The 72,089-nt window shown below is 37.7% G+C and overlaps 1 protein-coding gene across 1 annotated transcript; it reads left to right on the top strand.

Moving 5' to 3' along the window:
- Positions 1–25,513: 25,513 nt before the first annotated feature.
- BMP5 (bone morphogenetic protein 5) lies at positions 25,514–71,121 on the top strand (the record flags this gene model as incomplete). Its single annotated transcript, XM_081327189.1, has 7 exons — positions 25,514–26,000; positions 47,060–47,252; positions 51,834–51,982; positions 60,810–61,007; positions 64,533–64,609; positions 69,621–69,731; positions 70,938–71,121. 7 exons carry the CDS (start codon positions 25,514–25,516, stop codon positions 71,085–71,087), a joined length of 1,365 nt encoding a protein of 454 aa, XP_081183315.1. The 3' UTR covers positions 71,088–71,121.
- Positions 71,122–72,089: the final 968 nt, after the last annotated feature.

The raw sequence follows: 72,089 nt of genomic DNA, 5'->3' as shown, positions 1-72,089 counted from the left end.
TTGGCTGTTTTAACAAAAAACTTAGGCTTTACATGAGCCGATTACCCTCAAAATCCTATTTTATTTAGTTTCAGGTTGAGAATTTACCTTCATAGTTCTTAATACATAACACAGCCTTACCAAATCTTCTTCCATCTGGGTGAGTCTGACTTCAAGCTCCATGATTTCCAATTATGTCATACTGACTGCAGGCTACATCCAGTATTTATGGTGACATACAAGCTATATTTAGTGATATTCAGAATTCATGCAGAAACTCACTCTAACTTTGATTATGTGCCCAACAAATGGGAAACTTCTTATCCTGAGATTTTCCTCTCAGTGTATTTAATAAATTCATCAAGGCAAGGATTAGGACATCACCCATGGTTCACATATTGACAAGGCATATGTCAACTCATGTGGCTCAACAGAATGTATATAAGGGACATTGTACTGGTAAAGTTGCATAGGTATGGAGGATTTGAAATAACATGAGAATCCATATTACTGAGGAAATAATCAGATCCAAAAATCAGTTTTCACTCCAGTTTGAAGGTATGAAATGTGCTTTCAGTCTTATAGTAATGCTATTTATCCATTGTGAATTATCTTTTTTATAGCCTTTGATATGTATATCATCACTGACTCTTGTATCTTGGATTACCTACGGCAACACCTGCGGCCGGCGTCAACTTCCCTCCGTCCAGTGCGCTCCCACAGAGAGGGCCTCCTCAGGGTGCCTCCAATCAAAGAATGTCGATTGGTGGCCCCCAGGGGGAGGGCGTTCTCTGTGGGTGCGCCAGACCTGTGGAACCACTTGCCGGTTGAGCTCCGGATGGCCCCCGACCTTCGCTCCTTCCGGCGCGATCTAAAAATGTATTTATTTGAGCAATCTGACCTGGTTTGATGGGTTAGGGTTGGGGTTTTAATATGTTTTTAATTACTGTTTTAAACTTGGGCATTATATTTAATCGTTTTTTAACTTTTGTATTCTGTTTTTATATTTATTGCCCTGTACACCGCCCTGAGTCCTTCGGGAGAAGGGCGGTATAAAAATATAATAAATAAAATAAATAAATAAATATCTGAAGCATATTGGTCCCCTCCCCATCACTACCATAAATTAAAAAGCCATACTAGCCATTATGTTATGATATTTAACTGTTATGCTTGCAGAATAATAGGTGGTATGTCTTTCATTTCTGCTTTCAAAGTAAATAACTGAATCTCTAAAACAGGGGGTCTTCAAACTCCGCCCTTTTATGACTCATGGACTTCAACTCCCAGAATTCTGCAGCCAGTGTGCCTGACTGAGGAATTCTGGCAGTTGAAGTCCATGAGTCATAAAAGGGCCAAGTTTGAAGACCCCTGCTCTAGAACAACACAAACAATTAAAACAAAAAAGAATGATTAAATTTACAACAAAGTTTTCACTAATAGCTCAAGAGAATATAGCTTAGAGTTGAACTGTGACATCCTTGGTGCTCTCTGAGTTTGATTGTTTGCAAGCAAGCAAATGTCTGCAAGCAACAACCAAGCGCAGAAAGCACCAAAGCTAGCACTAGATGGCAGAAAATGCTTATGACTAGAATTAGAGCTTGATTTATGTTTTTTTTTTAAATTCCAGTCATTCACATGGATTAAAAGTAAAATCCTATAAACTTAACTGGAAGTAAATCCAGTTGAACTCAGTGGAATTGACTTTTGAGAAGACCTAAAATTTATTCTAAGATATAGCAAGCAGTTTTTATCAATTCTAATCATGTACTTTAGGTATCTAAACAATACACTATTATATTTAATACAGTAGTCTTTATTATCATTTCATGTTGTGTAGTACAGATATACTAGTATCTTGAACTATTGCTATTTTCAGTGCTGGCAAAACAGCATTCATGCATGTATTACTGATAATAGCTTAAATGTTTAATTTTGTAACATGCCATCTCTACTGGACTTTTCTGATCTTGATTTTTTGAAATAATTAACATTACTGGATTTAAATATATTTTGGCCACCACATTCCTTCCTCCCCAAAGGAAAAGAGAAAAAGGGAAACTTAGCAGCTCCCCTCCATTCATTTCTCCGGTTTAATCCAATACTCCAAGCACCTCAGTGTGTTGGTGTTACCTCTGGAAAAAGCCAAGCTGAATACCAAATTGCCAATGAAAAAAATGACATGACTTTGTACTTAAAAAAAGATTTTTTAAAAAGTAAATAATTAAAAACCCAGAAGGATGTGTAAAACTTCCAAAAAGGAACTGCACAAATTGATGGCTGGTGGGAAAAATAAAATTCAGCCTATTCTACTTCTACCGTGTCAAAGAGGCAAAATGCCAAAATGGACTGAAACACCATGTTACACGCATGGAGGGATAATTTCCCCTCTCTGTAGCAATGATACTAACAGACTCAAGAATACGGGCCAATTTTGCTTGATGCAAATCTAAAATCATACCAAGAGAAAATCAGAGCATCTGAATTGCTAACGTATGTCAAGATTCTTATATTTCATGTCACCACCTGTCGGAGCTCCTGAACTGAAATGTCATTCCTCAGTGGTGATTTATTTAGGGAATTGTTTAAAAAGAGTACAAAAGACCGTTGGGAAAAATACATTGCCTTGATTTTGTTATCTACTAGCAGTGATTGAAGCCCGGGAACAATTCCATGACATCTCCATCAAGTAAAATTAATCCCCTTTTAGATGCGTGTCAACACTGAATGCATGTACAAATGGGCAGGGCTTGGACTGCGCTGTCAAAACAATCATCTTGACTTCTTTTTTAATTTCCTCCTCCCAAACATTGTTGCCACAAGGAGATTTTTTTAAAAGAACAGTATTCTATTTATTCAATCTTGATTACTTTGTTTTAATAAGTAAACCAGAATATTCTCAAATCAATACAACTTGGATTCCTATCAAATTCCATTTAAGTATAAAATACCTACACATGAGATATTAATAGCAAATTCAAACAATATCTTATTTTATATTGGCTACCTTTGGAAATTGGTTTGACACTTGAAATTTGAGGGTATTTATAGCAGTGGTTACATTAAGCATATTATCTGTTCTCTCTCTCTCTCTCTCTCTCTCTCTCTCAACTCCCCCCACCCTCTCTGCAAATTAGTGAGCTGCTTATTTATTCAGCATGTTCTACCCAGCCCACTCAACAACCCACCATATTTATTTAGCACACACTTCCAAACAAAGCATTGTTTGCATTTCCTATGACCGTTTATAGGACATATATAAGGCTGAGAGGCATTCTTGGAAATAAAGATGATCCTATAGGTTGCCACTTTGTTTTGTTGCACACCAACTTCCTTGTTTTGTTTTTGCTTAGTTCAGCCAACTAAAAATATTAAAGCTAGGAGGACCAGAAACGCTGCTCTCTAGGAGCAACAGATTATTTTTATCTGGATTGGATGAAAGTAAAATTGCATAGTGAAGTATTGCAATAGTATCGGCATGAGGCAAACAATTGTCCCTCTTTTAAATAAACAAAAATTATTTGTGCCAAGGTTCCGATCAATAAGACCAAATAATTCAGAAATCTGAGGCAGGAAAGTTCTTCAAAGAACATGTTTATTCGATACATAATATTGGCATGTTCAAAAGTGAAACCATATTTAAACTTTCCCTTCAAGAATCAAAGTAATATAGTGTAACAATTCCCACCCCTCTATTCAGGCTACCCAATAGAACACCTTGGTGGCCTTTCTGACTTAACGATCCTCCTTCTTCCCTCTGGCAGGGGAACAACCTTGGTTCTCACAAGCGGTGTTCATGTTTAGACTACTAGAAATACCATCTCCCCCCCCTTCTTGTGGCAACCTAGAATGAAAAAAAATGGCTGCAGCCAGGTTCGTTGTAGAGGTAACAATTTGTACATTTGGCACTGATTAGTAATTTTCCCATTTAATTGTTTACCTATAGCTGGTATATAAAACCAATAAGCTAGCACAAACTTTCTGAAGCCTAGAATAAAAACATGACTAGAAATATAAAAACGGAGAAAAATCCCTTCCTTAATCCTTTATGAATAATACTTTAGATCTGAGTTTGATTACTTGTAACATTCTAGTATTTAATAATTCTACAACATATTTAACATTCCTAGTAGCATTTTCTTCCATGACATTGCCATTTAGGAAACCATAGTATCAGGTGGGGCTAGTGATGGAGGACTGGTTGCATGGAATCGCCTTCTGATTTTCTTCTGGATACTAGCAAGAAATGCAACTCTCTCCTGGGAGGCTAAAACAGAAGTAGCTTAACAAACTGTTTTCTTAAAAGCTGATCCAATAAATCAAGTGCATGCTTACTGGTTTAACTTAAAAGGAGAACAAAGGAAACCAAAACTGTATCTCTCTTTTGTTAATGACTTCTGATATTGCTGGGAATAAGTTCAGAACTTTATTCAATTCCCCACGGTCTCCTCCCTAATAAGTAATCAACCTCTGGAGAAAATATAAAAACTAAAATGGAGACACCATCATATCTGCCAAGTTAGTAGATTTAATTGTCTCAGGCGATAGTATCCATAGACATTTAGACTTAATTAGAGGAACTGAAAAGCTTAGAGTGGTTTCCAGGAATAGCGCACAAGTTAGCTGGCTAAATTAAAAAAAAAAACTAATCTGTTTTCCCAAAGTGCTTGAGCAAGCAAAGATAAATTTATTATGACTTATGTAGACCAAAAAACCCCCAGCAAAAACAAAAAAACCCCCAAACTGAATCCAGTCTTTGTTTAGCCTTCCCTAAAGTGAAAATCCAAGGGAAAAACAATTTTGGAATACAATTCTGTGTTCCAGATACCAAGATGTTTCAATCTAGTGTCTGAATATGTTCTTTCCTACAGTTTAGATTCAAGACAAGAATTGTAGGACTTTGCTTTATGGATTCCAAAGTTTCAGTGTCCTTTTTTTTAGTGGAACAAGGAAATATGTTTACAAATTGAGAGAAATTGTTCTGGTTTTCATTCTGCCTCTTGTATTGTTGTTCTTCAATTTTTTGCACTCTTAGGCTTCTGCAGTACAAGACAATAAAACAAAACAAGTAGAAAAACGTGAGTGAAATTTGCCTACAAATTTACTACTCCCCTTGCGAGACTCCATATTCTACTCCAGGGGCCTCCAAACTCGGCCATCTTAAGATTTGTGGACTTCAACTTCCCGAATTTCCCAACTAGCATGGTTGACTGAGGAATTCTGAGAGTTGAAATCCACAAGTCTTAAAGTAGCCAAGTTTGCAGACCCCCTATTCTAGTCCAAATGGAGCTTGACTGTCAGTTGGCAGTAGCTATGTACCTGCACAAACCTGTACAGAAACAGAGTAAAAAAATTAAACAGCTAAACTTGTTGGTTTAACCACCTGTCAAAACTTGCCTCTTCCCTGGCAGTCCCATCACACTTAATGAGAGTGATTACTGGATTATAACATTAGTGAGAGGTGATGAAAATGAAGCCAGGGGAATCCACAAATCCCTGCCCGTAATATGCCTTACGCCCTGTAAATAAGAACAACGGCATCATTCTTGAGGGAAGGTGAAGATCATTAGTGGAGTATAAAAGTTTTATGTTTCTAAAGTTTTTAACAACTGGTGAACATGTTTGATACAAGGAATCAGCCTAGGCTGGGTAATAAGTGGAAAGGCAGCAACTTACATAATTTCAAAAGACAAATATAAAAAAAATAGGAAAAATAATTCAATAGGAGATGAGGTCTGGATTTTATGAAAGCATTTTGAGAAAGCAATTCTGTGGAATGGGATGAATACATCTATATAATACAAGTAAAAAAAGAAAGAAAATCTTAATCCAAACTCAAATTGTTTGTAAATTATGGATGTAAGAGAGAGGTCTAGCAAAACTGGAAAACCCTGAAGTGTTTTTAACATGTTATTCTAAAATTACTCAGGGAAACACTGATTGGCGAGTCCTAGAAAAGGACTCATTGGAAGTTAGAGATGTCCATTGCAACATGAATTTCTGTATTGCATCTCCTTTGGGAAAATGTATCAAGTGTAGGTTTGCAAAAATTAAAAAAAAAAACAATTAGCAGTCAAGCAAATCTGAAGCAGCCTACTGTTTTGGGATCAGTTTACTTCCCTTTAGATCTTTTTGAAAAAGACCCAAGTACTCTTGGAAAGAGTCTTCTCCTCCAAAATAGGCAGTTTCGGTGTGTTTTTCGGATTTTGTCCAAAATGGATGCTCACTGCAACTCTTAAGGCATGGGAAGAGCAATCCCACTGTTACGAGAAACAGTCTCTTGCAGAAGTTATTTTTCTTCATCCTTGCCAGGAGAAGTTAAATTAGTTTTAGGAATCCTAATCTAGAATAGAGCTGCAAGGGACCTTGGAGGACTTCTAGTCCAGCCCTCTGCTTGAGGAAGAGAACCTATACTATTTCAGACAAGTGACTGTCTAGTCTCTTCTTAAAAACCTTCAGTGATGTAGCGTCCACAATTTCTGAAGACAAGCTGTTCCAACAGTTAATTGCCCTCACTGTTAGGAACTTTCTCCTTAATTCCAGGTTGCTTCTCTCTTTGGTCAATTTCCAACCATTGTTTCTTGTCTTGCCCTCTGGTGCTTCGGAGAATAGTTTGACGCCCTCTTCTTTGTGGCAGCCCCTCAAATACTGGAATACTGCTATCATGTCGCCCTGTTTCTTTAGACTAGCCAAACCCAAGTCCTGCAGCTGTTCTTCATATGTTTTAGTCTCCAGACCTTTGATGATTTTAGTTGCTCTCCTCTGAACTTTTTCCAAGGTCTCAGCATCTTTTTTGTAGTATGGTGACCAAAATTGGTTGCAGTATTCCAGGTGTGGTCTTACTAGGGTTTTATAAAGCGGTACTAATACTTCACATGATCTTGATTCTATGCTTCTGTTTATACAACTCGGGATTGCATTAGCTTTTTTTGGCAGCTCCTGCACAATGGTGGCTAATAGTCAAGTGATCATCCACTAGTACTCAAAGGTCCCTCTCACAGTTACTTTTTTTCCAACCAGGTCTCACCTAATCTGTGTACCTTTGATTTTTCCTGCCCAAATGTAAAACTTTGGTTTTCTCCGCATTAAAATTCATTTTATTATTTTAAAATTCATTAATTTGTTTTTAACTCTTCAAAACAAATTTCTGGTTTAATTAAACAACAAGAAAATGCAGGACAATATATTTACAAGGATAATAAAAATTGTAGACCAGCTTTTAAATTTGTGGACCTTTTTTTAGATTAGATGCAAGCCAAGTTTTGCCCGAGGGTAAACTAGTGAAACCTTACATTTCTACACTGTACCAGTGTGAATATTCATGGCAGAAAATCTTTTGATTTCTAGTGACTTTGTGGAGATTGTATATACTTGTATTGGCAATAGTACCATAAGGTTTGCTTTTGTCATTGTCTTGGGTTTTTAAAAATGTTCCCAGTTCAGCCCACAGTTTGAGATTTTCCTATTTTCTTTTTGAGATTAACCCAGGCAGCTAGGTTCTGCTATCTATCTGAATAGAAATGAGATTTTGACACAAATTGATTGCATGATGTGGAACATTAGGAAATATTTTTTTGGGGGGTCCCCTATTCTCAAAATAGAAAAAGAAAAAACCTAGATGTGACTGAGGAACAATCAAATTCTTTATCTCTTATGGAGAGCAAAGAGTATCAATTAAAACTGGACAATATTCTTGATTAAATTATTCTTTTAAAAGAATAATCATCAACTTTCTACAGATCATTATTATAATAACAATATAGTAATGTAGATCATTACAGATCTATAGGTCATTACTATAATAATCTAAAGCATTTGGAGACTGTCACATAAAAAATGTGTGGCAATGAGTGTGACTAGACCCATTTTTAAAAATAAAATAAAATAAACTTAAAAGTGCCAAAAGAGTGCCAAAAGCTTATATTATTTAGTTATCTCTCAAGGTTGGCTGTATTTGGGGGTGTTCCCTACAATAGGCCCTTCCCTAAAGGATCACCAGTGATTTTCAGAGCACAGGTTGCAAATCATTATTTTAGAAATCATTATTTAGCATTTTAACTTAACTTTTAACTAGATGGGATGAGCAGCACATATGTAAATTTAATAAATAAATAAACAAAAATAAAATCAAGTCACTAAATGTTAACAGCCACATCAAACTACACAAATCACTAAACTGCCAGTTATCTGCAGTCTATTTCCATAAATGGTACTTTATGCTTCGTTCATAAATTTCTTGGATTTAACATACATTGCAACTAGACAAATTCATTGGGAAAAAATGTTTATTTTATTGTGCTTTCCTCAGCATTCTAGACACAAAAAGGTTCCAAGCATGTAATTGTAGCCATCTGTTATATTTAAATCCAATCTGTCTAAATAGTCAAGCTGTCGTGGCAGCAGCTCTCAAAACAATGGCAATCATGCAGGTTTCCTGTATCTTTATTTGGGGACTAAACAAAGTTGATTTGGGGATATATCTAAATCTCTTTCCTGGAGGCATCTCTTCTGAATTTGCCTATCAAATGCAACTCAGGTATCTTGTGACAAGTATGGAATCTTTCCAGAAATCTTTTCACGTGCAAAAGGACCACCTGATATTCAGCCTGCCACAAGTGAATCTTGATTTAGATTCAGATATGTGATTTTTTTTTAAAATGGCCATAGCTATGAACAAATGGACTACAACTGGATCTAGCTAAAGCCATGGAGAGCCATAATCTCTGCAGATTAGCCACTCTGTCTGTGGAGATAGATGCCAAGCAGGATAGATAGGTTCTCCTCTCTCTTGCCGGTTTATGTTTGGAATGAACGATCCTAGGTTTTGTTGTGGCTATTCTTCAATATTCCATATACATTGGTTTTGAGTTTTCTCTTCCTTTTTGAGGAGCTCTGGGTATTAAGATTGCAAAGCAGCCAGCTGGAGTTCTAGCAGCAGAAGAGAGATGCCAAATCCAACCAAGCATAGCTTAAAGCCTTAGCAGCAGTAATGCTGGAAACTGTAGGCCTATAACACCAGAGAAATAGCCAAGTATTGTCTAGCAAAATTATTTCAGATGCTTATGGGGATTGCTGCATATTCTCCTGCTGTCGGATACTGTGTGGGCTGTTGCAGTGAATTTGCAGAATGGATAACATTGCCTGGATTCAGAATGACAGCTACTGCTATTGGTATATGGTTGTTTGAACTATCTCCTGCATGAATTCTGGCTTTAAATTGCCATGTATTGTACTGAAAAACACAAGTAAGAATTGGGAGAACTCTGTGACTGAATATTTCTGCATATGGCTTTTGACTTTTATTTTTTGGCTCCAATTGACAAAGAGGTTGGAAATCTTTCATTTTCATTAGAGACTAACAGTTTCAAGGGATAAAGTAATGGAGTCATGAGTAGGTCAATCTGGAATTCTGGGATTTGCTGGAGAGGATTTATTTCAATGTGACAAGCCTTTCCATTGAGGGAAAGCATGGAACATTTCTAGAATCTGCAACAGTTAAGGCATTAATAAGTTAGCTCATGAGTATATCAACCTTGCTGCAAAGATTCCAGTGTGTTTCAATGACCCAGAAGCTTCAGGTAAAGGTATCTGTGATAATAATTCAAATAAGCAGGGGATCATGGTCCAAGATGAAAAACTTGTTTTCGACAGGGAGAAGTGCGAATCTGGTATTACACACCGGTCATGCAAGAACAGAAAGGCATCCAAAAAGAGAAGCCACCTTCTGGTTGGTGATTCAATTATAAGGGATGTAAATTTAGGAAAGGACACAGAGGTCAGGTGTCTTCCAGTAGGGACAAGAAGCATATTTCTAAAATAATCAAGAATGCCAGCAAGGACTGTGATGTGGAGGCTATTGTACATCTTGGCACTAACAATCTGTCCCAAAAAGATGTACTCTCTGTGCAGAATGATTTCCAGAGCTTGGGGCAGGAACTTAGCAGAATAGGCTGTAGGCTTACTTTTTCAGAGTTTTTACCAGTGTATAAGGAGCAAAATGGAAAAGGCCAGCATATAGCAGAATTTAATATGTGGCTAAAGGAGTGGTGTAAAAGAGAAGGCTTTGGTTATATTAGTCACAATGTCTGTAGCTGGTCCAATGAAAAAATGTATGAAAGAGATGGTCTGCATCCATCCAAGAAAGGGACTGAGTTACTTGGCAATAAATTCACAGCTTTTCTGGAGGAACATTTAAACTAAACAATGGGGAGAGTGAGTTCATTGATACAGAACATCACTGTCCCCAGCAATCTAAGAAAATAGGGGAAGTCAGGCACCACACAAGTTATGTAGCAAGTAAACACAGGGTCAGTCATAAAGGACTCAAATGTCTATACACCAATGCACAGAGTATGAACAGTAAGCAGGGTGAACTAGAAATTCAGGTAAATGAGGGCGGATATGATATTGTTGCCATTACGGAAACATGGTGGGATGAAACCCACAAATGGAACACACAGCTAGAGGGATTTAAACTATTTAAAAGAAACAGACTAAACAAAAGAGGAGGTCGAGTTGCTCTCTATATAAGAAATAACTTTATCTCTACAGAAATAGAGCACAACAATGATGAAAACTGTAAACCTGAATGCATTTGAGTCAATATAAAAGGGGGAAAAATGACATTGCCATAGGTGTGTACTATAGGCCGCCCAACCAAGCAGAGGAAATAGATGAACTTTTTCCTAGTCAGCTAACTAAGGTATGTAAGAAGCACATCACAATAGTAATGGGGGACTTTAATTACCCTGATATCAACTGGGAGACAAACTCTGCACCAAGTGGAAGATCAAACAGATTTCTGACAAACCTAGCAGACAACTTTCTCTCCCAAAAAGTAAAGAAGGGAACTAGGGGATTAGCCATATTGGATTTAATTCTCACAAACAGAGATGAAATGATAGAAAATGTCGAAGCCACAGGAACCTTGGGGGAAAGTGATCATGCAATATTGGAATTCAACATTCTGGAAGCACAAGCAATAGAACACAGCCAAACTAGAGTCTTGGACTTTAAGAGAGCTAATTTCAATAAACTTAGAGAGAGCTTGGGAAGAATTCCATGGATGAGAATCCTAAAGGGGAAAACAACTCAAGAAGCTTGGGAAATTTTGAAAAGTGAGATAATAAAGGCCCAGTCTAGTACAATACCAACAAAGAAGAAAAATAACAGTTCTCAAAATAAACCAGCATGGCTGCATAAAGAACTCTCTGATAAATTGAAAGATAAAAAGGACAAGTATAAGAATTGGAAAGAGGGGCACATAACTAAGTCAGAATATCAGCAAATAGCCCATGCCTGCAAAGATGAAGTGAGGAAAGCTAAGGCTCAAAATGAAGTAAGGCTTGTGACCAAAGTAAAAAATAACAAAAAATGCTTCTTTCAACATATAAAAAACAAGAAAAAAGTTAAGGAAATGATTGGTCCATTAGTGGGGGAAAGTGGCAAGAAGGTGACAAGCAACAGGGAGAGAGCAGAACTATTTAACTCATTTTTTGCATCTGTCTTTACACAAAGGGAAAAAACAGTCCAACCTACCAAAACCAGTGCCATAAAAAACAGAATAGAAACACAATTTAAGATAGGCAAGAAAATGGTAAGTGAGCACCTGTCCAGCCTAGACGAGTTCAAATCACCAGGACCAGATGGATTACACCCCAAGGGTCTCAAGGAACTGGCAGAAGTGATCTCAGAACCACTGAACTATATTTTTCAAAGGTCCTGGAGCACTGGGGAACTACCAGAGGACTGGAAGAGAGCTGATATAGTTCCCATCTTCAAAAAAGGGAAAAAATAGATCCAGGAAACTACAGACCTATCAGCCTGACCTCAATACCTGGGAAGATTCTGGAAAAGATAATCAAACAACAAATCAGCGAACACCTTGATGCAAACAAAGTCATCACTAAAAGTCAACATGGGTTTGTCAAAAACAGATCATGCCAGACAAATCTTATTGTATTCTTTGACCAAGTGACAAAATTAGTGGACCAGAGGAATGCTGTAGATATAATTTACTTGGACTTCAGTAAGGCATTTGATAAAGTAGATCACAACCTACTACTTGATAAGATAGAAAAATGTGGGTTAGATAGCATCACCACCAGATGGATTCGTAGCTGGCTGACAGGCCGTACTCAGCGTGTGGTCCTCAATGGAACTGCAACTACATGGAAGGAAGTGTGTATTGGGGTGCCCCAGTGCTCTGTTCTGGGCCCAGTGCTCTTCAACATCTTCATTAACGATTTGGATGAGGGGATAGATGGGGAACTCATCAAATTTGCAAATGACACCAAGCTGGCAGGAATAGCCAATATTCCAGAAGATAGGGTTAAAATACAGGAGGATCTGGACAGACTCGAACACTGGGCGCTATCTAACAAAATGAAATTCAATGGTGAAAAAAGTAAGGTTCTACATTTAGGCAGGAAAAATCAAATGCACAGGTATAGTATAGGTGGTACCTTGCTCAATAGTAGTAACTGTGAGAGGGATCTCGGAGTCCTAGTGGACAATCACTTCAATATGAGCCAGCAGTGTGCTGCAGCTGCCAAAAAAGCCAACACAGTGCTAGGCTGCATTAACAGAGGGATAGAATCAAGATCAAGTGAAGTACTAATACCACTTTACAATGCTTTGGTAAGGCCACACCTGGAATACTGCATCCAGTTTTGGTCACCACGATGTAAAAAAGATGTCGAGACTCTAGAAAGAGTACAGAGAAGAGCAACAAAGATGATTGGGGGACTGGAGACTAAAGCACATAAGGAACGGCTGCTGGAATTGGGTATGTGTAGTTTAACAAAGAGAAGGGTGAGGGGTGACATGATAGCAGTGATCCAATATCTCAGGGGCTGCCACAAAGAAGAGGGAGTCAAGCTATTCTCCAAAGCACCTGAAAGCAGGACAAGAAGCAACAGATGGAAACTAGTCAAGGAGAGAAGCAACCTAGATCTAAGGAGAAACTTCCTGACAGTTAGAACAACTAACCAGTGGAACAACCTGCCTCCAGAAGTGGTGAATGCTCCAACACTGGAAGTTTTTAAGAAGAGACTGGAGAGCCATTTGTCTGAAATGGTATAGGGTTTCCTGCCTGAGCAGGGGGTTGGACTAGATGACCTCCAAGGTCCCTTCCAACTACTACTACTACTTCTTGTTCTTCTTCTTCTTCTTCTTCTATTATTATTATTATTATTATTATTATTATTATTATTATTATTATTATTATTATTATTATTATTATTATTATTATCCCTTTCCTTGGGTTATTTTCGAAGCAAGGGGACAGAATTTTTGTAAGAAAAAAATTCTGAGTGGGTTTCACACAAGAGGGTGATGATACAGTCTTTGCAGTTAGTTTTATGAGCCATCTAGCTTACCATAAATCTCCTGATTTTTCCCTGTCTTCGGCTGCTGGGAATAGGCAGAAACAGTGGGCATTATTTCTATAAATAGTTCACAGAAATATTTTTATGACATACCTATTTTCTTTCTCCTCTGGGCCAGTAAAAAAAGAATCCTATTTTTTTCAGCAAAGCTGAAAAAAATCATGCCTACAATGTTTTCTTTGGTTTACTGTTTTATTGAACTATCATGGCTGCTGACTTCTTTACTTCTGTTTAATGATTTTGCATTGCATTATCTTTTCTTTGCTTTTATAGTATTTGGTCACCCCTCTTTCCAATTAGATGATACAAATTTTGCAAAAACTAACAGTACACATTCTCTGTTCAGAGCAGCTATGCAGATATCTATACAAAAATCCTAATTTTTTTGTCACAGGTTTCCTTGTGAAATTGATAATGACCAATCTTAAAATTACAGGACTGCTGCACAGTAAAATATATAATAAGTATGCACATCCCAGGGCTGATTGTGGTCTTGAATCTGTTCTCCCTTAGTTCTTCCAAAAATGATTGCCATACTTTTGAATATGAAAAAAGGGATAATTCATCTTCCCCACCTACCTTGGCAATAAGTCTTTGTCCAGGCTCTGATTTTTGTGGAATGTATGCCTTTGTAGCAAATCTCTGCCACCAAGGCAATTTCAGGGTACATAATATTAATTGCCATTTCTTCAGTGATGATCAGAGGCATAAATATCTAGAGCTATCGTGAAAGAATCCTTTTTTAGTTTAGACTGTTCAGAATTTCATTAGATGTGGTAAGTCAGGGGAACAACAGATAATTTTGCAGAATAATATGAGAATATCTTGGAAAGGTAACATCTTACTTAAAAAATGCTAAAGATATTTATTGCATTTTCAAGAATTCAAAGATTTTCACCTATGTTAACATTTTCACGGATTTGGAATGTTTGACCTCAGGACATTGCTGAATTACAGCTCCTTCAGTCCCAGACTGCCTAGCTAATTGGTATGTTGGAACTTAAGGTTCAATAACATCTATAAAGGGCACTGTCACTCATCCCTATTCTAACTGCAAACATATCAGAGCTATAAAAATCCAGATGATCATTACATAACATACAGAAGAATCCATATTTCTCATTTTATTTAGTGGTCATTCAGATTGCTTCGGCCAGAGATCTATCTAATTGTGATCCTTTAAAAGTATCTTTTGGACAAGTCACTAAATTGCAAATGGAAGAAGGGATAGAACTGGGGCTGAAATAGAGTGGCCCATCTAAAGTCACCTAGTGAATTCAGGGTGGAGCCAAGATTCCCCATTCATTTTAACTACATAGTTACCAAATCACACTAGTTCAACAAATGCACATTTTACTCTACCCATTTTCTTTCCAGAACAACCCTGTGGTTGAGCAAAGGTTTTATGAGGGCTTGTAATAAGTGGTCATTAAATAGTCCTTTCCTGTTGAGGGAGACTCTGTTTTCATTGCCAGTCTCCAAACCAGCTGCCTCATTGAAATCTTGGCTTTCCAAAAATCTCCATGGAGGAACTCCACCCTCTCTCTTTCTGACTCTGTGTCTGTGTCCTCATGCACTTGCCTTCTCTGCTGTTCCAATCTTCATTTGTCCAACTCAGTCCCTCCCCTCAGTTGTGTTCTTTCTCTTAGGTTGCATCATCTATTGGGAACTGAACGAATTAGTCATTTCCACATGCGAAATCTCACCTAAAACCTATTTTCTCTCATGGAAAGCACCTGAGAAGAAGATATTTTTGCAGGCTGATTCAGAACATGCTCTATTGAAAGTAAGAGGTGCTGAGATATTAGAAAAACTCTACCTGGTTTTTAGTTTGGTGGGCAGAGTTATTAACTGTTCAACAACATTAATATTTTCCATTCCCAATGCAAACACTGCTATTTCTCATAATTCTTCAGCATGTAGCCAATAGTGCAATCTTACAAGTACATACAAAGAAGTCCCACTGAATTCCATATGATGTTCTTCCAGGTGAGGGAATGTAAGATTTCTTCACCTTTAGCAGATCTTTGGTTGAGGTGTCCTTGGTGCTTTCTGAGTTTGGTTGTTTTCTTGCAGGTGCTTCATTGCCCAAACTAGGTAACATCATCACACTGACAATGTGTAGAAACATGAAACCTCTACAAGAAAACAACCAAGCTCAGAGAGCATCAAGGACACTTTCAATCCTGAGCTACAAATATTCTCCTTTATTAGATCCTTGGTTCTCTGCTGAATATATAGTAGCAAAGCTACTATTAGCTTCAGTAGGGTAAGAAAACTTCATACAATACAAGGCAACAACCACATTTTTGTCACTACCATACATATCAGAAGATTATAGCTACTCCAGGCTAACGTACAATAGTTCCAAGTATAAAAAAAGAAATTTGTGTTGAAATACTTTTTCTTGGATAAATGACCCAGGGTAAATGACTCAGACACCAAACATTTAGACCATTGCTGGAGATGGAAAAATTGAAGAAGTTTGTTTGTTTACTTTTAATGCAACCTGTTAATGTGGTTGCAGAGATATGATGAAGTAGGTCACTAAGATCTGAGCTGAATTTTATATCCCACAGATTTTTAAATTACTTCATATAGTTGTTATGGAGAGTCGTTATGGTTAAAAGAATTGGGATAGAAACTGGGAGACCATACGTTCTAGCCCCACTTTAGGCATAAAGTCATCTGGGTGATCTTGGTTGGGCCAGTCACTTTCTCTCAGCCCTTGGAATAAGACAATGGCAAACCACTTCTGAAAAACTGCCTAGAAAACTGAGTATCGGATACGACTGATTTTTTAAAAAAAAAATTGTTGTAGCTTTAATTGTCTACAAAACTTTGGAAAATAAAACATTTTGGATTTGATGTGAGCCACACTGGCAAATTAGAAAATGTGAACAGGATCTGTTTGAAGAGAACTGAATTTTTTTTTTCTTTAACCTGATCTCTGTGTTGTAGGTACTATAGTATGAGGGCCTACTACATTTTTGACTTCCAAAGGACTAATAAATTTTGTGGCTTCAACATTTGAGAAACTACTTGGAATGGAAGGCTGCAGATAAACATACAACTTATATAACTGAGACCTTTTGATCACATTGTTTAACAAAACACTTTTTCTGGCAAAGCTTTAGATGCATTTAACCTTAATTAGAAGAACCTTCTTCACATTAAGAAGCTTAATCTGTCTCCATTAAGATATCTCATAAAGTTGTTTTGTGGAAATCTTTTTGTTTTGTTTTGTTTTGAATAGCCACTGCAACGTTAATACATTTTTTTGGATTAAGTAATGGTCTTGGGGGGAAAATGCCAATTTTGAATTAGTCACTACAAGAAATGTAGACTATAATTGAGCCACACAAATACTATGTAAAACCAAAAGGTGTCAGTTCCTCAGACAGTTTTTTAATGATTTAAAATGTTCATCCAAACTTAATATTTTTCAATCAGTTTGAATGTAAGATAAAAACTTTGTGTGCCTAGCCAAACAGAGAATGCAATGGAAGGGCTTTGACATCACAAAAGAGACATATTTTGTATTTCCTCAGACAAACAGTATGCAAAAAATCTTTCTTTTTTTAGCTCCAAAATTTGACTGACACTTTCATGAGAGGAGGTGATTATAGTTAAATTTTAATGTAATGCTTCATGGGTTTTGTCATTGGAACCAACTTTTATTGCAATTGCTATTATCCAAGCAAACCTATTAAATTAAGTGTTACATTCAAGATTATACGATCAGACTTCTGTTTGTATAGCACAATTTCATTTTGCTCTTCCTTCTGGACCTCCACAAGCACACACGTTCTCTCTCTCTCTCTCTCTCTCTCACACACACACACACACACACAGAGAGAGAGAGAGAGAGAGAGAGAGAGAGAGAGAGAGAGAGAGAGAGAGAGAGAGAGAGAGAGAGAGATACCACCCCCAAATCTGCTCTGGGTGGTCCTCTAATCTTTTAGAAATCTGAGGGACAAGAGGAAGAGAATTTAATATCCCCACCCCTAGAGAAACACAGCATGGATTTAAAAATGTCTCGAAGCAGCTGCCTTGGCTCTGGGTGGAACATTCAGTATTGTATTTGGTGTAATATAAAGTTTTCTGTGTGATGGCTGCTACCAAAAAAGAGCACCTCTCAGTTGTGCAGCAAGCTTGGATCATTGATTCAATCTATTGCCTCTCCTAGCTGTCATGGGTAAAATACAGTAATGCAACATTCCACTAAGGAAAATTTCAGGCAAACGATAGCTGATAATGTGCTGACAAAGCACTTAATTAGCTGTCCAAGCCAGAATGGTTTCTGAAGGCAATGTTTTCTTTTTTTGAAAAGCATAATAGTCAATTATGACAGAATCCAGGTTTCCAAATTATAATTCAAACTCTGGGCTCTCTCTGCTGCAGAGCCTGTAATGAGTTAGGTTACCAGAAGCCTGTAATTACCTTGGTGCCTGCTAGTACTGCCATAGCAGAGTCTTTCCCTATTTCCATTACATTGGTCATTTTAAAAGCAATTTATAATGTAATTGCTTTTAACAAGCACATTGGACTGAAGCTTGGGAGAAAAACAATATGAAATTAAGGAAACCATGTTGGTTTCTGGGTATGGACTTGGTGTGCCATCACTTTGAAGAACCAGATGAATTTCAGTGTAAAGAAATACTTGTAAGTAGAAAAAGTAACATATTTCAGTGCCAGCAGCTAGCCACAGAATAACTACAGGTAGTCCTTGACCTACAACCACAACTGAGCTCAAAATTTCCATTGTTAAGAAAGACCATTGTTAAGTGAGTTTTATCCTAGTTTACACTTTTCTTGCCACAGTTGCTAAGTTAGTAACATAGATGTTAAGTGAATCTGGCTTCCTATTGACTTAGCTTGTCAGATGGTCCCAAAAATGATCACATGGCCCCGGGCAATGCAACCGTCATAAATACATGCCAGTTGCCAAATTTTAATCACATGACCATGGGGATGCTGCAAAGGTTGTAAGTGTGAAAAGCAGTCATAAGTCACTTCAGCTTGTAACTTCGGATGGTCACTAAACAAATAGTTGTCTAGGACTACCTGTAATTGCTTTGAGCAGTGCAGGAAAAAATGAAAGATACATCCGGTCTGTTAAATGGGGCCCACATTAGTCTCGCTGTTAGAAGCCACACTGTATGTATGCTAGTTTTCATTTGCTCTATGGGAACAAATCTGTTTTAAAATTTTTACTGGCCTCAATAAAGGCCACATTTAACAAAAGGTACTTGCTCTCATTCATGAATTTCGTATTCCTCCACTTGTAAAACCACTGTAAAAAGATATACTGTAATAAAATGGTTGCAGGTTTTTTTTGATTGAGTATTTTGAGCTCTATGCTGCAATTGACCTTAGGGTTTATTACTGCATTTTAAATTCTGCATAGAAATATGAGAATGTATTCAATAAAAACACATTTACAACACACGCTACAGATAGCTAACCATAAACACACACACACACACATATATATATACAAACAGAAGACTACCCACTCTCTTAGTAATTTAATTCTATCCTTGTGTTATTGTTTCTCATGTAGGACAAAATTCTCAGTCTAGTTCTATGTGGGGAATAAATGATTCTTTCACTGGGTTTTCGGTTCCAATCCAGGCCCAGACAAAAATACCCAGTTGAAATGAAAATGCTATAAAAAGTAGTTCTTGGTCAAGGTAGTAAGTTGTGTTGATCCAGTGGTTTGTGTGCATAGATGAATGCTGAAATGTTCAAAGTAGAATATCTTGTGCAGTGATCGTGTCCATTTCTGCATAGAAATATGAGAATGTATTCAATAAAAACACATTTACAACACACGCTACAGATAGCTAACCATAAACACACACACACACACATATATATACAAACAGAAGACTACCCACTCTCTTAGTAATTTAATTCTATCCTTGTGTTATTGTTTCTCATGTAGGACAAAATTCTCAGTCTAGTTCTATGTGGGGAATAAATGATTCTTTCACTGGGTTTTCGGTTCCAATCCAGGCCCAGACAAAAATACCCAGTTGAAATGAAAATGCTATAAAAAGTAGTTCTTGGTCAAGGTAGTAAGTTGTGTTGATCCAGTGGTTTGTGTGCATAGATGAATGCTGAAATGTTCAAAGTAGAATATCTTGTGCAGTGATCGTGTCCATTTATTGCACAAAACAATTAAGTAATTAGGACATTTTGTGCAACATTCAATGACCAGATCCAGTGTTTTCATTCTCTATCTCCTGGCAAACCACATTAAAGCCTCGACCTGATCCGAAAACCAGGGAATGACTCTTTGAAACAGGAATGAAGACAGTAACAGACCAATTGATATGGCTAATAGAAACAGAAACAGCATTGGTACAAAATGATGAGTTTCACAGGTACTATTTTATTCTTGGGAGCTCAGTGAAAAGCTTTATTGGCTAAAGCAACTATTGACATTTAAGAGACTGACTTACAACAGTCTTCTGCAGACAAATGTTTTACATTTGCCACTGTGTAATTTCTGTGCTAATCAGAGCCTTATTGTAGACCAAGAAGGATTACTAAAGTCTCTTTAGATAGGTAGACTTGCAAATCACAGTGGCATGATGATGGATTGTGTCCCTAATTGCAAGAGACAGGAGGAGGGGGGAGGGAGGGAGGGAGGGAGGAAGAGAGAGAGAGAGAGAGAGAGAGAGAGAGAGAGAGAGAGAGAGAGAGAGAGAGATGTAATAAGGAATAAAAAAGACAAAGCCTTGAGATTTTTTACCCCAAGATTTATTACTCCACTGAAAGCCATATCCTCTGTGAACAAATAAAGGTGATTTTTTTTCTCCAGTAGTTTTATCTCCTATTACAACTATTTTGTTGTATCTGAAGAAGGAATGAGCATGTGTGGGTGATACTAATTTAGTATTTGCAATGTTACTGGATCCAGAAAAACAGGATAGTGCAGCCCAATCAAGAGAGTCTTTTTACTTTTTCCCAGATGCTGCATCCTGTGGGCAGGCAGGTCAAGAAAAGACAGCATTCCCAGCTTCAGAAAGTCACACATCTGAAGACTCACTGTTGGTTGCTGGCTTTGTCCTTGCAAAGTGATGGAAAGGTGAAGTGCATCTTTTGTGGGATCAGTTTCGTACATAACTGCTTTGGCCAAAAGATCCCTGATAGGACAAGAGTTTTGCGGAAGAGGGGGAAAATTTAATATGGTTAATATTAGTAATATTTTCCCCAAATAGATTGTCCTCATCTATACACATGTCCTTTTGGTCTTTTAGGGTCTTAAGGGCCTTTGGGAATGTCAAAAAGGATGGGGCCAATCTAATATCAGGTGGAAGGATGTTTCATAAGGACCTCACATGAATGCATCTTTCATCTTCCTGCCGGCTTCCCCATTGACTTTGCTTGTTGGAAGCTGACAAGTAAGATAACAAATTGTGATCACATGATTGTGGGATGCTATGATGGTTGGAAATCCAGACCACTTACTGAACACCTGGATCATGATCACATGACTTCAGGGAAACTGACAGCCAGAATTTTGAGGACTGGTTATAAGGACTACTCATCCAGTGCTGTTGAACGGTCGCTGAAAGGGTGTTTGTTAACTAAGGACTACCTGTATTCTGATTTGGAAATTGCCTTTCTACCCAAGCAAAGCAGAAGTTTTCACTGTGATTCTTCACTGGAATGAAGAATGATAATAAGTATGTCTTTCTTTATTAGATTTATGTGCTGTCCATCTGTCTAGAGCAGGGGTGTCAAACTGCCGGCCCATGGGCCAGATGCATCATGCCAAAACCACGCCCACCCCATTGTCAGCAATGGAAAAAAAGTCATGATACATTGCGACATGTCACGTGATGTTGCGAGTTTGACAACCCTGGTCTAAAGGCACATTCCAGAACACCATTGCAGTTGTGTGAGTCTGTTGCAATAATCCAAAGCCCCAAAAGGTTGTTTTCTCTTTAATGCAGCACATGTGCCTGTAAAATGCAATCCATCTCCTCAGTTACAAGCCTGATAAAATGAACTGGAGCCCATAGAAACCTATGTTCGATTTCTTCATTTTTATGACTTTGTAGTCTTTGTTGCATATTTTCCAAAGTATTTTTTATGAGGAGTTCAGTTCTCTCAGAAAACTGCTTTCACATCAATTTTTGCCTGAACAGAGCAAGGTTGCTCCCCTTGGCTCAAGAGAACATTTCTCCATGCTGCCTCAAAACTCTGGAAATGTTTATTCCTGGTGTGTTCTTGTTTTTGTCTCTAAAGAGTTGTCATTTCACTGAAAATGGCCTTTCTTTGTGATCTTTCCCAAAAACAAGACTGCAAAGCAAGAGCAGAAATCAAGCTTCTTATCCCTTGCAGGATATAGGTCTTCTGCCAAAAATAAAAATTTCTGGGCCGCTGATGTATCTAATTGTCTGGGTCTGCTTTAATTTTTTTCTGTCTTACACAGCTGGAATAATTTTGATAAGCATTGAAATCAAGACAGTTTTATTAATATGTAAGTCTGGTTTAAATCAGTGAGACCTGTTTCCAAATGGATTGGACTGAACTATAGATCTTTTTAGATGTTTTAATGCATCTGATCCCCTATTTGCTGCATTGAAATATCTTTTATTATTTATAGCATGATTTTAATGTGTGCCATTGTGTCCACAGGAAAAAATGACAATAAAGGTTATCTATCATTTTCTTGGATAATTATAGCGATTTATATCACACTTGAAATGTTTCTTGCTCATTAATGGGTTGATCTAGGCCACAGAGGTATAATTCAGAACCTTAGCATTGACATGAGTGTTCATTTTAAGTCCATATGTATACTGCTCTCTGGATATGTTGGTTGCCAATTCCCACAAAGGCCAGCCATTATAATGACTCAGAATGATGGATCAGCATCTGGAAATGCATAGGTTACTTAACCATGTCATATGATCCTCAGGTCTCTTTGAAGGAAATGTAATTGGATCTGAGAAGAATCCAACTAGGTTTCAGAAGTATTCTATTAGGCTATAATGAGAGGCTATAATGAATGATGATAGCAAACAATTTATGTAAATAATGTACCAGATATATTGTTCAGGAGTAGCCCTCCATAATTTTTCTCCTGGTACCTGCAAAGTCAGTAAAACCACGTTGAAACTAACTGGATGAAAATTGATTTTTTCTAAATGTCAAGTAGGTGAATCAGTTCCTTAAGATTATTTCTTGTTCTGGGTGGCTATATTTGTTTTCTCTTACTTCCCATGGTAGCTAAATGGAAAATTCCTTAAACCAAATTTTGAGTTTGTCCTATCTATGAACATCTCAGAAGCTCTTGGATGGCCATAGTTGGAAGAAAGAAAGGTTCTGGGATGTATGTAATTCTAGGTCCAATCCAGCAGGAGTTTTCTTATGCTTTGATCGATGTGTTGGCACCAGTCCAGATGTGACCTTAATGTGGCTATACCAGGCAAGAGAAAGTATAAAGTATAAACATTTGTAAGTAATCTTTTAGAGTTTCTCGCAAATTAAATTTTGTTATGCTTATTGTCAAAGGTTGGGATAAGTATCTCAATTGTTGACATCCTGGGGGGGGACTTTTTTATTATAAGTATCTTGAATTGTAAATTTCAACTATTAGAAACCAGGCACATTTCTTTAAATCTACTTAGGAGCTTGATGACTTAGTAGGCCTTTGGGTTTCTCATTATCTTCTGGGATTGGGTGGGTGAGTTCATGACACATATCTGTTTCTGTTACAGTTTTCAAACAATGAAACCACCGTAGCTCTTTCTTTAGCGTGCTACAGATATGACTCCTTTAACCCAAAGAATATGTTCTAGTTATTTTTAGTCTGTTCTGGCCCAATTTTGGTTCCTTGTCTGTTAATATTACCCCTATTCCCTATCTATTGGCCAATAGAGTCATTTTTCAGTAATAATAAATGAAATCCAAGTATAAAGATAGTGTGTGGATTGATAGTATTTAATTGGTTGGAGTGAGAAGAAATGAATTCATTGAGAATCTATTGCCCGTATACAGAAATGTCCTCATGTAATCTATCACTAATGCCCATTTGGTACGTCCTATTTGATAAAATAAAGAATGTACTTTTGTGTCGAAGGTGTGGTGAAAAGAGAAATGTCATGTAAAACGGAAAGCTGAATTCATAAGTGAAGGTTCATAACTTGATTACTGAAATATTGAGTCATAATTTCCATGTGATTAGTGCAGCACTATTTTTTAAAAAAAATATATGCAATAAACAAGCCCCACAATAGAACAAACAAGCCCCATCTCTTTTCAATACAACAATCTTATATACTCAGCTGGGATGTTAGTTCCTTATTGTGGTGTCAATTGGACCTGCTGTTTTTCGTTTTATAAAATGAAGTATTTATCCAAATCAAAAGGTTTTCATTCTCCTGAAATAGTATAGGGTTTCCTGCCTAAGCAGGGGGTTGGACTAGAAGATCTCCAAGGTCCCTTCCAAATCTGTTGCTGTTGTTGTTGTTATTATTATTATTATATCAATTGCCCTGGCAAGGCTCAGGACTGCCTTGAAAGAAAAAATGAACTAAAATATATCTGAAAAATGTGTGAGGTTGCTTTTTCAATCAATCCCCACAACAGACCAATAGTTACTAAATGTAATATATCAAGAAAAGCAAACAGGAAGCAGAGAGAAGAAAGTATTATAAGGCTTTGTGAAAAATCATCACATCACTTCCACTATTTTGTAAATAAATGCTGTTTTCGGTCCAAATTTGGGCGATAAATAGGTGAAAAGCACTCACGCTTATGGTATAGAAGCACCCAGTCTGTTACAATTGCATCTACTTAAGGCAGCTGGCTCCAAAACTGTATCCTCGGTCATGTTCCTTTAACTGGAAAGATAAGCCTGTTTTTTAGGTCTCTGCTTGAAACTGTGTGACTCTGAAATGCTTTGCTGCAGTTGGATGGGACCCTTCCAAATTAAGGAGCATGTCCCAAAAAACTCCAGGCCTCACATGCTGATCTCAGTGGAATGTGAAAGTATTTAACCTGGCCTGCAAATGGTTCCATTTAAAAAGAGGAGGTTCTGCAAACTAGTATAATTCAAACAAGCCCTATGTTCTTTCAACTCTGTAAGTGCTCAGGTGAATTGCACGCTAGATTTTAAGATCGATCAGTTGACACAATTCTTTTTGGAGAGGTCATTACTCCTATCCTATTAGAGAACTCTACACTGGCTAGTTGGGGAAGGGGAGTAACTGTGTGGCAGTAGAAGGGTTAATTCATTTTCCCCCCCCTCACTTTGCCAGTTTCAAATTACAATGAGAAGCCTCTTCTTTCCCAGCAGGGTTGTGCTTACATTAGCTTTCAGATCTCTCTTGAAGGCAGCTACTCTATTTTTGCCTGGTAGAGGTGAAAAATCACTTTTAAGGAACTGCAAAAGACTGGATGGATATTGAGAAGGGGAGGGGTCCTGGTGTTTTTTTTTCTTTTTCTCAGACATATCCCTGGGTGAATTCAGAGGAAGACGTTTTCAAGCCTGTGATGCATGTTTCAGATGGGCTGGACGTTACCAGTGTTAATAGGCTTAGCTGGGTGCTGGGGAAAAAAATACCAAAAGGAAATTGCACCATCACCAAGCAGTAGTTGAAGACAGAAAGCTGGCATTCAGGAAAGGACAGCAAGGTGGAAGAGCAGTTATCTAGTTGGGGATTAGGAATCAGAGCATGAGGGGACTGTGCTGGTTATAGCTGTTTGACAGAAGATGATCTGTTGTTTCATTCAAAACTATCCCCAAGTCTGATCATCTCAAGGTTTTGAATAGGAATGCCTGCCTCAACTGATCAGCTTCTGGGAACCTGTTCCGCCGGTGCAGGAGAAACAGTAGCAGCAGTGGAAAAGTGGACGTCTGAATTTCAGCTTTCATAGAACTGCAGGCAGCCTGACACGTCCCATCATACTTCAGGAAGAAGTGGAAGATGATGACCAATATGGGAAATGCAGAAATGGCAACGCTGACATGAGGCATAGGTAATTCATCGTTCATTTATTTATTATTTTATTTTTAACCTTCCCTGGTCCCAGGAACACCAAGACTTCGTAAGAGATCAGAAAAAAAGGAAAATACAACGTTATTTCAAAGTTATTTGTGCATTTTATTTTATTTTAAAATGGACCAAACTCTGTTCAAAGTTCTATTGAGCTTACTCTGGAATTCCTGGCTTTTAATGGATTATGCTAAGGCAGGCATGGGGGACAACCATGTCCACTCGAGTTTTATTTATCGAAGATTGCGGAACCATGAGAGGCGAGAGATCCAAAGGGAAATTCTTTCCATCCTGGGTTTACCACATAGACCCAGGCCATTTTCAGCTGGAAAACAAGCTTCCTCAGCACCCCTCTTTATGCTGGATCTCTACAATGCAATGACAAATGAAGAGGATCCCGAAGAGTTGGAATATTTGGTGAGGGGATCATCCCCAAGCGGAGAGGGCAAAGGGCTACGGAAGGGCTACTTGGCATCTCCAAATGGGTACTCCCGAAGAATATACATATCACGGACAAGTTCACTGCCTACACAAAGTCCCACCTTAGCTAGCCTGCACGACACCAACTTTCTGAATGATGCAGATATGGTCATGAGCTTTGTCAATTTAGGTATGTTGCCAGTTTCATTTTATTTCCTTTGTTTGAAATCTGCTCTATGGTGGACAAAATAGGAGAGCAAGCGCCCTTACTTTTAAAGGCAAAAACTGGCCCCTGGAAGAGGTACAACTACAAGATGGAGTTGGGCTAATGGTAAAACAGCTACTAAGTAGCCCTGGGTAGGGGGAGCTTTCTCTTACCTTTAGTATAAAGTCAGTGTCAATAACATTCCTGCCTTTTGTTTTCCTTCTTTCACTGATGTAATTAAAATGATTACATTGGCCCAAGAATCATTTTTAAAAAAATAGAAAAAAAAAGCATGCAAATGCATTGCTATGTATTGTTTGCTTTGCAAATCAGTACAAGATTATAGGAAATAACAAGTAATTGTCTGTGCTTCAAGGATGATAGAATTAGAGATTCAAACGGTTGAGGGGGGGGATATTTCATATTTCACAAGTTGCTCATAGGTGATTCTCATTTGCTTGTTGAATTAGGGAGAGCGCTTGTGGAATTCCCTAACATGCATGCAGAATTTGTGGCCAAGTATGTTTCAGGCATTGTGGCTTTTCCTTTCTGAAGTGAAGTTTCCAAACAATGCGTTGTTGTTTCTGCTATTTTATATTTGCAATTTTTATATTGGTAAAGTTTGAACACAGATTCTATTCAGGATCGCTGGGTTTCATTTTATTAATTTTAAAAAACTTTCTTTTTCTCACATATTTTTAAAAATGTGAAATTAAACTCTTTAAGATAAAAACTTTCAATTTATTTTAAACATTACAATGATTTAGAGAGGAATAATTATATCATTATTTCATAATGCAAGAAGGTGTGAAAAGTTCATCTGTGGTAATATGGATGTTGTCAAAATATTTCTGTGCCTATGAATTATGAATTTCACATTGGAGAGAAAAATCCATAAACAGTGTTGGATTGAAAGTCTTTTCAGCATTTTGGCACATATCTGCGAAAGATTTCATTGAAAAAGTAAACAATCATATAAGGGCAACTAATTCCTCTTCTATTCCTTTCCTAGAAATATTTTCTATAAGAGTTTTAAGCATCAGCATGAAACTCTTAAGATATCTTTAAATGACATATACCGTTTAAGCTGGTTCTAATTATGATAGGTTAGTACAATGTTTAGTTGATAATTATTATTTAGAAACAATATTCAACAGAAGTTTAGCAATCAGAAATAAAATAATATTTTGCTATTAATATTTTAGGGCAAAGGTATTTTGAAAAGTATTTTTCAAAACTTAGTGAAAAGTACCCACAAACGCAATGTGATTTATGGGCACTACATTTTTTTTTAAAAAAAGCAACTGCAGATGTTCCCCCTTTTCTCTTACCTTTACATTTGAAATGATTTAATGTGTCCTACAGCCAGAACTAAATTGAAATGTCTATATAAAGAATCAGTCATATTGAATGCATACTTTGTATAAGCATTTTAATAAGACAATTAAGGTAATTCATTGACCCCTAGTTTAACAGTTAGCTTTAATTCTTAAAGTAACTGTCTTCTATTCGTCTAAAAACAGATTCAGTAAATGCATTATTAAACAGATGACTGCAGTTTTTTCTCTTCAGATTGTGGTTGTTGGATTTCTATAAACAAATAGGATTCCTGTTCATGTGCATTCAGCATTACCCGTGATGACAATTAAGTTTACTATAAGGTCATTTTTCTCCCCTAGCCTACTAAGCTTTCTTAATTTATATTATCAGATAATAGTAACTGTTGTGTTAAGGAACATCAGAATGCATGTTCTATAATGAAACCTGATTTTTTTTTAAACTCTCGAAATGTATAGACATCATTAAAATGAAATGCTTGCTAAAATAAACCTTTATCTGGTTTATATGCCCTATTAAACTAATGTTTTACCTTTCAAAATAGATTAAAGTTAGATTGCTTCTTGCTGTCTTCATAGTTGTGCAGAATTTCAGGGCATCAAGCACCCTTTTCGTTAAGACGAGATGAATATTTTTGGTGAAACTAAGAGAAATCTTAATGCAATTAAAGTACATAAAACATCATGCTAAAGAGCAACCATTCATATTCCATATCTGATAATCAATGGCAATTATAATTAAAAGTACCACAAAGAAAAATGGTAATGATAAATGCATCTTTGGTCACATTGTGGACATTGGTGGAGGTTTACACTATCCATCATCTGCAATCAAGTTGCTTTCTTCTGGAAGTACTCCTGACTCTTCAAGTGGAGGGTCATTATCAAATTACAGTACATTAATCCCCCACGAGATGATAAAGAATTTACATAAATCATTGCATCTGCCAAACTCTAACGATTTAAAAACTTCTACGCTAAAAATAACAAATGGGAGGTGTTAAGTCCTAGAAATGCTGCTTGCTGGGAGCCTGAGGTAATAAAGTTTCATCCTTGAGGGACATGTGATTTTAAGGCAGAAAAAAGAAAAATCCTCTGGAGGAAGGAAGATGGTTTCTGTCATAATAATTATGCTGGTGGAATAACTGCTGATAATGTTTGCTTGCTTTGTTAATAAAATTTAAAATGCCTGAGAGGGTATTAAAAGCGGATCCCACTGGTAAAAAAAAGTAAATTTAAAGGTTTGTTTTGTCTTCAATGTTCCTTTTCTTTTTCTTTCCAAAAAGTGAAGCCAAAGCATTTTGCCATTTTCTCCACCATTCACATTCTAATATATGGCAATATAAACTCATCTTCTCTTCCTTTACCATGGCATTCTAATCTTGATGAAAAACATTTACTGAGAGATAATTCTTAGTGCCTTGCTTTTTTTTTCCTGCCCAGCTCTGCTCATGTTCTTTTCCAAAACTTTTTGTTTCTGCCTTTTCCACCAGATTCCCCCATTCCCTAATTTGCAATGTTGTACTTTTTAACTGTAGCTTTTAACTGGTTTTAATTGCTTTTAATGGTTGAAGGTTGTAGTGGTTAATTAGACAGACAGATATAAATGGCAGGCATATATTTCTCATTTTTCTAAATAGACATCCAAGTTTATGCCACAAAGATAGATACATGCATAATATTGGCTTGACGGCTTTCATCAATGATGAATGAAAGCTTCAGAAAAGATTGGTCTAAAACACACCAATCAACAGATATAAGAAATCCGTCAACATTTTTTTTCTTAAATGAACCAACTACAATATTTTCAAATACCTACTTTAATTTTAACAGGAACTTAACATCAATTACTGCTTCACAGTGGTTTTTTTGTTTTTTGCTTGATTGAAGGAAACGGAACTGTTTGACAAATCCTGTTTAGATAGACAGATTATTTGTTTATGTACTGGTATATACTTGCTTTTTAACTTGAACTGCAGAAGTGGCATACCAAGTCTCCGCTCTGTTGTTGTTAGTAATCAGCTGTTATTGGATAGGAATGTATTTTAATTTATGCTACTGAGAATGTTCAGTTCTGATTGAATTTATATTAAAAACAGTCCTCTAGCTTTGCTAAGATTCAATCTACTTAGATAAATCTGAACTGAGATGTGGGTGGATGATGGGAGATTCTGATTTTTTCTCCCCATGAATAAGCAATGAAATAACTTATGATTGTACGATTATTTAGAGAATTTAACGATGACCAAATATTTGTTTCCATTTATTAAACCAGCAAGAGAGTGGCATTCTCAGTTTTAAAAGCAGTACACTCAGATTTTCTCTTAAGTGTTAGTAATTTCAGCGGGACTCACACAGACCTCCAGCGAGTATGAACAGCGTTGAAATAATTACAAGTCACCACGCCACAAATGTTTAGTACATTATTTTGGGAGTTGATGCTAGACTTTATAGAATGGAGTATAAGATAATTAAAAAATACAGATGTATTCCTTTTTGGTTACCAGATCCAATAAAATGGGTGTACAGTTTCCTTACTGAAATAGAGCAGCTAAATCCATCTTGGTTTCATATAAAATGAAGGACACTTCCTAAGCCTTGTGGATCTAGTGACCACTTTTTAGAACAACAGGGCGTTTTTACTATCTAAATCCTGGATTTCCAACTGGACCTTTGAGGGTCATAATGTACTTCTTGGTACATGGATACTTCTTGGTATCCATGCAGCTCCCAGCTTTGCCAGCTTTTTTTAATAATTCATTTTAATTGAAAACATGAATGGGAAGCTACCACACTCTCAAGAAAATAGTAGCTTTGAATATCACCTATACAGGTATTGCTATTATTGACCCTAGGGCCAGAGCCTTTTTTTTTTTGAAAAGAAGGTGATGGGCCACTGCAGTATGAGCCCTTGGGGTGGGGAAGTTCTGGTCTTTTGCTGTACTTTCCCTCTCTTAGACTTGCTTTAGCTTTTGTCCTTATGCATTGAAGTAAAATAATGTATATTATATTAGCCCAACGTGATAGTATGGTATGATTTGAAAATGTGATCTATATCTATATCTATATCTAGATTGATCGATCGATAGATAGATAGATAGATATATTTTAAATATATTATCTAACAATATTTGGAAAGCAGTGTATTTGCTCTTCTCCCAGATTTGAAATAGCCTCAACATCTATTTTTCTCAAAAAAAGGCAGGAAAAAGAAACAAAAACCCTGACAGAAGTGAGCAATAATCTGAGAGAATCTGATGCAAACTGATAATTAGGAATGTGTGTGAGGGGGACCTAAATGTGTTTTTCTGTGTGTGCATACATATAAAAATATGCACTGTTAATAATTTTGCCACTGGGAGGTAGACAGATAAAATTCTATTTGTTGTTTCCTTTCAAAGTTGCCTTTTCAGACTAAACACAGTCTTTGGGTGGGAAGCTGTGGGTTACATACTATACATGCTTTACTAGGAAAACAAAACCTCATAGCAACCCTGGATAGCAATTAAAGTAATCCGAAATGATCCTTTGATTGATGTGACTTTTTGTTTCCCGGAGACCCATGTAGTGTGCAATATTCCCAAGCAGCATGGCTATTCTGATATAAAGAACTCTGTGACAGCCATCTCTGGCCTTTATGAGCAAGAAGGCCGGCTGCTGGTTATTGCCTATTGTTAAAGGGAAGATAAAACATGAAAAATAGCTCTTCATTATGGAGGTGTAATTTTCCTTCTTTGCTCCCCTGGCAATTCTTCTAGCTTCAAAGCCATAGGTCACAGTGAAAACTCTGAACTCTTTGAGCCATAGGATAGAACAACCATCATCATTATCATTGCCTCCTATAACCAGCATTAGAAAGAGGCATCATCAGTGGATTCCTTCAAAGGGTAAAGCCATGGTATGTCCGTCCTGTTGTGGTCTGGAACTTCTAGTCTTGTATTTCCTTTTTCTGTTTCCTAGTCTCCTCTCCAAGGGTTTGAACTATGGCAAGAGTGAGGTGAGAGTAAATCAAAGGAAAGGGTAGAAGTAGTCCTTGACTTATGACCACAGCTGAGCCCAAAGTCTGTATTGCTAAACAAGACAGTTAAGTGAGTTTTGTCCCATTTGAGGGCCTTTCTTGCCACAGTTGTTAAGTTAATAACACAGTTGTTAAGTGTATCTGGCTTCCCCATTGACTTTGCTTATCAGAAGGTGGCAAAAAATGATAACATGACCCTGAGACACCGCAACTATTATAAATACATGCCAGTTGTTAAGCATTTCAAGTTTGCTCATGTGACTGCAGGGATAAGCGTCATAAATGTGAAAAAATAATCCTACGTCACTTTTTCAGTGCCATTGTAACTTTGGTCACTAAACAAATTGTTGTAAGTGGAGGATTACCTATAGTGATGCCTATAGGATCCTCCAAAACTTTGGTGTACTGTCACTGCCTTCAAACATCTCAAAGTGTGAGATAGCATTATTAATATTTCTTGCTTCCCCCTCAAAATGACTACATTTTTAATCAACTTAAATTGGGTCCTACCAAACTTAAAGACAGGAACACAATATATTCTAACTAAACCTGAATAGTGTCACCAGTTAAGACAATTATCAATTATGCAAAATGATACAAAAATTCAAAAAGAATCTGCGTTGTCTTGAGAAATGCTGTACTGAGGAATGATTGTTTATATAAGAAATAAACAAAAACCATCTGTCCACAAATGAGTTCCAATTGTGTTCAGTTGTCAGATATGCATAACTGTTAAAGTAATTTTTTGCAATGAGTTCAAGGGCGGAATTTATCCTTGGGGCCAATGGCCACCCTGTTTCTTTGTCTTCCAAGATTTTGCGGAGAATGGAAGGGATATGTTGGGGAGAAATCTGGGAGATCTTGGCCTTGCAGAAAGTCCCTTTGTTCCTGAAAGACTACCTGCAATAGAAAAGAAATCAAGTGATGTGAAAGAAGCCAACACTCGTGTCTTCTGTCATGGCTGATAGGAAGTCAGCTAATCGTAAATGTGGCCATTTTCTGTCACAGACTGTCTCACTCAAATTTTGTAAAATTGCTGCTTCTTTGTACTTAGATTGATGAGCAAATAAACACTATTTCTTCATTTGTGGAAGCCAATGGTAGCCAACAACAACACAAGTGTATCTTTGAAGTTCAGGTTATTCAACTAAAAAGATGTTAGGAATATGTGGGGAATATATCCCCAATTTTCCAGATCTGATATATTTGAAATATCATGGCTAGTAATTTTGAACTCATTTCTCCCCTCAAAAAGAAAAAAAAACTAATCAAATGGCAAATCTTAACCAACATTTTAAATCCAATTACTGGTATAATAATACTTTTATTTCTTACAGTTATCTATTTTATTAACCATATTCAAACATCTGTTTAATAGTATAACATCCCATCTAATAAGTCAAAAACTCTATTTTCTTCAGTTTTACTCTAGCTTTCCAAATCAGTGGATTTGAATCATCAAGTAATTCTTCCTCTGTTTTTGTATGTATTGTTCGGAATGAGGAAGAGAATTTGATTGAAGTATTTTGGAAGAACCCTCAACCCATTTATATTCATTAAACAGCCTCCATCCTTCTCCTTCAGTTTTTCTTTTCATTTCTTGTTTGTCAATATTCAGCATTTCTCCTAACAGCTTTATCATCTGTTTGATCAGCTCTTCTTCCTTATCTTCAAATGTGTTCTGAGATCTTTACAAGTGAGATATCTTTTCCATTTCCAGTGTTATCACTGCATCTTCTAATTTTTCATTTGTCTGTATCTGTCTGTTAATTTCTTCCTTAGGTCCTTCATCTTTGGATCTGTTTCTTCTAATTTTCCTTCTGTTTTCTGGGTTACTAGTTCCTTCTTTGTAGTCATTGTCTGAATTTGTAAGTTTAGGTTAGAAAATTGTTCTTTTATCTCATTTGCGTTATTTTTAGTCTCATCATGAAATAAAACAATTGTCTCTTGGATTGATTTCAGCACAGAACAAATTTATTTCTGAAATTCATTAACATTTTCTTGTTGGTATGTCAAGCTGGGGGCTTTGGAGACAAGTGTTAAATATGTTTTTTTACCATTTGAGGCTAAGTATGGAACAGCCATTTTGTTTTTGTATGTAGTCTTTATAATCCAATAGAGTCCCCAACACAGATAAGCAGCCAAAGAGGTTCTTTCCATTTTTCCAGCTGCAGTCTGCAAAAGTGAAAGTTTCCAGGAGCAAGGAAGAGTCTTATCTAAATCCAGGCTTCAAGCCAAGTTTTCTTTAAGCATAATAAATTGTAGTGCCATGATTCACCACTAGATGTCATTGACACCATCTTCCAGCTTTCCAAATCCAAGCCTATTTTATAGACTTTCAAATATCTTTTCTAAAAAAAGTCTCAAAGGTACTTTTAGTCCCAAAAGTCAAAGCTATATATCAGTATTAATTCCAAATTGATCTTGTAGTTTTCTCTATTTTCCCTCAAAGCAATTAATTCACCGCTTTTCTTTTCCTGAGAGAGTGGGGCACAAACTTCCCTCTCTCATTGGGGAGGATTCTTTGCTTTGTGCATTCTTTTTCCCAGGAAAGTAGTATTAAGGTCATAAAAAGAGGATAAAGTCTTACCCAGTTCCATCGACATTGCTCAAAAATTGCTAGTTAGTGCTTATCTTTGGTTGTCAGCAGCTTCTGACTGGCCACACGAATGTAGCTAGTCTTTCCCCCACTGATTTGGAGGGCTTCCTCAGATCCAGCGGAAGGGCTGCCACCCCTCTGCAATCGACGAGGGTCCCCTCCTTTGTCACCTCTCCGGGGCACCTTTCAACCCTTTTTAGGATCCCCAGTGGTGCAAAATCGAACGTTGAAGATGAAGCCCCATCTTCCTGTGTCCGTTACACCGCGATGTCCTATAATTCCTTTTATCTTAACCATTTTGGACTGTGGTGATGGTGGCCATGATGCAACATGCCTGGAAGGTATCATGTTAGCGAGGGCTGATTTATTAAGCAGTGCCTTTTCCAGTTTGGGAGAGCCAGTTTGATGTAGAGGTTAAGGCACCAGACTAGAGTCCAAGAGAGAATGGTTACCAGATCTAGACTGCAACAATCCAGACAATCATGAGATGGCAGCAAATAATCACATTTTTTCTTTGTTGTCATCTAGTAGACATCAGAAATTTGCAGGCCAAATTTAGTTGTTCTAATTGTCATTCATTTTTTTAAAAAGAATTAAGGAGTTTCAGGGTGGTTGGCCCTTGAGATATAGTTATATGGAGGTACTGCAGATGACACTTGGAACCTATTGTTAAAGAGTGTAGGTTTTTTTTTTTGCCAGACTTGTTAACTCATTTCATAACCTTTAGAACAGGCATGTCAAACTGCCAGCCTGTGGGCTGGATGCGTCACTCCGAAACCATGCCCACCCCATTGCCAGCAATGGGGAAAAAGTCGCAATACATCACGCAACATCATGTGACGTCGTGAGTTTGACATGCCTGCTTTAGAACAAAAGCTACTGCTGATTGATTGCAGGGAATTGCACTACTTTTTAAATGTTTGCATTACCACCATTTCTGTAATTAATTATAACATAATATAACTCTATTTTTTCTAACATCTATTTTTTAACATATTGTAAAGGGTGACGTCTACTGCTGGTCTATGACCGTAATAAAGTTATATTCATTCATTCATTCATTCATTCATTCATTCATTCATTCATTCATTCATTCATTCAAACATCAAAGTTCCAGGTTCCTCAGTGTTATAGAAGATCTGGATTTAAAACTTCAAGGGTCAGTTTAATTGACTGGCTTTTTTATTAGCATGAAAAGCATAATGTTTTATGCCTGCTAATGAAATCATTCAAGGTGGCAAACCAGAGAAGTAATGTCTTTTTAGTCTTGGCCTCATAGTTGATACTTGTGATATCTTCAATGCAAACCTTAATTGTTACTACTAACTGCTCAATTGTCATGCACAAATTGTTTCTGTAATTGCATCTGAAATGGGATTATGTGAAAATAGAGTACATGCTGTTTGATCTATATTAATCCCTCCACACTCACAAGCAACTAGCTGATGGTACAGTGATAAATCTAGTGTATTCAGAAGGATGAATCTTGTTTAGTGACCCAAAATCTAATCAAGGGTAGTCAAATATTGCCACCTTTTAAGGCCTTACTAAAATCACAAAAGCAAATCTTATTGCAGTTTAGGATTATATGTGAATTAGGAGATAGAGTGGTAATATTTACTGCAGTTTAGGATTATATGTGAATTAGGAGATAGAGTGGTAATATTTATGTGGTTATCACTTACATTTTTTATAAGTTTTACTTTGACAAACAAATCTCAGATCAGCCAATAAAATTATTTTTTTGATTTTTTAAAATATATAACCCTTCTGTCTTCATTGTTTTTAAGTCTTGTTAAGTGTTCTCCTCCCCTTCCCCTTTGTGCTAAATTACAGAGTCAGAAAGAGTTTTGGTAGGTTATAGTAGCATCTGCCCTTAATTAGCGAGCTTGTGGAATTCTTATAATGGCTAATTATTATTTAATCTTTAAGTAACCAAAGAATTGGATTCAGATTTAGATATTCTTAGGACTGAACGTAATGGAACAAGCTAGTAATGACTAACGTAAGATGGTTATTTCACTGGTTTACACCAGAAGTCTACAACTTTTGAGAGAAGTTGCATATCAGGAGTTGGGAGAACCTGTTGTGAGCATTTTTTAAAATCAGAAGACACCCTCAGTTGCAAAGCACTAGTTTACTGAATGCTACTGATACATCTTTCTTTGCTGCAGGACACCCTCTCAGTTTCTCAAATGTTTGTTTTCTACCAAAATTTATAGGGGCCATTTGGCATCCAGAGGCATTTTTAGAAAGCGAGATGAGATTTCTGCTTAAACCTTGCCTCATTCCAGCTATAGTTTTTTTCCCTTCTTAATTAAATTATTTTTAAAAGAGGTAAAAAGTATTGGAGTGAGAACCTTACTACAGCTTCATAGGCAAATCCTTTCAACCCAGCCATTGAAGTTTAGAGCAAGATCCTTTCCCGTCCCAAGGTGTGGATGTGCATGGAGAACACAAAGTAGCTACTAATGTGCTTGGCCATCAAGGAGTTGCTCTCTGGAAACCACAGGTTAAGGGATGAGGATGGTTGCTGTGATGTACAAAGAGAAGCTAAGATCAGAAGAGAGGGGGAAAAGGGGTCACTTCCAACAAGGAAGGTCCTTGTTCAGAGTCCAATTTATGAGAGCTAACTTGCCCTTCAAGTTCATATGTTGTTCAGCAAGCTGTGGGGGTTCCCCATAACAGTCTGTGAAGAAGGATTCGATAAAACACCGGAGCACATCAGGCAAACCTGTCAGAACTGACAACTATTTTGTTTGTTTTGGTGGAGTGGTGGTTGTGGGGCCAAGTTTGGTTTTGGCTGATGATCAAAATCATTTCTGGGCAAAGCTGACACAAGGACCTTTCAGCCATAGCTGTGGTTGGCCCTCATGCCAAGTCAGAGGTTTCTTAAAATGTCACTGTTAGTCTTGTGTTTAATTTTGTAACCTTCCCAAATGTGTGTGTGGGTTCATGTGTGTCTGTGGTGTGTGTATATGTGTGTGTTTGTGTGTCTTGAGTTTTTTGTATGCAAGTGGAAGATTGTATGGGCATGTATATATGTATGAATAAAAGGCAATGGAACTTTCATCATTAGCAAGTAAGGTATTACTTGGGAAAAGCAGTATTGATCCGAGTTTCTGTCTCGATCAACATCTTTGGAAGCAACTGTTTCTCTATACCATGTTCTTAAAGATTAACTTTAAATAATTAGTCTGCTTGGGTTTTGATAAGTCAGTGCTCTGCATTCATTAAAATCCTGATCTCATTTTAAGTCTATTTTTATCTCCTGACGATCTGACCCCTGCTGTTAATTTAATTGCATTGTCTTCTGCCATTCTTAAATGAGAGAGTTTTTACGAAAATATTCATGATGGAGAAGTGAAAGCTAATAATAAGAGTTACAGAGATTTAAATTCTTGTCTTAGGGACTTCTTTAGCTTTGAACCCTGGATATTTCAGTGAAAAGTGAAGTAGTCAATTGAGTGGTTTTCAGTTTTGTTGTTGAAAAGGAGAAGTACTTTCCTAGGGTAATAAAGGGGTTTCTGTTTGTTTTGGAAGAAAGGTAAAATGTCTCCAAAAGCATTAATCAAGAAATATAATCACCATATGGTAAAATTATATTTCTTCTAAGGGGCATACATCTGGAACAAGAATTCTTGCTTTTTGTTAGGACAGGCTGTTGAGCTTTATAGTCCTCTATTGCCTACTCAGACTGGACAGCAGAATTTCAAGGCTTCACGAGCTGAGCTACTAGTATTCTGTACCTGTGCTGTGTTATATCTGTGCAGATGATGATGTCGTCATTGGTGAGGGACAGTTAGAACACTGATGGGTCCTTTTCCTTCTCAATCCTTCACTGCCTTCTTGTCCTAAATGATGGGGTAGATTCAGGTCTTCCCCAAGAAAAGTCTATTCACATTACCAACTGTTTGGATTTTCAAGGAAACAAAACGAAAAACTAGAGATGAAAACTAGGCAGTGAGATATTAGACCTAGGAATCTTTATACAAACTGTTGTATAACTGAGCTAGGGTTCCTAATTGGAAAATGTAAAACTCCACATCCAAGAAAACACAATGTATTCAGTTTTATATCACAATGAGGATTAAGAACTCTCCTCTCTCAACACACATGCTCATTCTTTTTTTCTCTAAGTATTTTTCAGTATGTTATATTCTGAATACTGAGTAAATGTTATATACCAAATACTGAATACTCCATCCAACACTGCATAAAAAGGCTGCCTTTATTCAATAAGTTATAAAGATACATTTACATCAATGAAAGTGAGGCACCATTACTCTAGGCAGATATTCAGATGTTTGAGCCGTATACTTTTACAATGAGCTGGCTTTCCAGTAAGAACTAAGATGGTAAACATCAACCTGGAACAACTTCTCTCCAAATATTTCTAGGAAAGTATTTCATTTCTTAAATAGAAAAATTAAAAATTCCATGTGCTTTGGCTTTTTATGATGTTTATAAATGTATAAATGAGGCAGCTCTCAAGAGGGCAAGGGTCACATCCATGTTGTATCTACTCAGTGTAAACTGAAACCAAGTGAGTGGAACATTCCTGGAACAACCACCAAATAGCAGTAACCCTATGACTTCAACTATGTGTATTAGGTATTACCAAGATCAGCATCTTAAAAATAATTAAAAGATCTTCATAGCCTCATAAAAAAATGTCCTGTAAGGTTGTCTCATAATTAAAGCTAGCTTTCCACTGCTGAGGAATTGGCTAATCAGGAAGATAGAAAAGGGCATCATGTTTTCATTAAATATTCATATCGTGAACCATTTATTTATTTTAATAGTATGACATGGAGGTAGAGAAGTAATGCAAGGCAAGAGTTATCTTCTGAGCCTGCAATTTACCAGTTGCCATGTATAATATTAGCTTTAAGAATACACAAGACATTTCCACAATGTAAGTCCTGCATAGCAGATATCAACCAAAACTCACTCCTATCATGTACTGTATACTAGAATGCATTCTTTTTATCTATTACATCTTATATGTCCCAACCATCCAACGTATTGTCCCCATGAGAAACTACAACTGGTTCCCCACTTTCACAAGGTGAGGGAGATTGTGGTTCTCACACCAATGCTATGGAAGTCTTGGCTTTCAAAACCTCCCAAAGTGAAGCATAGCATTTAATTAAATTTAATTAAAAATGCATCAGTGCAATAGAACTGTTGTTGTTAGCTGCGAAGTCGTGTCCGACCCATCGCGACCCTATGGACAACGTTCCTCCAGGCCTTCCTGTCCTCTACCATCTCCTGGAGTCCATTTAAGCTCACGCCTACTGCTTCTGTGACTCCATCCAGCCACCTCATTCTCTGTCGTCCGCAATAGAACTACATACATTCTATTATAATTGTTGACTGCTGAATGACTGTTACAAACTGCTGAGAGTTTGCTGATTGTTGTAGGTATAGATCTGATGAATAAATAAAGAAAATGTGCCAGATGGTGAAAATACAACTTAATGGCCTTTGTGACTCTGGGAAAATTTAACTCTTGTTGCCCCCATATTTGGAACTCTCTGTAGAAAGTGATTGTTGTTAATGATCTAAAGGAGACCAGAGCTCAGTAGACTCCAGTCTATTAAACTCAATTCCACTGATCCTACATAATATGCCCAAGGATGAATGATATGAACTGCATTCCAACAGGAATTATAAATGACCCATTCAAATAACTGCTTCCATTCTATGTCTAATTTGTTGCAAATATTGATCTTTTTAGCTTCTTTTACAAGTTCTAGCATAGAACATGCCACCCTGAGCCATTTTATAGGAAAGATGAGAAAAAATTTAATTAATTAAATGATAGATAAATATACAATACTGTATTCTGTTGATTATTTTATGTAGACACGATTCATCTTAAATACTTCTGTCATTCTTTAGAATAAAAAAGTCTGTTAATAAAACATGAAATCCTTGTCCCAAGCTTGCAGGGGAACAAAAAAGGCAGCATACAAAAGGAATAATGCATGAGGGAGGGGTGGGTGGGAAGAAAACAAACAGCAGCCATGTTGAAAAGTATTACTTCTAACAATTAGTTGGAATGAATTAGAAATTGTTTAGAGATGACAAAAGCCCATCAGTAGCTGGTTTCAGCAAAGTTGATAGTTCTGATTATACTTCCTGGCTTTCTGTTGCAAACTGGAAGAAATGGCAACGGCCGGGGACAGAGACTGCGATGATTTTGAAGACTAATTTCCGAGTCCATTCACACCTGAGTCACAACTTGCACACTGTTTTGAATGTGTGTCAAAACTTCCAGTGAGGAAATGTGTAAGTCAGAGCAGATTTTGGCTCTCAGAAGCCCAAAGGGCAGAGTTAGGAGTGTGATTTGAACTGCTATTTCCAAAACAAAATTATACACTGTTTCAAAGTTTTCATTGTCTCTAGACATTTTTGTAGGGAAATTTTTCAGGGAGCATCAGGAGCAGTTTACTGATCTCCAACCTCTTTGAATCTGTCATGTTCCTCTGCAGCTTTTTAAAATAGTTTCATTGCGCCCCTTTTCCTGTCGACACAACTAAAGTCAAATACAGCTGTGCCCCAAGCAATGTAATATAGCTTGATTTGCCTCTTGTGTTTTACTCTTAAGTAGGCGGAACAATTTATTTGAACTTATGGACAATTATGAATTCACCTTACGCTCCCACTAATCAGAACCTAGAGAAAAGGACTGCCTTTCTAACAGGATATGAAGGAAATGTGGAAAAATTTGTCTTTCCACTTTGAAACAGACCTCTTACTGTATTCTGTATTCTGTACCTGTATGGTATTAATTTCCCAAAGTTTCCATGACTGAAAAGGTAGTGTTAGCTCAATTCTTTAGAGGACTTTCCATTTTGAAGGTGGAAAACAGGTCTAGTGGGCTACACGTCCCATACATCTGTGTGCATTTAGGACCTAAGAAACTAGCAGGAAATCAAAGGGCTTCTATTTAATTCGACATCCAATGCAAAATTAACTCAGGCTCCATAGCCAGAGAGTTGAACTCTTGAGTTCTGGAAAAGTCTGGCTACAAGATTCTAGATATGAGCCAACTAAGCAAAGTTATTTCAATTTTCAAAAAATAATAAAGTAAGGTTATATGAAGTTTGCAAAGGAGTCATCTTGGGTCTGTATACAATATCCTTTCCCTGTGTGATGCTGCTTGGTGTTTTGAAGCACCATGACCTCCAGATTTCCCATCAAACCCATGTAGTGCACACCCTTTTGGGGAGAGTGGACTGGTGTTCATTTTCAGACAAAAGAGAATGAACGATAATCATGTGACTATTAAATAAGGTTGTTCCTCTGCTGGGGAAAAAAAGGGCAATTCATTTTTGTTTCCAGGTCAAGAGAGAGAGAGAGAGAGACTGAAGCTTCACTTGGGGAATCATTGCACAGAGTCAAATTTTCACAGAGTTATGTAAGATCATGCACTGTTAAACTGGTCTCTTAAACTGGTCAAGACCATAAAGTTAAAGCATTTCTAGTCAAGTCCGCTGAATGACCCAGAGATGTTGAGTGACCACTTGTATGTGCTACAGTAACTATCCCTTTAGGATCAGGGTCAGCAACCTATCACCTGCGGGCTGGATGAGGTCCACCACCTAAAACTCATTGGGCTCATTGCCGCTACCAGAAATATATTCACACAGCCATGCAAGGGAGGGAGAGTGCTTACTGTCTCTTTAGGTAACCATACTGGTGACAGGTTCTCTGCCTAGCACTAACAAGAACATAGATTCATAGGGCTGGGAGAGACCTCAGAGGTTGTCTAGTTCAATCCCCTGCTCAAGGCAGGAGACCTTATACCATCCTGCACAAATGGTTGTCTAGTCTGTTTTTGAAAACCTCCAGGGTTGGAGCACTCACAACAACAGGAGGCAAAAATGCAAGCTAAGAGATGGAGAAGGTAGAAAAAATAGTGGCGGTGATGGGATGGCCTCTGGAGAAGGTTGCTTGACCCTTGATGTGGGAACACAGAAGTAGAGGGACACTAGGGAGACAAACCAGGATTTGGAGGGTTTATTAGATTTTTATCCTATCTTTATTATTTTATAAGTAACTCAAGGCAATGAACATATCTAATACTCCTTCTTCTTCCTACTTCCCCCAAAGCAAACATCCCCGTGAGGTGGGTTGGGCTGACTAAGAGGGACCTGGCCCAAGGTTATCTAGCTGGCTTTCATGCCTAAGAACTTACAGTCTCCTGGTTTCTAGGCCAGTACCTTCATCACTGCACCAAACTGGCTCTCGTCAAAAATGATGGTTCCCTGCATCATTTTGAAATTGCCAATAAGCACAGTTCTGATCCTACTTACTGCTGGTCACGTGACTCTGCCACTGGTGTAATGTGTGGCAAAGCATTAACAGATTTTACACATCTGGGGTTGCTTTGGGAAGCTGCTGGCTTTTGGAGAAAAACACAACTTTATTATTGGTAGACCTAGGGATAGCTCAAGATTGTCACTGATGGTCTAGAGCAGGGGTCTTCAAACTCGGCCCTTTTATGACTCATGGACTTCAACTCCCAGAATTCCTCAGCCAGCATGCCTGGCTGAGAAATTCTGGGAGTTGAAGTCCATGAGTCATAAAAGGGCCGAGTTTGAAGACCCATGGTCTAGAGACAAGTTGGAGGCCATGTCATGAAGACAGAAAAAAGGTGCTGCCAGGACATGTTTTGATGCAAGAGGGACCAGTTTAGTAGCAAGAATAAAACTTTATTTCAAAAGTTAACAAGCAGGTTGCTGCAAATTAATGCTTGTTTTAATATCCACAACACTAGTGGGATTTGGAAAATATAAAAGATTATAAATAAAATGAATAGTACATTTTTACAAATATGTTTGTCAGAATTACTTAACTTTGTGGGGGTGAAATGGTTTTCTTATTTTATACACATACATACACATTTTCATGAAAGAATGATCAAGAGAGCCTCTTGTTTGGTTAGTGGCCTCTGAATTTCTGTTCTTTGTTGGGGTCTAGCATCTTTAGACTTTTTTTTCTTTTGAATGCATGAATAAAGAAAGAAAGAAATCTACCAAGAATCGCTTGATAGTGAGAGGAATGTCATATAAATTTAATTAATAAATAAAATGCAATAAAAAGTAAATTAAAATACAGGCAGCACCAGCACAAGCTATTATCAGAAAATACTAAGAATAAGATAGTTTGTAAAAAAAACAAAACACCAGGACTTCATGATGCTCAGGGTGTAGATAAGTCTCTGTCAAGGATTATTTAAGAGAAGAAACCCAGGGCATACACACAGTTGATCAGGTTTTAAGTAGCTGAACAAGCATACAATGAAGTTACATGAACTGAGAGTTCAAAGGGTCATTTTGTTTAGCAGCTATTTATCTACCATGTCTTGGGGTATTTTAAAACAGTAGGAACTATTCTCTGTTTTAACTTCTTCACAGAAGTATACATTCTGACTAGTAAAAAATGTATATCCTTTAATGGCACAATTTCTCAAAGGCATGGATGTAACAATACATTTTTCAGCAGTAATAATCTTGGAAAGCAAACAGATAAAAGTTTTAATATCCATTTAAAAATATCGTGGAAGGTTTTAAACTTCTTGAATGTAAAACAGCTTATGGTGGTTGATTTTACTAATAGGCCCTCTTAGTTTCATTTTAGCGACCAACTAATAAACATTTTAAAATACGGATTTAGCCGAGTTCTATATATGTTTATTTTGAAGAGCGTTCCAAGCAAAAGCTTAACTAGGGATGGAGACATAGGAAGCGTTTTGGTTTACTCAGTTTCTTATTTTTCCATCACTGTAGCCACTAGAGCCTCCCAAGATTGCACAACTGTGGCATGCGGCCAGACATGAGCAGTGTAATTTCCTGCTGATATTTTGTGAGTAAACACACTGAAATGGTTGTGTCCAGCTGCAGGTAGCATTAAAACACCAAGGGAGCAAGAGAAGACAGACTAGGTCAAAACCTCTGCTTCAGTTCCTCCAGTAATGTAATTATGATCTTGCCCTGCCTGTTTGGCACTTGTCTGTTCAAATAATAAAGGTTTTGGTCAATGATCAGCTACCCTCCCAGGAAGAATATTTTTCCAGTATTGTTAGGAATGCATGCAGGGGAGTGAAGAATCACTTGCTGGCATGCTACAAAAGTATAGAGGACTACAACTTTGTCTGGTTGATCCAGATGTGGATTTTGATAGTTGCAACTATGCCAGAGAACAAAGCTACATCAAGCCAACCTCAAGAGTTTTAAAGAATTTATATCGGAGGCCTTAAGCTCACAATCTCATAGTCATTGTTCAAAGCTTGCACTGGTGCTTTGGAGAGGAAGGGTCAGAGTGCTGTAGGCAATCTTCACGTACCTTCTTACAGAGGAAGGGTGGCCGATGAGGTGAGCTGACAGCTTGCCAATCTCAGTTCGACACATTAGCTCCTCCATTGGACTAGGACAGAGGTAGGCAACCTTGGCTCTTTTATGACTCGGGGACTTCAACTCCCAGAATTCCTGAGCCAGCCATGCTGAGGGGAAAGGGAGAAGTTTCCAAGCTGAGCCATGCTGGCTCAGGAATTCTGGGAGTTGAAGTCCCTTAGCCTACCCCTGGACTAGGAGAAAGGTATGATTTGGAACCAAAGCAGAGTAGGACAGAGGGTGGCTGTGTGTCAAGGTGCCAATGTGACTGGAACCAATGTTGTGGTCTGCCCACTTTGGTAATTGGAAGAAAAGGGGCTACCTCAATGGATGGGGCTAGGATAGCTGTGGCCCTGCCTTGTGTCAGGATGGCTGAGATGTTTTGGCCAACAGAAACGGCAGATGTGTTATATTGTTATCAGCATTAAATACATTTGATGAGTGGAGCTCTCTGGAGGCATGGGACCACTTTGAGGTTGGGGATGGGATGTTGCCTGCGACTGTTTTGCAATAGTTTTCTTTTTTCAAATAAATTTATATTTGATGGCATTCTGGGTTACTCTATTTTCTCTCTGGAGACTTTGATACCAGCGTTCATGGCTACTTTAGGTGGAGACCCTTGGTTTATATTGTACGTAACAAAATTCCCAATTGCTGTAAAAGCATTTTGAGTTTACTTTTGATGGATCATGCACTTATTCTTAGATATTTTTATCCCAGCTTTATTTTTCCCCCCAAATAATTCAAGGTGTTTACTTGGAACATAAAAATGTGATTAAACAGCAAACTCCACGACAGTTCAAACACTGCTTTCTCATCCATGTTCCCTTCAGAGATTGTTGGATTCAAAGCAGGTATATGAAGAAAGGTTTTTATTTTTTTCTCCTAATCCTGTTAATTCACGATAATTCAAATTAACATGTAAAAGATGTGTCTTGGGGAGAGTTAGGAAATAAATTTCTATGTGCTGTGACTAATTTGCATTGCAAGTAGTTGCAATCAATATAAATGAGATTGTGGCGTTCAGGATCAGAGGATTAATAAAAAAAATAATTCTGTTCTAGAATGGGATTCAATCTGGTGGGCTCTAGTGCCTTTATTAGTTTGCAGGTTATTGTAGTGTTACAGATAAAACTCAGAGCTCATACTTTTGGGAACCATCCATACTGAGTGAAATAAACATATAACTTTTTCATTCTGATGAATTCCTTTTTCTAACCCTCTATGGAAGTTCAGGTTTTCTTCTGCACCCTTGGGAGGATGGATGCCTGAAGAACCAAGGGATCGGGGAAGAGCCAGTCTTGGATAATGATAGAAGATAAAGATAGGAATAGGTACCATGACTGATGCCTTAGTCTGTTGTTCCCAGTAACACAACAGAGAATCCCTGGAGCCTCTGCCCTTTGAGGGTATAAGAACTAGAGTCTTTCCATTTATCTGTGACTTATCTATCACCTACCTCCTTGGATATTTCCAGCCTCTGCTTTCAATTATCAGCCAGCTGAAGAGCACTTAGTAATTTCAAGACAAAACTCTTGGAACCTCTGACCTCTGCTTGTCAGATAACCCAAGTATTTCATGAAAATATACCATCATTTCATTGGTTTGAAGCTGTAAACATGTGTGCTTTGTTCTCTGTCAGCTTACAGTAACCTCCACCACCTAAAAGTGCTTGGTTTACTTTCCTGCTTCTGCAGGGGATGTAGAGATTTAAGTAAGCTGCACCAAGACCTCGTATCTCTCTTAATACAAAGCAGTGACATTTGTGAAGTGTTATGTATATGGATTAATTAGGCATTGCATTCACAATCCCACATCCATTAATACCCAGGGTGTTAGGAATAAGGATTTAATTCTTGACGAGAGAATGGGTAGAGCCAGGATTCAGAGCAAAGTGGGTGGAATGTGTTTTTTTATTATTTTAAAACTATATTAAGCCTTGTTTGGGGGGGTATAAATGACTATTTTTATGTATTTTGCACCTCACAATTTCCAATTTCCAGCAATTGCGGTCAGTGGTCAGCACTGAAAACAGAAAAGAGGCTTAGAGGCCCCAGATGGTTTGGGGACCTCAGGTTAACCACTCCTCCTGTAAATGAGTCACCAGTCCTGCCATTATGATAAACAACAGATGCAGCAAGAATTACTTCTTCAAAACAATTCAGAGAGTTCGTGACTAATATTTTTGTCTAATGAGCATCCTGCTGTAGATAGTAGTTATGCAAACAAGGTTTACAGTATGGTTTCATTTGCAGAGCAAGTGTAGCTGGGAATACGAATACCACTGCATGAGAATGGAACAAGTATCCATGTAATATATTATGACTTCAGCCAAGGCCTGGCCAGCTTCGTTTCCTCAAAGGCTGTCCAAGCATCCATGCCAAGATCATCTGCTAGTAATTCCTGCTCATATAGAAAGATGAACCAACCCAATTTCATAATTCTTTTCTAACATGTGGAGATTCTTTTTTTGCCCACAGCTTTATTACTTTTAAATATATAGTCTAGTTTTTGTTCTTTTTGCAGAATGATTTCCTTTCTGAGTTGTTGCGGGCTCTGTCCCCATTGACCTTGTGACTTCTAGCTTGTTGAATGTCTCATAGTTTAAATTAAAACCTGTAATGAGTGCTGCATTAACATGACATGCGGATGTCTAACCTTTTCATTTCATTTTATTTTCATAGTGGAAAGAGACAAGGATTTTTCTCACCAAAGACGGCACTACAAAGAATTCCGATTTGATTTGACTCAGATCCCTCATGGAGAAGCAGTGACAGCAGCAGAATTTCGGATTTACAAGGATCGGAGTTACAGTCGATTTGAGAATGAAACAATTAAGATTAGCATTTATCAGATCATCAAGGAATATCCAAACAGGTCACTTTTTCTTCCAGTTGTACTTCAAATTAATTCTTCCAATTTAGAAACAAGGGATTGTTTTATTTCTGTTAAGGAATGAAACTATCCAACAAAGTGGCTTGGAAGTTAAAAAAAAACAGTTGAAGGTGGTTTGAAATGTTTTGCTTGAGCTGGCTGTTCAATAAATAACTCAGGATAGCTAGCTGAGTTGTTTTACACAGCTGTTGCTGGTATTCTTGCAGATTATAGTAGCAAAGGTAATTTTTGGATTTTGTTTGGATTTGGTGACAATGTGTTTTTTAAGTAAAAGAACATACATGCATTAAGCCTCTCCAAGGTTTACACATTTTGTTGCACTGACCTTGGTTTTGCCATGTTACTGCTATGCTTTGTAACCCTTGGAGGACAACTACCCAAAATGGGTGGACAGAAAGTAGGAAAAAGTCCCAAGTTGGGCCTTGATTGAGAGCATTTCCCAGACACTCAGATTCTGGTCCTTGTACAAGGATGTCAGGTGTTGATTTTAGCCCAAACCATGCACTCTGACCAAAAGATACTCAGCATTTGCTTATCATATGAATGGAATGGAATGTTAAAGAGAGAAGCATGCTTCTGAAATTCTGAAGCCACCAAAATATTTGTATTATAATTTAAAAGGATACAGTCCTTTTGCAGATCTCACTCCCCATTCCCTATGAACTCTGTCTAGAAAAATAATTAAAGAGATAAATCACATGCTACTATATTCCTTGGATATTTTTTTTTGTGGTATTCCTTTGCCTGAGAACTGTGTTTTGTCTTCCATTATTGTATCCTTCATCTTTTAATTTAGTATGTTGGATTTTGTGCATGCTCCTCTTGATATATTTCTATTAGGAAAAATGAAAGATTTTTACATTGCAGAATGTAATGTCTGGGAGGCAACAGATGAAGATTTTTTAGAGAAGACTATTGTGTAGGTGCATGGAAGCAGTGGTATATAGGTGTTTTCAAACAGCTGACAATGTTGATCCTTCAACCATTTAGGCAGGAAAAAAAAGAACAGTTAAGAGCAGACAGAAATAAAAAGAAGTATAGAAAGAGAACACAGATTTAGCGCTCAGGCTCATATAGATAAGAATGGCCATTCTGTCTCTAATGGATGTCGACCATTGTCAGTATGAACATTGTTTCAGTCTGAAACTCAGCTCTGATTCTCCACCAAGAGTCCACGCCATAAAAATATTTACCTTGTATATCAAAGATGCCTTAAGATGAATGAAAAATGGTTTTACCTGTGAATTTTCCTTTAAGATCTCTGAAGTAGAAAGAAGTCCATCCTATTCATTTAGCTATTGGTGTTGTTTTTCTGTGAATTGAATATAGCCTTTGCCTATTCCAGTATTTGAAAGGCTGCCACAAAGAAGAGGGGGTGAAATTATTCTCCAAAGTACCAGAGGGCAAGACAAGAAACAATGGTTGGAAACTGATTATAGAGAGAAGCAACCTGTAATTAAGGAGAAAGTTCCTAACAGTGAGGACAATTAACCAGTGGAACAGCTTGCCTTCAGAAATCACTCCATCGCTGGAGGCTTTTAAGAAGAGACTGGACAGTCATTTGTCTGAGATGGTATAGGTTCTCCTGTTTGAGTGGGGGCTGGACTGGAAGACCTCCAAAGTATCTTCCAGATTCTATTCTATTCTATTCTATTCTATTCTATTCTATTCTATTCTATTCTATTCTATTCTATTCTATTCTATTCTATTCTATTCTATTCTATTCTATTCTATTCTATTCTATTCTATTCTATTCTTGTGTTAGGAATCCCCTCTTTACATATGCAAGTACTTTTATTTGCCTTATGTCTAGTCCTGCCATATTTAGTCCTTGTTGGATGAGAGATTTTCCCCTTCATATGGAAGAGCAAGAAAAAAAAAGTCTGAAATCAAATGGTGGCAGAGAATATCAGATCATAAAGATGCTCATTTTTCAAGGAAAAAATGGCTTCTGAATGGGATAGAATTTAGTGCAGCAACTTGTAGGCATTTTATTTACTTACAACTAGAGTAGATAATAACCACAGTAGCTATTTAAAGGGCTTGTCCTGGCTAAGCAATTCCTATCAACAAAGCCCCCAAATACTTTTTATGACTTCCAGAGTAGATCTACTATAGATATAGATGCTCTACTTAGAATTTGAAGGACCATTTAAAGTTTTTAGTGTGGTTTGTGGGTTGTTACATCACCTTATATTCTGGCCTTTCATGCATCTGACTCTCAGCTATTACTCACTTTTAATTATTTCCCCCCTCTCAATCATGTTGGCATCTTATCTTTGCTTTTTGCTCATTCCAGGTAGCTGCTAATGAGATGTTCCTTTTCCCTACTTCAGGTGCTTTGTTGGGTTTTCTCCACTTCAAAGAGTTTCTGCATGTTTTGTTTTTTTCATTAAGAGGCTTGGAATTTCATTCTTATGCTCAGGGTGCTAGAAACCTGCTTCTCTCTTGCCCCCTTTCTCTCACAGGAATATCTAAAACTGTAGGGTAAAATTGTTTGAAAAATAGTAAACGGATAGCAAACACCACCCACAGGAAAGCTGTTAAATTCCTCTTACAAGCACCATTGCTACAATCAGATCCATAGATGACATTACAGGTAGTCTTCTACTTACAACCACAATTGAGCCCAACATTTCCATTCCCAAGCAAGACAGTTGTTAAGTGAGTAAATGCCCTATTTTACTTTTTTTTGCCATGGTTGTTAAGCGAATCACTGAAGTTATTAAGTAAATCACGTAGTCGTTAAGAGAATCTGCTTCCCCTATTGTCTTTGCTTGTCAGAAACTCCCTAAGAAAGTTGCAAATGACAGTCCTAAGGAACCGTCGTAAATACATACAGTACTGGTTGCCAAACGTGCAAAGTTTGATCATGTGGCTGTTGGGGATGCTGCATTGGCCATAAGTGTGAAAACTGGTCATGAACAAATGGTTCTAAGTCGAGGACTAACTGTACTAGATGTAGGGTACAAATATCTAGACATTAGATGACAGAAAAGGATATAGAAGATCTAACGCCGCAGCTGGATCTGATAGATTCCAAAATCTACCAATTGAGGGAGATTGTGCTGAGGTTCCCTTTTGTGTGCCTGTCCTTTCAGCGGTTCATAACTGATGAGTAACTTCAGCCCCTGCTCAGTTCTTCCTTAGCAGAGCTCTTTATCTTTACAAAGTTTAGTCTGGACAGCTGATCAAATAGGGGGTGCTGTTAAAGACAGCATTGTAGAAGAGAGCATGTGATTCAGCTTACCTCCTCCATAGGGGAATGATCCAACTGACATGGAACATTTATTCTTCTAAACATCTACATAGTGTGTAAATTCAGGTCAGCCCCGATCAAAGCCTCTATCATCATCTCTGCAAACTATCTTGGCCACTCCATCCACCCAACCCCACACGTCTGGAAAAAGAAAATAGGATATTGGTTTGGATGGAGAACAGAGCGGTGGTTCCTAATACCGGCATGTCTGTTTTCAGCCTCTCCCTGGAGTCTTTTTCTCCTAGTGGTTGGAAGGTTGAACAACTCATCTCTTGTCCTGCTGTCCAGTGAGATTGCCAGAAGGAAAATTCACAGGTATCCAATTTTCCAATTTCATCATGTAAACGATTAGTTAAGTTAATCATTATAGATGAGCAAATGCAAGGATTGCATGCACAATTTACAGGACTAGTTTTGAGAAATACTTGCTGCCCTGAACCATGAATAAAGCAAGCCAAGTTTAATTTAGCTGCAACAAGGGATATACTATATGGCTCAGCTGTATTTATTTTTAGAGAACCAAGAGCTACATTTACTTTGCTAATCTATATGCAGTATATAGGACTCTTGTGTTTGAGTTGGGATATGAAGCCATGAATGAACTTTAAGATGAGATTTACTACATCCATGGTCCTCAACATGAGTAATTTTTAATGCAAATATTCCATTAGGAAGAAGTGGGTAAAGTCATAATCTTGGACTTGCTTTGCAAAAAGATCTGTGAATTACATATCTAAAATATTCAAGCCACCGAAACAAGTTTCACAATATTTTTCCTTTTAAAATATTTAGAACGTATGAATTTTTGGTCTGGTTTTCATAGAATTCTTCAGAAAATCAAAGTAATATATAGCTTTCCCTCCCCATGCACAAATTGTGAAAAAATACTTCAAAATACTATCAGTCTATTCTAAAGCCTAATCTTTACATGTTTTCTCATTATTGTCTATACTTTGCATGCAACTATTGGAATTTCTGTTACATCTGCAACACTTACATGCTCATAGAATTGAACTGTGGGAGGTGAAATCACATAGTATATCAAACCTATAGAAAATAAAAATAAAAATTATAAATGTCCAGATTATTAATGCCAACAGAAAATTATTTTGGAGAAATTAATTTGAAGAGCTAGAATTAAATTAGTTTATGGATCACTGCCTTTCCTTTCCAACATGTGAAGTCATGTGCACGTACATTGTCTACCTTGCTGTGCCACAGCCAGAATCAATGTTTTACTGCCAAAGTTAATTGCAATGACATAATTATGATGCATTTTTATTTACTCATTGTTTCCACACTAGGGATGCGGACCTGTTCCTATTAGATACAAAACGAGCTCAAGCTCCTCATATTGGCTGGCTTGTGTTTGATATCACTGTCACCAGTAACCACTGGGTGATTGACCCACAGAATAATTTAGGTTTGCAGCTCTGTGCAGAGATGGCAGATGGTAAGTTATATGTATGTGTCACATTTCACAAGAATCTTTTTGGAATTATTATGCTGTTTGAAGTAAAGGTAAAGGTTCCCCTGCACATGCGTGCTAGTCGTTTCCAACTCTAGGGGCCGGTGCTCATCTCCGTTTCAAAGCCGAAGAGCCAGCGCTTGTCCGAGGACGTCTCCGTGGTCATGTGGCTGGCATGACTAGGTGCCAAAGGCACACGGAACGCTGTTACCTTCCCACCGTAGTGGTCCCTATTTTTCTACTTGCATTTTTACGTACTTTCAAACTGCTAGGTTGGCAGAAGCTGGGACGAGTAACAGGTGCTCACTCTGTTACGCGGCACTCGGGATTCGACCCGCCAAACTGCTGACCTTCTGATCGACAAGCTCAGCGTCCTAACCCACTGAGCCACATGCACACAAATTGCACAAAACTCAAAAACAGTTTGGATCCTCTGTGGGAACATTTTGATCAATGACATCCATTGAATAGAATCTGTGGGTGCTATGAAAATACTATTACACATGGGTGCATTCCTGGTATTAAGCCCAAGAGACAGGAAAAAGATGTTGATGGTATAGCAACCTTTATATTTAATGCTGTTCTCTGTAGTCAGGCTAGCTCAGGGGTAGGCAACCTCGGCTCTTTTATAACTCATGGACTTCAACTCCCAGAATTCCTCAGTCAGCTATGCTGACTGAGGAATTTTGGGAGTTGAAGTCCATGAGTCATAAAAGAGCTGAGGTTGCCTACCCCTGGGCTAGCTGAAGTGGTGTCAGTAGTAGAAAATTCCAGAATGGTGATTTTGGAGAATTTAACATACATATGGGGCCCTTTTCAATGCTAGGTTTAGGACTTCCCAGGCTCCATGATTACCAAGATGCTGCCTCATTTTATCACCGACATGACATACGTGGGCCTAAATTGGAGATGTCCAACTTCAGCAACTTTAAGATCAGTGGACTTCAACTCCCAGAATTCCCCAGCCAGCCAGTCCACAGGCTTTAAAGTTGCCAAGGCTGGACACCCTTGGCCTAGATAGTGCTATGGGCAGAAGGAAAAGAATCTAGGTTTATGGGCAGAGTCATTTATTTCATTGTCATGGGCAAACCACTTGGGTTGCTGATGGAAGGAAGAAGTGATATTAAATTTGCTTGGTTTTTAGCACCAGGGAAATACTTGGTTTTACTCAAGCATTCAGAATAGTCTGGCCATTGGTCCTTCTAAAATTGTCTATTATTATATTATGGCTATTGCTATTTTAATCTTTTAAACAATCATTTTTGTTTCATATGAGTGTTTTATCCTGTGTGATCTACGGATTAAAGCAGATCCTGCGACCTGTAGGATAATAAGTAGGTGTAAATATTTAAGAAAAATGAATTGATAAACAAACTTTCTATTAGTGATGAAAATAACATTACATAAGAAACACAGAACCAGATTCTACTGAGATATGTCTAACGTATACAAAATTACATAATGCTCATTTGCACAAGCATGTACTCAGGCTCCATACAATGTAATCTGAGCTTTGGTTTGCCATACTAGTATATAATTCTGATTAACTTGCAATGTGCCAATAACAAAACCCAGGAACTGTTTCTCTAGCCTAGCTTTAATGCTCCCAACACCCTAGATCAGGAGTCCCCAACCCCTGGGCCGTGGACCGGTACTGGGCTGTGGCATGCCAGCAACCAGTCCACACAAAGAAGCAAAGCCCCATCCATGGGATGCAGGCAGCACACAAAACCACGGAACCAGTCCCTGGTGCCCAAAAGGTTGGAGACCTCTGCCCTAGACCACGGGTGTGTCTAGATTACAGGTGTGACTGTTTTCGCATTGACGGAGCTGGGGTGGGTACAGCCTCCACATGATGCAACTGGCCCGTGGGCCGGCAGTTTGACTCCCCTGCCCTAGACCTTATTCTACTTAGTTGATTATGAGGATGGATTGAAGCTTCTCGTTGAATTAAAATATGTTCTTTTTTGATCTCCAATGGGTCTGTGATTTTTAATTTTAAAAGAGCTTGACGGGATAAAAAAAGATTGTTTAAATTGCAATATGTCGGAAAAATATAGAAAATAAAACTGCAAGATGAAAAACATACCTGCTCATCATAATTTTGCATTTCCTTCTTGATGAAAAAAAAACAAAGAGGCAACATCATGATGAAATCCATTTTTTCCTTTGAAAATGTAATTTGGTATCATAGGCATCATTTCTGCATGAAATATGGCTGATTTTCTGCTATTTTATATTCAATTGTAGGTCTAAAGAGCAACATAACACATATGGAGTATGTCAGCATATAACATTGTTTCCCTAGGGCTGTGCTAAATTAAGAAAGGATCAGGCATTTTCTAATTCTCTGCATATATCTTTGTAGTGGTCTACTGGGTGGGTTCTGTTATAGTTTACATTTTAGGCTGAAGGCAGTTGTGATTTTACAGGAGAAACCATCACATCCAATTGACACAGAAGGTGAGAGATCAGCTAATGAATGGAAGTGTTAAAATGTATGCAGATATAGAAACCATCTTAAGAAACCTCTTGTATTATTTTGATATGGTCCCTTGTTTTAGCACCCATGCTGTAATGAATGGTTTTTTAAAAAAATGAAATCTGATTTTTGTTCTCATTTTCTGTTTCCATTTCCTCCTAGATTGTAGGATTAAACACATTCAAATGTTAGATTAATTTCTAATAGTTAATAATGGATTTATTTCTTAAAATAGCTGTAGGCACCAATTTGTATAGCCAGGACCCAAAGGAAATTAGGCAGTGAGAAATGTACACATTTTTCTAAAAGGATGCAAGGGATAGACAGGAATCTGATTATGAGCTTGGTGGTTGTTGAGGAGCTAGGCTGTCCCTATTATTTTCTTATAAAAATCACTATGTTTTTATAATGAGAATCTCACATGTATTGGTATGATTTTCCTGGGTGTAAAAGCTTTTATTTTTTATTTTATTTTATTTTATTTTATTTTATTTTATTTTATTTTATTTTATTTTATTTTATTTTATTATTTTATTTTATTTTATTATTTTATTTTATTTTCCACCCATCTCACCATAAAAGTTGCTCTGGGTGGATAGGAAAGGTAGGGCATTCATTGGGAAAATAGTATTTGGAAGAAGAAGTAATTCTTCCTAGAGATCCAGTCTAAATGTTCCTCCTCTTGGTCCATCCCCCACTAATCCTTCACCTTAAAGCAAACAATAAAAGGAAAACTACATCTAATTATAGATATTAGCTGGTTGGATCAGATTTGGCTCTGAGTTTCAAAGTATGTGACCCGTATTTATGACATGGGAATTTAAGATTGTCAGGATGGTCATTTCAGATAAGTGACTTTTGGTATCTTCTACAATCTTTCCATTTCTATCTCTCAAAAATAAGATTCATGAGGACAGGCTTTACATCACTTCAATGATGGCTAAGTGATGAAAATACTATAAGTCACTAGGGGGAAAATAGCTAAAATTGTATCAGTTTCCCTGGGGAATGTTCTTACTATGAGTTTTTAGTTTTCCCTCTGGCCTCTCACTCAGTAGTGATTTATGTGCAAGGCACCATCTTAGGACATTTGTGGATTGTTAAGTCTGACAGCTGAGTCTTGTTGTTTGTTTTATTTGGTTTATAGTTTTCTATTTCTGCATACTAATAATTAATCTTATGGTGTTTTTTTAAAAAAAAAACTATCAATGTATGCAACATTTTGAGTCTATTCACTGTATCCTACCAAGTTGGCATTCTATCTTTCTCATTTATTAGACATACCAAATTACTTTCCAGCCCTGTTAAATATATTTCTGACTCTACATGTGGTCCTCATTTAGCAACCACTCATTCAGTTTGAATTTGCAAGCACGCTGAAAGACTGGTACTTACGATCAATCCTCAAAATTCTGGCCATGGCAGCACCCTTGCAATCATGTGATTAGCCTAGATTTCCAGGCGTCATAATGTCCTGTGATCATGTGATTTCAATTTGCAACCTTCTCTGCTAGCTTCCCCTAAGCAAAGTCAATAGGGAAGTTAGCAGGTAGTTGAAAATTGTAATTACGTAAGGTCCTTGCTTAACAATCCATGGTGATTCACTTAACAACAATACCTGGGGACTACTGGAATTACCATTGTTAAGCAGCATAGCATCTACTTCACAACTGCATCGGTTAGCAGTGGAAATTCTGGTCCCAAGTACTTTTTTAAAGCAACCTCAGTGGTGGGATTCAGCCAGTTCAGCAGAACTGGTAGCTACTTTTTTGTTGCCCAGGCTTGGAATGGACTTCCAGAAGTGGCATCCACACAGAGAACCGATTGTTCACATATTTGAATCCCACCCTTGAGCAACCTGCATATAAAATCATGTGTAAACATTCAAAGACATAGCTCAAGATATTCCGATTTTCTGAATATAGAGGACAGAATGAAAATGCTGTATTCCATATAACAAATAATTATGGGGATATGAGACCTAATTTGATACCATACACCAGAAAGTTTAGTGTGTTTGATAAAAGACCATACTGAGATAGAACACTTCTAAAACAGAAGGGAGCAACCTTTCAAATATGAAAAAAGTATATCTATTTCAAAGAGTTGTACCTCTTTTTGTTTCTGTAATAAAATACGGTAATTATGAAGGGATCATATTTATTCTCTGTGCCGTCATATTTTTATGATTATTACAATGAAGTCCAACTAGAATCAAGAAACCTTGTAACACTTCATTCACAGTGGAAGCATATTATATTGAAAAGTTGGTTCTAATATTTCAAGAATACATTTTGTGAAATGATTGCATTTTTTTTGTTTTTAACAATATATCTTGCTGTACTGAAGCAATGTGTACAGTAAAACATCCTGAAATGTTCATAAATCTTTCAGAAAGATTACATTACGTGGCTTTTGAAATATCATTGTCAACATGTACGGATAAAACCACAAAAAAACCGTATCACATTAATATAATGTAATTCTGACTTCAGAGAGGAAAAAAAATCTTCATTTTTTAAAAAAATCCACTTTTGGCAATCGTTATGATTAGCCTTCCTTTTTTTAAAAAAAAATCCAAAGTGAATTAATTCTCAGTATGGGTTCATGTGTGAGACTTTGAGGTAGGCATAGAAATGAGGTATGGTTTCATGCAGTCCTAATTTCATATGGAAATTTGGGATACAAATTTATAATCTGTCCCTCCACCTACTTTAGGTGGAATACATTTTACTATATTCACTTAGGCATGTGCTTGTCTGTGTATGTGGAAATAAATCCCAACAACTGTAGATGAAAGTAAATTCAGAATTATACGACTTGGAGTGATAAACCTTACAGCAAAACTACTAAAATATTTAATCCAGAATTATTCCACTGATCACAAAGTCCCACAAAATCTTCCCCCTCCCCCTCCCGCTCATCTACATGTTTTTGGCTTTTAATATCTGAAGAGCTTTTCAGCCATGGGAAGCCATAGATTGTATCAGTAGCTCCTGTTCTTCTGGACTTCATCTCAAATGTGCAAGACATAACTATTTTTGTTGTGCTAATTCTTTGTAATGGGGAATTCCAACCATAGATACAGGTGGTTGAAGTGTTCCTGTCCTAAATCGGGGACCTTTCGGTAAACAGTGCTTTAATTTGGATTCTTGTACTAAACAGGAGCTTGGATTTTCAGCCATAAGTAGTCTCTACCAACTGAGGAATACATTTAAAAAGGTAGACTAATAATCCACAATAAGGTGTGTATTGACTGGACTATGCAAAGTGAGATTGGAATCCCTACATTAGCTATGCCCAAGGACTTGCTCTTGGTCAGAAGGAAATTGAACTTTCTGAATAACGGTTCCCTAATCACAAATGCTTCTGAAAGAAACCTTGGGCTCAAAGATATTTGCTGTGCAAGAGTCTATCCTTTGAACACAAGAAGGGATCTCCCTTGGGCACATCCCTTGGGCACATGGTACTAGTTGCCCAGCTCTTTGGAAACTGCCCTTAATCTATAAATAAAGGCTTCTATTATGAAACAGATAATTTTGGAGGAATTTTGAGATCTTTGAAATAACTTTGGATTAAATTGGATTAGTTTTGCTATAAGCTTTGATTCTAAGTTGTGTGATTCTGAATGTACTCTCATCCATAGTACGGGTGGGCCCTTTTATGACCTGTGGACTTCAACTCCCAGAATTCCTGAGCCAGGTATGCTCAGTTGAAGTCCACGGGCCATAAAGGGGCCATAGTTGCCCCTCCCCCAATCTATAGTTGTACTCTGATTTCTCGTTAGATTGCTCAAATCTTTTACTTTCAGATCATATCTACAGTTGTCGGGATTTCTTCCCACATTCATAGAAATGCACATTCAAAATTAAAATAAAAGACTTGGATATAATTGTAAAGTGAGGAATTTTTAAAAAAATATCTCTGTCTAACTTGGCTTTTCAAAAGACAAGTAAACACAAGATAGCCATATAAATTACTTTATGTTGAGTGGCTCTTTAAGAGTGGCTCTTTAAGAGTCTACGTATCTCAAGGATTTATGTAAATGATTACTTGTAGTATCTTTGTTGTTATCCTATTGCTAATCCAGTATTATTTTAAAGGAAGTTTACATTACATTAAAGGCTTTTTATTCCTTATTTTTGCTTATCCCACAATATATACTTCAATAAATTTAGAGTATTTAAAATTTTTCATATATTTACTCTATTTTCTAAGAACTCTTCCAGGAAGATGTTGATTTTTTTTACAGCAGTGTTAGGCAACCCTTCATCTGTGGATTCCTAGAACTCAAAATTGTTTTACTAATAAGAATGCCACTGACTAATCACAGTGTAGTTTTCCACTGGTTTTCTGTATGGAAATGTGTGTGGACCAGTGTACCAATGATGACTTTTTAAAACTGGACCTGCACCAAAAGAAAACAAAAATGGAGGGAAGTAGCCAAAAATGAATGTAATTATTCAGTGTCTAAGCATCCAGCACACTGTCCCGCACACCAACCTTTATCTTCCATCGTTTGCAGAATTTCCCTTATTCCCTCAAATTAACAATTGTCTGCATATGCACTCAGTTATTCTGCTCCTAAGTTTAATTTTCATTAAAAAAAATCTTTTCCAGTTCTCTGTCATTAGATACTATACATCTTAACCCAATTTAAAGTGCTACATCTGAATAAACACACTGTAAAAGTGTTTATATACTGAAGTGGGTCAATTCAAGGTATGGTATTTGGCTGAGACTTCTAATCTCTCTCTGTCTCCCTGCAAAAAGATTGCCAGGAAAGAACTGAATTAATGCATTTGTTACAGTGGAAGTAGAATGGAAACTGCTTTAACCGCAAATCAAACTGCCTCTTTCATTGATGCCCATGATAAACGTTTCTCTCAAGCATACAAGCCCTGGCAAAGAGCCACCATAAATCTGCCTTTAAAAAGGGAAGCATAGGGCTAAGTTGAATAAGTCTTGCTCCTAGGATGATTAGTTCTTTCTGTAGCAAGAACAAAATAACAGAACAACAGAACAGAACAGCAGAATAATGGAGTTGGAAGGGACCTTGGAGGACTTCTAGTCCAACTTCCTGCTTAAGCAGGAAACACTATACCATTTCAGACAAATGGTTGTCTGATCTTTTCTTAAAAACCTCCAGTGTTGGAGCACCCACAATTTCTGGAGGCATGTTCTTCCACTGATTAATTGTTCTCACTGTCAGGAAATTTCTCCTTAGTTCTAGGCTGGTTCTTTCCTTGATTATGTTCCATCCATTGCTTCTTATCCTGCCTTCAGGTGCTTTGGAAAGTAGGTTAAACCCCACTTCTTTGTGGCAGTTCCTTAGATATTGGAACACTGCTATCATCTCACCCCAGTCCTTCTTTTCATTGAACTAGACATACCCAATTAAGAAGAAGCTTGAGAGCATGACGTAGTTGAAAAGGCATAGGCTTTTTCATCCATAGTTGTCCTTTCTTCAATCTAGTAATAGTTCAGAAGAATTCTACTGTGAATTGCTCCTCCTAGAAGAGCTCAGTTCAGCATTTCTTTACTAACACACTACTATTTAAAGTCTGGCCCGTGGTAATTCTTCTCCATGTACAGCTGCATAGCTTCATATGGCACTGTCTCACTTTCTGAAGGTTATGCATAATATGGAGAGACACACAACTCTTCAAGTTGCCAGAATAAATTTTCTTAAGAGCCTGGGGGTTGTTTGTTCAAACATTCAGATGGATGCAACTTCATCGTCTAATTCGGACTTTCCCTTTTCAACTTTTTCTTCTGATACTCCACACTTCCACCCCTCCCCCTCTGCCCCCCATGCCCAGGAGGGGAGTCTCTAATCCAACAAAGTGACTATTCAGTCTCAACTAAACAAATATAATAAAGAAATATGCACATCCCTTGGGATTAAAATCAGAGTCAATCATGTCATATTTCACCCTCTATTATATATTATTCCTTGAAAGACTGAGGCCTCAGCTGTACTTGAACTTCAGAGCCCTGACAAAAATGAGTAATGCCTGGGAATTATTTATGTCTTGAAATGTAAATATATACACTACCTCCATTTCTTATTTCTCTTGGGGGCATTTTGGGCATACAGAATTCTCAATGTATTTTCCCCCGTTTCTAAAAACAGGATGATCTGAGTTTTTTTGCTTGGCTAATGTCTTTGTCACCATAATAATGTGGAACTATAGCAGAGACATTACATACTTCTGGTACTGTAATATCAACAAAATATGCTATTCTATAGACCCACACCTTATCTAGAATATTATCCAAGTGGATTTTGTTTAAGGGTAGCTAATTTTATATCTCTTCATTTTGTAGGTCGCAGTATCAGTGTGAAAGCAGCTGGTCTTATAGGCAGGCATGGTCCTCAGTCAAAGCAACCATTCATGGTTGCCTTCTTTAAAGCAAGCGAAGTCCTTTTTCGATCTGTCCGAGCTGCTAACCATAAGAAAAAAAACCAGAATCGCAGCAAGTCCAGCAGCTCACAAAATACTTCAAGAATGTCAAGTGTTGCAGGTAAGAGTGACGAGGTACCCTATTTTATGGAACACTCTCCTATTTAAGAGGCAATCAGAGTAGTTTTCTTCAGAGAAGTTCTATTTCTCGATGATTAGCTTAGAATTAGCTTAACTAATAGTTCAAATGCCTAGAGTCAACTGAACCTCTCTTTGGAGACCAAGTTACATTTCCACCTATGTTATTCCAATTCATCTGGTAGAATTGAGCATGTGATAAAAAAATTAAGTATTGCATTAAGTAACAAACGTTGCCCACATCCTTTTTGATTTCTGTACATATTGTTTGTATGCGTTGGCTCTTTAAAAGACTGGATGGCTGGCATGCCTTTCCCTTGCAGCAGAAAAAAATATCATAAGAAATTTAATTTAATTTCTGGCATCTGACGTGATTAAATACTCCTCCATAAAAACAAGTCATTTTTCCAAAAAAGAAAGCTAGAATGTCAGGAGTATTCTGCCCCAGCTTTCTCTATGATGTTTTTATTTCTGGGAAATAGGACTTCGTTGATCTGCAGCAGGGCATGCCAACACACACTGTACTATTTAACTGCAACCTGAAATATATAATACAGCTCCATCCTAAACTCACCTTTCTGGTGAGGCTTTCATTTGCAGAAGTTATTTTGAAAGAATGTACCTAGGTTGCATCTTCACGCGACGCCTTAAGGCACACGATTTAAGGAAAATGCATAGGCATGTTGTAGCAGCGTATCTTACATTTATTTCTCGAATGGCTTGAATACTTTAGGGTCGTCTGATTGTTTCTGGAAAAATTCTAGGCACAAGTCAATAAAAGTTGGATATTTAAATCCCACTGATTTATGTTGAGGAGATGAAAAAATGAATTATTTTATACAGTAGGTAACAATGTTTCACGGTCATGGGATCCTATTTCTCATTCTTTGCATTTATATTCTACCTTTCCTCAAGTGGCAAACATAGAAGTTTGTCCTAATTTTGTATTTGCAATAAACAACACCATGCTTTGGGATGAAACAGAGTGCCTGGTTCAAGGTCACTCAGTAAACTGCATGTTTGAGCTTGGATATCTCCAATCCGATGAACACCATATTACATTAGGTCTATGCAGAGGAGAAACTCTGTGTCTGGTGTTTATTTTCAAAGAGAACTTACACAAGAATTCAAATATCCTGTTTAGTTAATGATACTGGCATATATAAGAAGTTTATATGAGAGTCATTTTTCTGCTAACGTATTTATAAATAAAGTTAAAAAAAATATTAGTTCACAAAAAAGTAAGAAAGGGCAAGCTGCTTGTTTACAAACACTACCTACAGTGATGGCACCACCTAATTGGTGGCTCCGTGCCAGTCGGATCAATGTGAACATATTGTCCAGCCCTCACATGTAAAAAACATACTCATTTCTATTATATGGAGACACAAATATCCTTACCACAGCTTGCATACCAACAATGTTGCTAGTGCTGTAATAGAATATACACTACTATAAGTCTATTAGGAAAAATCTGACAAATATGTTCTAATCACACATTCCATCATGCAGTACACAATCTTCAGCTGCCGTTGTCATAAAAACATCTTCCAGGTGAATTCTGAATCTTGTGCAAATCATAGCCATGCCTTCAGACAGAGGAGGGGACATATTGCTCACAAGCAGACTATACCGCTTAAATTCCAAAAAATAAAATAAAAATAAAATAAGATTTAAACAGATCAGTAGAATTTCATTATATTAGATTCTTGTGGCTACTGGCCTATTTTGCTTCTCTTGTAATATCCTATAAAGGACAACAGGTGACAATGCCATGCTTCTTTCCAAGCTGCATTGTTACCAGAATTGCAGCCACTTTCATTAAATAACCACACCCGACCCTACATTTGTTCATTAACAAATGGAGCAAAAATCAAATCTGTGTTGAAATGGTAAAATTTAATGTGATTTCCTCCCAGTGTGTGTTTATGATGGGAGCCCAGCAGTATAATCATTATTAAATCTCTATATATTCTGTGATATTATATTTACACTCAAGTCTTTTTTATTAACCCTCTTTTCTGCTGATCGATCTCAAACACGCTTTGCTTGTCTATGGGTATTTTGACAAGTTTCAACTTTGATTTCTTTCCCTTCCCCTCAAAGAGACTTTCCCCCTCTTTCTGTTCCATAAAGATTTATGTAAAGGGCTGGAGGGCAGTTGCCAATTCCCGTTCCTAAATTATTTGGGGGCAAACTTTATTCATCCATAATATCCCATGTTTTTGATTCCTAGCAGAATAAGCAAATGGAGCACTGAAGGCAAAATCAGTGAAATTGGAACTTTCACACCAGATTCTATAGAGTAAATGACACCCTAGCCATTTACATGAAATGTAATATAATGTCCCACACTTCCCTCATCTGAAAAGCAGAAATGCAAGAAGGAGCATGGATTTCAGTTTAGCAATTTTACATTCAGAATAACCCTGCAGTCTAAATGCATTTCATTTTTCTTGAGATGGGATACTAACTCTACATTATGTATGCTAGAATCTTATGCATTTTTTTTCACAGCTAGACAACCGCCATCTCTTTTCAAATTGTGTTTAGTCTTTTTAGGACTGTGGAAAAATGCAAAGTGATACTTTGGGTCATTTCTGGATACTTTTATTGGTGGGGGGATGCCCAAAGGACTTGTGGGGAGATGGGTTTTTGTAGACCTTCTGGGTGAGCAGTGTGTGTAGAACGATATTATTCCACTGCTATGAATATTATTCAGTTTTTCCAAAAAGCACCTGGTAGCTACAGAGCCGCATGTTTTCTCTGAATCTATCTTCTGTACAGGGGAGGTAGAAATAATCTGAACATTTGAGAAGACAAAAAAGGAACAGAAAGCCACAAAAAGTGGCACTCAGTGCATACAATAGACAGTGTGTAGAAAGCAATTTTATATTTAATGTATATCACATCTCTGAACACTCATCTTCCTTGGGAATAATGCAGAGACTGAGGAAGAATTCCATTCTGCCTTCTTTGTCTAAATTCATCTGTTTTAAAAGTAAGGTGGAAATCAAGTCAGGCCATGAAATTATTGAAAAATGGTCATCCATTAAATGAGGAAAATGCGCACCATTTTATATTCTACAAAACGTGTTTCTCAATCTTGGCCACTTTTAAGATGTTCAGACTTCGATTCCCAGAATTCCTCAGCCAGCAAAGTTAAATCCACACACCGTAAAGAAGCAGAAATTGAGAATCATTGCCAGAATGTTTCTGTCATCTGCACCAGCTATAATTCCTGTGAAAGGGCCAGGAAAGGAATGGGTGAGATTGGTGTGACGTTAGATCATAGATCCAATCCATCAGTTATTCAAAAGAAACAAGACAGGACAAAACTCTTACGAATCAATTCCAGCATTGAACAGAACGGCACAGTGCATGTTTTATGTAAGAGAGTAATATCTCCTGAAAGAAAGAGTGAATGATTAAAACCCGAACAAATAACATAGGCTTAACGAATGCTTACAATAAGCAATTGTGCAACGTGCTTTTTTCCCCATTGCAGATTATAACACAAGTGAACAGAAGCAAGCCTGCAGAAAACACGAACTCTACGTGAGCTTTCGAGACCTCGGGTGGCAGGTAGAGATGATATCCCATTTTCCGCTCGCCTCCTTTTCCTTCTCCTCATCCACAAATCTACCCTTTAGGTTAGGCAAAGGTTATGCAAAGAGCAGGAAAAGGTAAGAAGATGAGGAGGGAGAAAAGGAAAAGGAAACCTAATTACATCTAGTTCCTACTTCCTTCCCGTCTTTTTACCTCCCATACTTACACACGCAATTCTCACTACATGCTGTGGTTCTCCTGACAAATCCAGCTCTCACTTCGAAAGGGTAAAGTCTGGGGATTGTCCTACAGTTTACACCAGGGGTAGGCAATCTTGGCTCTTTTTTTTAATGACTCGTGGACTTCAACTCCCAGAAATCCTGAGCCCGCCACGCTGAGGGGAAAGGGAGAGGTTTCCAAGCTGAGCCATGCTGGCTCAGGAATTCTGGGAGTTGAAGTCCACGAGTCATAAAAGAGCCAAGGCTGCCTACCCCTGGTTTAGACATTACCATGTTAAAAGAGGACAGGAGACTCTGCTCCTTGAGTGCCGAATCTGCAGAGGAAAAGCAGCAAACAGAGAAAGGAAAACTGAAACTACCCTTCTCGGCCACTTCTTTTCACTGAAACATTTGTACCTTACTCTGTGCTCCACAGCAGTTCACCAGCACCTGGCTTTCATAGGCTAATGATTTTCATCACATTTATTTACTTGCATTTCATATTTTTTTAAACTCTCCCCCCCCAAATCTCCCTCAAAGATGAGCTCTGGGCAGTGTTGTTGTTGTTCAGTCACAAGTCATGTCTGACTCTTTGCAACCCCATGGATCACAGCAAACCAGGCGTCCCTGGTCCACTGTCTCCTGGAGTTCTCCCAAATTCATGTTCATTATCTAACCATTTCATCCTCTGCCATCTTCCTCTCCTTCTGCCTTCAGTTTACAATGCAATATAATTCATAAATAAAACAACATGTAAAAATTAACAATAAAATTAAATTAGGATTAAAAAATTTTTAATTACAGATTCATGACAATTAAACGTCAAAAGGATAAAAATCCTAAAAGGGCCATTTTACATTGGTTATTACAAGGTGGGAGGGCTGTCATGGGACTAGCCAGCCGCACAGTTGTATGGTCCTCTGTGCCCCCCATGGAAGGCCGCAAAGCTAAGATTTATTATGCTGGTTTGGCTTATAGCGATGGGTGAGTCCAGCCTGGTTTACATACTCAGGTTTATGGTTTGAATTATCTTTAGGCCAAACAATTGGAAGTTTAGAAACAAACTACAGCAAAAACATATGGAACATGCGGAACATACAGAAATTTAACATATGAGGTCAGCTACTGACTCTTACCCCTTCATGGATTACTGCCTTGTCGTGGCGAAGGGGCTTGCGTAATTCAATGAAGCTATGAGCTATGCCGTGCAGGGCCACCCAAGACGGACAGGTCATAGCAGAGAGTTCTGACAAAACGTGATCCACTGGAGAAGGAAATGGCAACCCACTCCAGTATCTTTGCCATGAAAACCCTATGGACAGTACCAAAAGGCAAAACGATATGACGCTGGAAGATGAGCCCCTCAGGTCGGAAGGCGTCCAATATGCTACTGGGGAAGAGCAGAGGGCTAGTACTAGTAGCGCCAGAAAGAATGAAGCGACTGGGCCAAAGCCGAAAGGACACTCAGCTGTGGATATGTCTGGTGGTGAAAGGAAAGTCCGATGCTGTAAAGATTTTTTCTCCATAGGAACCTGGAATGTAAGATCCATGAATCAAGGAAAGCTGGATGTGGTCAAACAAGAGATGACAAGACTGAACATCGACATCTTAGGTATCAGCGAACTAAAATGGACAGGAATGGGTGAATTTAATTCAGATGACCATCAGGTATACTACTGCGGGCAAGAATCCCTCAGAAGAAATGGAGTAGCCTTCATAGTCAATAAAAGAGTAGGAAAAGCAATACTGGGATACAATCCTCAAAATGACAGAATGATCTCAGTTCGAATCCAAGGCAAACCATTCAATATCACAGTAGTCCAAGTCTATGCCCCAACTGAAGAGGATGAAAGAGGATGAAATTGACCGGTTCTATGAAGCCCTACAGCACCTTATAGAACTAACACCAAAAAATGATGTCCTTATCATCATGGGGGATTGGAATGCTAAAGTAGGAAGCCAAAAGATAACCGGAATAACAGGCAAGTTTGGCCTTGGAGTACAAAATGAAGCAGGGCACAGGCTGATAGAATTTTGTCAAGAGAATACGATGGTCATAGCAAACACTCTTTTCCAACAACCCAAGAGACGGCTGTACACATGGACATCACCAGACGGTCAACACAGAAATCAGATTGACTATATGCTCTGCAGCCAAAGATGGAGAAGCTCTATACAGTCAGTAAAAACAAGACCAGGAACTGACTGTGGCTCAGACCATGAGCTTCTTGTTGCAAAGTTTAGGCTTAAACTGAAGAAAGTAAGGAAAAGCACCAGGCCAGTCAGGTATGAATTAAATCATATCCCCGTTGAATATACAGTAGAGGTGACAAATAGATTTAAGGAATTAGATCTGATAGACAGGGTGCCTGAAGAACTATGGACAGAGGTTCGCAACATTGTACAAGAGGCAGCAACCAAAACCATCCCAAAGAAAAAGAAATGCAAGAAAGCAAAATGGCTGTCTGAGGAAGCTTTGCAAATAGCTGAGGAAAGGAGGGAAGCAAAAGGCAAGGGAGAAAAAGAAAGATACGCCCAATTGAATGCAGAATTCCAGAGAATAGCTAGAAGAGATAAGAATGCCTTCTTAAATGAACAGTGCAAAGAAATAGAAGAAAACAATAGAATAGGGAGGACCAGAGATCTTTTCAAGAAAATTGGAGAGATGAAGGGAACGTTCAATGCAAAAATGGCCATGATAAAGGACCAAAATGGCAGGGATCTAACAGAGGCAGAAGAGATTAAGAAGAGATGGCAAAATTACACAGAAGAACTATACAAGAATGAGCTTAACGTCCCTGATAATCACAATGAGGTGGTCACTGACCTCGAGCCAGACATCCTAGAATGTGAAGTGAAGTGGGCCTTAGAAAAGCTGAGCAACAACAAAGCTAGTGGAGGTGACAGTATTCCAGCTGAGCTATTCAAAATCTTAAAAGACGATGCAGTAAAAGTGCTACACTCAATTTGCCAGCAAATTTGGAAAACTCAACAGTGGCCACAGGATTGGAAAAGATCAGTTTACATTCCAATTCCAAAGAAAGGCAGTGCCAAAGAATGTTCAAACTATCGCACCATTGCACTCATTTCTCATGCTAGTAAAGTTATGCTTAAAATCCTACAAGCTAGACTCCAGCAGTATGTGGATCGAGAACTACCAGAAGTACAGGCAGGATTTCGAAGAGGCAGAGGAACTAGAGATCAAATAGCCAACATACGCTGGATCATGGAGAAAGCTAGAGAGTTCCAGAAAAACATCTACTTCTGCTTCATTGACTATGCTAAAGCCTTTGATTGTGTGGATCATAACAAACTGTGGCAAGTTCTTAAAGAGATGGGAGTACCAGAACATCTTATTTGTCTCTTGAGAAACCTATATGCGGGCCAAGAAGCAACAGTGAGAACTGGACACGGAACCACTGATTGGTTCCAAATTGGGAAAGGAGTCCGGCAAGGCTGTATACTGTCGCCTTGCCTATTTAACTTATATGCAGAGCACATCATGAGAAAGGCAGGGCTAGATGAATCAAAAGTTGGAATTAAGATTGCTGGAAGAAATATCAACAACCTAAGATATGCAGATGATACCACTCTAATGGCAGAAAGTGAAGAGGAACTGAAGAGTCTCTTGTTGCGAGTGAAGAAGGAGAGTGCAAAAGTTGGGTTGAAACTAAACATTAAGAAAACCAAGATCATGGCATCCGGCCCTCTCAATTCCTGGCAAATAGATGGGGAAGAAATGGAGGTAGTGACAGATTTTATTTTCCTGGGCTCCAAGATCACTGCAGATGGGGACTGTAGTCAAGAAATTAAAAGACGCTTGCTCCTCGGGAGGAAAGCCATGGCAAATCTAGACAGCACACTAAAAAGCAGAGACATCACCCTGTCAACAAAAGTGCGTATAGTCAAGGCTATGGTCTTCCCAGTTGCAATGTATGGCAGTGAAAGTTGGACCATAAGAAAGGCTGAGCGCAAAAGAATTGAGACCTTTGAACTCTGGTGCTGGAGAAGACTCCTGCGAGTCCCTTGGACTGCAAGGCGATCAAACCGGTCAGTCCTAGAGGAGATCAACCCTGACTGCTCTTTAGAAGGCCAGATCCTGAAGCTAAAACTCAAATACTTTGGCCACCTAATGAGGAGGAAGGACTCACTGGAGAAGAGCCTCATGCTGGGAAAGATTGAGGGCAATAGAAGTAGGGGACGACAGAGAATGAGGTGGCTGGATGGAGTCACTGAAGCAGTAGGCGTGAGCTTAAATGGACTCCAGAAGATGGTAGAGGACAGGAAAGCCTGGAGGAACATTGTCCATAGGGTCGCGATGGGTCGGACACGACTTTGCAACTAACAACAACAACTGACTCTTAACTGTTGCTGAATATGTATGTTAACACTGAAACAGGTGGAAGTGCTAACTGGCCTGGGCTGATCTTGAAAAAGCAAAATGGGTTCAGATATGGTTAGTTCTTGGATGGGAAGCCATCTGAAATTATGAAGGCTTTAAGCTAGGCTGGGATGTTGACTAAATACTCCAGATGAAGGCCATGAAAAGTCACTTTCTTATTACTGCTAAGAAAACCACATGGACAGCCTGAGAGAGTTTACCTATTTACATATGACATATTTATGTAAACATATGACTTTTACATATGTCAGGTCTTGCAGAGTAGTGCATCTTGAGGAGACAGTGCTGAAAATTATAGCCCATGTCTGAAAGTATGTGGAATGTCAACTTTCAGGCATTTTTCAGGTTTGTGTTTGCATGTTTACCAAAACTGAGGGATGACTGAGAGGGAAAATTTGCATTTAAACATTTTATTTTTATTTTTTAGGATTGGATTATAGCTCCAGAGGGTTATGCTGCATTTTATTGTGATGGAGAATGTTCATTTCCTCTCAATGCTCACATGAACGCCACAAATCATGCCATAGTACAGACGCTGGTATGTTTCCATCTGTTTTTATAACTAATAAATGGATAGGTATTTTTTAGAAATATTTTGTAAATAATGAGTACAAATATTTACTTATCAATCAGTCAATCAGTCAGTCAAAGAGATTCAGTGGAACTTCATTTTCAAGAAATACAGCATCCTATACGTACAGAGAAGAACATTTTAAATATCTATTTGGCCCTATTTTTAAAATGTCTTTTCCTTCCTCAGGGGCTTTAAAGAAAAAGAAGTAATATTTGGAAGTATTGCATGCTGTACTAACATTTCATTTAAAACACAAACCAAGAACAATGCTGTATTTCTGAAAGGAAAGCTATAAGCAGTGAGGCTTTGGGAAGCTTCTATGAATTTTACAATTGTATTTTTATACTTTCCACTTTTTTGGGGGGGGGAGGTTTCCTATAATTTTTCAGGGCCATGCTACCCCTGACTCCATTTTCTTTATCCTGCACAGACTTTGGATGGATTTCCTGTTTAAATATGAAAAATGCATTATTTTTCTGAGGGAAATGGGCATTTTAGAAATATGAAATATAGATAAATAAAATAAGTAAATTATTTCTCCTCCTCCTTTAAATCAATCCATTACATGATAAAACACTATTCATGGAACGTGATGGACTGGTCCAGTGAGGTTGGTAGATTTTTTCCCCCCACTTTCCAGTCTAGAACTATGAAAGAGAGATTTGTTCAAAGCCATCTTCCATGCCTGAGGGAAGTCTACAACCTGGTCTTCCCACTACTCATCCAGTTCCTTAACTACTGCAGCATACAGTCTTTCTCTCTTTCTCTCCCTACATACAGACATACACACTATACACCCAAGCCTCTATCTCTGTATTATGTTTAAATGTGTGTGTGTGTGTGTGTGTGTGTGTGTGTGTGTGTGTGTTTGTAATGGCTGGCAGGGGAATTCTGGGAGTTGATGTCCACAAGTCTTAAAGTTGCCACGATTGGATACCTCTGCTGTAAACCTTTAAGTAGCCATAGGACAAACTGGTGTTTGTTGATATTCTTATTAGAAGCATGATATACTTTTCACTGCAAAGTATTAAAATCAGAAGCATTTTACCAATATGACTATGACTCTCCCAGCCAAAAAAAAAAGTGTGTTATTGCTGATTATAGGATTCATGACAACAGATTATTGAATGAGTAAAAATCACATTGTATCTTCTTGTCTTTGACTTTCAGGTCCACTTGATGTTTCCTGATCACGTCCCAAAGCCTTGTTGTGCCCCAACCAAGCTGAATGCCATCTCTGTCCTCTATTTTGATGACAGTTCCAATGTTATTTTGAAAAAGTATAGGAACATGGTGGTACGATCATGTGGTTGCCACTAGGATTCAATTGCAAAAAACAGAGTGCCGCAAAGAGGAACTTATTTTTTTTTCTTTTTTTGGCTAGAGGAACTGGAGTGACCCTTTCACAATATTTCTCCAAGAAGAGGATCATTCTTCATTCCAACAGAGACCTGGAGCTAAAGTTCTCCCTATATGGTGGCCATCATTCCACAGCTGGGCTGCAACCAAGTGGTTGCCACTCCCCCCCCCATCCTCTAGGTACAGCTTCATTTGTAAGCATTTGGGGAAGGAAATGTGGCTGTCACAAACATCAAGAAAACCATAAAAAAAATTAAGAGAAATCTCTGCAAAGGGTTTTTTTTTTAGGGAGATAAGAAAATTAAGAGAGAAAAAAAAGATACAAGAAATTTAGATTCTAGATCTAGAATGTAGAGTAGGGCCAAGAGCTTTCTTTTTGTTTTTTTAATGGAGAAAATAAAGATTAGGTAACTTAATCCCACTGATGTCACCTCTCTTCTCATGTACAGTACAATGTACATAGTAGCTTTTATTTATTTAAAGGTATATCATTTCTTTTATATGAATGTCATTTCAAATACTTTATTATATAGGTTTATCTTAGTAAGTAGTAGAACATTGAAAACAAATTTTTGGTACCCGTACTGAGATTTATTTCATTTTATAAAATAAAGCTTTTGTACACTCTCTTTCCACTCTCCCTCCCTCCTCTCCTTCCTCTCAAGGTAAAAAAATCCAGAACTCCTGTGACTATTTTATATTGTTAAAGGAAATTGAATACATTTGGCTACATTGTGCCAATGAAAACTTTGGCGGGCTATTTATTTAGAGAAAGCACTGAGAACATTTTTTTTAAACGCTTAGCTAAACACAATTTTCCTTTTAGAAGTTCTGCCCCATTAGGTAAAGTAAGTTGAACTGTGTTTAAATAAACAAATGGTAGCTAAATGCAGTGGGCTGAAAGATTGCGCACAATTGTTGGGGCTATTTTCTCTAGAATAATAGTGTAACCCTAGGAACCAT

Source organism: Vipera berus, assembly GCF_964194415.1.
Source record: "Vipera berus genome assembly, chromosome: 1".
NCBI classification, from domain to species: Eukaryota; Metazoa; Chordata; class Lepidosauria; order Squamata; family Viperidae; genus Vipera; species Vipera berus.
This window is presented reverse-complemented; position numbering and strand designations above follow the sequence as displayed.